This window comes from Cetorhinus maximus, chromosome 34 (assembly GCF_964194155.1).
Source record: "Cetorhinus maximus chromosome 34, sCetMax3.hap1.1, whole genome shotgun sequence".
Taxonomy (NCBI): Eukaryota; Metazoa; Chordata; class Chondrichthyes; order Lamniformes; family Cetorhinidae; genus Cetorhinus; species Cetorhinus maximus.
The window spans coordinates 10719540-10791628 of NC_135912.1; the positions used below are offsets into that span (position 1 = coordinate 10719540).

Consider the following 72089-nt stretch of genomic DNA (forward strand, 5'->3'; position numbering starts at 1 on the left):
TGCGTTTGTACAAAGCGCGCAGCAGGTTAGCCTGCAGGTGCAGCAAACAATTAGGAAGGTAAATGGCATGTTGGCCTTTATTACAAACAGATTGGAGTACAGGAATAAAGAAGTCTTGCTCCAGTTGTACAGGGTTTTGGTGAGACCGTATCTGATGTTGTGCGCGCCATTTTGGTCTCCATATTTAAGAAAGGATTTACTTGTATTGGTGGTGGTACAGTGAAGGTTCACTGGATTGGTCCCTGGGCTGAGGGGGTTGCCCTATGATGAGAGGCTGAGTAAATTGGGTTTATATTCTCTGGAGTTTAGAAGAATGAGAGGTGATCATTCAGGATTCTGAAGGGGTTTGACAGGGTAGACGCTGAGAGATTGTTTCCCCCCCACCACCCCCCTCCCCAGGCTGGGGAATTTAGAACATGGGGAACAGTCTCAGGATAAGGGGCCGATCCTTTAGGAGTGAGAAGAGGAGAAATTTCTTCACTCAAAGAGTTGTGAATCTCTGGAATTCTCTACCACAGAGGGTTGTGGATGCTTCATCGTTGGATATATTTAAGGCTGGGATAGACAGATTCAGGGATATGGGGAGAGGGGAGAAAGTGGAGCTGAAGCCTAAGATCAGTCATAATCGTATTGAATGGTGGAGTAGTCTCGATGGGCCGAATGGTCTAATCCTGCTCCTGTTGCTGTTGTTATTGTGATGAGAGGTCATCAGCCTGAAACATGAACTTTCCAATTCTCTCTCTCTGCCGGTGCTGCCAAGTGCTGCTGGCAGTTTCCAGGACTCTTCTGCCTCATTTTCTCTCTTTTTATTTCAGATTTCCAGCACTTGTAGCCTTTTGCTTTTATTTATTGAGCTCAATGGACTGCGCAGGATCTGGTCTGGAGCTGAGAGTCCCAGTTGATTGTCAGGTAACACCAGTGAGAGAGAGGCTGTACCTGGCCATTATCCAGAGCAGGTGCACTGTGATCGAGAGAATGGTGATGAGCTTGGGATAGAGTTTTTGACTGAAACAAACACTCGGATGTTATTCAGCTTGTCAGCGGATACGTTTAATTGTGTATCCTATTTAGGAAGTGTTTTCTTTCATCCACCCCCGCCCACTAGCCAGAACAATAACCTATTGTTCATCAACAGGATAATGTATGTGCTTAACATTACTGTTTGTTCGTACAGTCATAAGGCACAAATTCAGAACAGGTTCTGCCAATTGCAACAGTACACTGAGCATTCCCACACCCCTCGCTCAATTCTGTGTTTACAACTGAACATTATAATTCACAAGGAATGAAAAACAGTCCTCATTTAGACATCCAGTGTGACATTCAAGCACGGGTTAGATACAGAGTAAAACTCCCTCTACACTGTCCCCATCAAACACTCCCAGGACAGGTACAGCACGGGGTTAGATACAGAGTAAAGCTCCCTCTACACTGTCTCCATCAAACACTCCCAGGACAGGTACAGCACGGGGTTAGATACAGAGTAAAGCTCCCTCTATACTGTCCCCATCAAACACTCCAGGACAGGTACAGCACGGGGTTAGATATAGAGTAAAGCTCCCTCTACACTGTCCCCATCAAACACTCCCAGGACAGGTACTGCACGGGGTTAGATACAGAGTAAAGCTCCCTCTACACTGTCCCCATCAAACACTCCCAGGACAGGTACAGCACGGGGTTAGATACAGAGTAAAGCTTCTCTACACTGTCTCCATCAAACACTCCCAGGACAGGTACAGCACGGGGTTAGATACAGAGTAAAGCTCCCTCTACACTGTCCCCATCAAACACTCCCAGGACAGGCACTGCACGGGGTTAGATACAGAGTAAAGCTCCCTCTACACTGTCCCCATCAAACACTCCCAGGACAGGTACAGCACGGGGTTAGATACAGAGTAAAGCTTCTCTACACTGTCTCCATCAAACACTCCCAGGACAGGTACAGCACGGGGTTAGATACAGAGTAAAGCTCCCTCTACACTGTCCCCATCAAACACTCCCAGGACAGGCACTGCACGGGGTTAGATACAGAGTAAAGCTCCCTCTACACTGTCCCCATCAAACACTCCCAGGGCAGGTACAGCACGGGGTTAGATATAGAGTAAATCTCCCTCTACACTGTCCCCATCAAACACTCCCAGGACAGGTACAGCACGGGATTAGATACAGTGTAGAGCTCCCTCGTAGGTGAGACAGGGAGCTTTCCCTCCACTGTTCCATACATTCTGAGCAGTTTAAAAAGGCAGCAGGTTTCTATTTGAAATCGTCTGCTACTGGACATGAATCAAGTTAATATAATTTGTTTGCAAATTAGGATGAGAGTCATGTACATAGAGGGGTGCTGCAGCCCTCTGTCTGTGTTCTTTCTGTTCTATTATCTCATTGTCACCTGTTAATTTGGGTTTTTGCTGATCCTGCCTGAGGAGCTCCTCAAATTTCACTGCTACTATAAGCAGGGCTTGTGTGCTGGAGCTGCCAGTGTCGCTGGCGGAGGTGAGACAGAGAGCTCTCCCTCCTGAATGTGCGGCCAGCACTGGAGATACAGGCAGTGTCGTCTCAGCTCAGCACGTGCCAGCACATGAGTGTGCGGGGGGGTGAGTGACGAGTACCCATGGTGGGCTCGAGGTCGGGCGGGGGTGGCGGGGGTGGGGCAGCTGCCGGACGGGCTAAGTTTTCGGTGGAGGAGCTTTACGGCCTCAACAACAACAAGAAGCCCAAGTGCATGGGGCCACCCATCAAGTTGGCCATGGGAAGGAACCTTGGGCAGCAGGAAGACCTCACTGAGGAGGCCAAGAAGGCCCTGGAGCATCAAAGGCTGGAGATGTTTCTCCAGGAGTGCCAGCTATCACTGGATGACACCGTCGCTGAGCAGACTGGCATGTTGTACAGGTAAGGATGGTGATGGCGAGTCAACCAGCAGTGACTCACCTTTCCTGCCCTCTTATTTACCTCCTGTCTTCAGTCGCCATTGGCGGCCGTGCCTTCAGCTAGAGCCCTACCCTCTGGAATTCCGTCCCTAAACCTCTCCATCTCCCTTTCCTCCTTTTAAGATCCTCCTCAGAAGCCCATCTCTTAGGCCAAGCTTTCGTCTGCCACCATCAACCAGCCCTCCAAATTTCCTCTCTCTAGATATCCGTTTCCTCTATGTTAAAGGCACTATATAAATGCAAATTATTGTTTTTACTATTACATAGAACTGCATTTGATTTCCAGCCCATTCGGCCCATCTGCTCCGTGCTGGTGTTTCTGCTCCACACGAGCCTCCTCCCACCCCCCCCCCTCTTCATCTCCCCCTATCAGCCTATCCTTCTATTCCTTTCTCCCTCATGTGTTTATCCAGCTTCCCGCTTAAATGTATCGATACTATTCACCTCGACCACTCCCTGTGGGAGCGAGTTCCACATTCCCCCCGCTCTCTGGGTAAAGGAGTTTCTCCTGAATTCCCCATTGGGTTTATTAGTGACTGTTTTATACTGATGGCCCCAAGTTCTGGTCCCCCCTCCAATTGGAAACATCTTCTCTACGTCTACCCCATCGAAACCCCTTCAGAATTTTAAAGACCTCGATCAGGTCACCCCTCAGCCTTCTCACATCGAGAGAAAAGAAACCCAGCCTGTTCAAACCTTCCTGATAAGTTATAACCTCTCAGTTCTGGGATTTTCCTGTAAACCTTTTTTGCACCAGCTTCAATACTTTCATATCCTTTTAGTAATATGGAAATTGGGACTGCAGTTTGTTCATCAATTAGTGCAAAAATTAAAATACAAAGATATGGAAATGATTGAGAGGAAAGGCCCCATCAAATTTCCCTGTAATTAAATGCTGTAATTTTCTCTCCCTCAGCCCCGGACCCAGAGCTCCCCATCCACCTCCAGCAGCCTATTTTGTGGCTTCAATGTGCTCCCCCTCCATTCTTCAGTCTTACCCTGCTCTCCTGTCCAACCACCTATCTTCCAGCCTCTGCTCATCCAGAACTCTGCTGCCCGTGTCCAAACCCTCACCAAATCCTGCTCCCCTATCGCCCCCTGTGCTCCCTGACCTACACCGGCTCCCGGTCAAGCAACACCTGGATCTTAATATTCTCATCCTTGTTTTCAAATCCTCCTGTGGTTTTGCACCAACCCCTTACTCCCCATCTCAGTAACCCCCTCCATCCCTCCGAGATCTCTGTGCTCCCCCGATTCCCATCATTCCACCATTGGCGGCTGGGTGTTAAGCTGCCTGGGGGCCCTGGGCTCTGGAATTCCCTCCCTAAACCTCTCCACCTCTCTCTCCCCCTTTGAGACCCTCCTTAAAACTGACCTCTTTGACCTACCTCTTAGGTCACCTGCCCCCTATCATCTCCTTATGTGTTTTGGCGTCAAATTCCATTTGATAACGCTCCTGTGAAGCGCCCTGGGATATTTTATTATGTTAAAGGCGCTATATAAATGCAAGTTTTTTCTTGTTACGATAGCCAAAAATGGGATTTAAACATGGAATCTCTGCGAGAGAGGAATTCTGTGAGATTCACCTCTCACCTCTGAAGGTGACCAATACGATACAGGGTTAGATGACCACAGTGACCCCTCACAGGTCAGGAAAAGTGAATAAAAGGCAGTCAAAATTAAGCAGAAAACTATTCAGTCATTCCCCTCACAAAACAATAAGATAATAATGAATCTTTAGCCAGGCGTAATGTTACTTGGCATCAAAAACCGAACCCCAGGCCACCTCAATGCCACATTAGGTACCAGTGTGGTGCTGAATTATAATTATGTTATCGCCATCCCCTCTCTGGGCTGAATTGTTCATCTCAGTCGGTAGTAGGGCAGGAGCAATTGGACTCGGCGCCCTCTTGGGTTGGAGGTTTGGTGCAGGGGGTTATGGGGATGGGTGAGCAGGTTGGAAAACACAGGCAGGATTCCTCAGCTTAATTAGTGTCTGTAGAACCACTTTGAGGAAGGTGAGACTCCTGTGGCGGCGGGTGCGATGCCCCCTTTTGTCGAATAGTCATGACTATTGGTCGGGGTTGCAGTCGGTGGCTGGAGCTTGTGGAAGGGTAGAGGTAATGACTACTGAGGGGAGCAGAGAAACGGGTGACAAATGCTCATTCTCCATCTGAAGACAAAGGTTAATTGTCACATTTGCAAAATATTTCCTCAGAACAAACAGATAGAAGATAGGGGACGGGGATGATCACACCGGACAGTGAGCCTGATTGGACCACACTTTAACAACCACCACCCTCACCCCTCCCCCCCTCACTATTCTCAGATCTGGTCATTCGACTATTCAACTACAGGAGGCAGCACAGAGAATAGTTATGGCCAGTGGGTGTGAGTTGCAAGGAGAGAGTGGAGAGGGCTGGCATTTTCATCCAGAGAGTTGGGTCTTGTGCTCAGGAGTTTGGGAACGGGCAAAGGTAAATTAACATGTGTGAGTGGGAGAGGTGGGCAAGGTTACTGGGGGTGAATGGAAGGTTTAGGGGAATGTCAGGTTCGGAGATTTCAGGTTTTGGGGTGTGTTGGGCTTTGGTCGTGTAGTGATATTGAGGGTGTGTGGTTTTGGGGTGTGTCAGGTTTTGCAGTGTCGGGTTTTGGGGTTGTTGTGATACTATGTGCAGATACCTTTGAGGGAGCGTATCTTAAACTATTGTCAATAAATACCGCATCAATAGGAAGTGATGTTTTAGTCCCATGTCGTGTAAGCAATCTGCAAGCAGCAGGGTACAGATTAGATGTACTATACTTAGCCTCCCAGTGAACATTATCCGTAAATAGTCTTATTTTCAAATGAAGAACCCACATTATTGCTCCAACAATCCTTGTGTATGATTGGTACATTTGTCCCAAAGTAAAGATAAATGTAATATGGTGACAGGGTAGCAGCACATTTTTTTGAAGATTTGACTGAGCAGAAAACAAACCTCAACTCCTTCACACCCAGCAGAAAAAGCGACTGGTGAGAAGGTGAAAAAACCATCAAGCCTCACCATGTGTAAGTGATTCTGAAATTCTGTAGGAATTCTCCATTCTGGGATCGCACCTTGCTCCAGGTAGCAGGCATTGGGTGCCAGAAAGATTGTTCAAATCTGGGAGAGCTTAATTAGTAAAAGTCTAACTGCTGCAAAGTTTAAGCAGGAACAGAAACTGCAGATGGTCTCACACGAGCATATGAATAAGGAACAGGAGGAGGCCACTCGGCCCTTCGAGCATGCTCTGCCATTCAATAAGATCATGGCTGATCTGACTGTAAACTCAACCCCACGTTCCCGCCTACCTCCGATAACCTATCACCCCCTTGTTTATTAAGCATCTATCTAGCTCGGCCTTAAATATACTCAAAGCCTCTGCTTCCACCGCCTTTTGAGGAAGAGAGTTCCAAAGACTCTCAACCCTCTGAGAGAAAAAATTTCTCCTCATCTCTGTCTTAAATGGGCGACCCCTTATTTTTAAACAGCGACCCCTAGTTCTAGATTCTTCCACAAGAGGAAACATCCTCTCCACATCCACCCTGTCAAGACCCCTCAGGATCTTATATGTTTCAATCAAGTCGCCTCTCACTCTTCTAAAATCCAAGCCTAACCTGTCCAGCCTTTCCTCATAAGACAATTTGCCCAGTCCTGGTATTAGTCTAGTAAACCTTCTCTGAACTGCTTCTAACATATTTACATCCTTCCTTAAATAAGGAGACCAATGCTGTACACCAGTACTCCAGATGTGGTCTCACCAATGTCCTGTACAACTGAAGCATAATCTCCCTACTTTTATATACAATTCCCCTCACAATAAATGATAACATTCTATTAGCTTTCCTAATTACCTGCTGTACCTGCACACTAACCTTTTGTGATTCATGCACTAGGACAACCAGATCCCTCTGCACCTCAGAGCTCTGCAATCTCTCACCATTTAGATAATAAGCTTTTTTATTCTTCCTGCCAAAATGAATGATTTCACATTTTCCCACATTATACTCCATTTGCTAGATCTTTTCCCACTTCCTTAGCCTATCTATATCCCCTTGTAAGTTCCTTATGTCTTCTTCACAATTTACTTTCCTATCTATCTTTGTATCATCAGCAAATTTAGCAACCATACCTTCAATCCCTTCATTTATATAAATTGTAAAAAGCTGAGGCCCCAGCATTGATCCCTGTGGCACACCACTCATTACATCCTGTCAACCAGAAAGAGACACATTTATGGCTATCCTCTGTTCCCAATTAGCTAGCCAATCTTGTATCTATGCTAATATGTTACCCATGAGCTTTTATTTTCCACAATAATCTTTGATGTGGCACCTTATAAAATGCCTTCTGGAAATCTAAGTACAGTACATCCACCAGTTTCCCCTTATCCATGGCACATGTGACTCCTTCAAAGAATTCCAATAAATTAATTAAAGAGGATTTCCCTTTCACAAAACCATGTAGACTCTGCCTGATTACCCTGAATTTTTCCAGGTGCCCTGTTGTAACGTCTTTAATAATAGCTTTGAACATTTTCCCAATGACAGATGTGAGGCTAACTGGCCTATAGTTTCCTGCTTTCTGTCTCCCTCCCTTTTTGAATATAGGAGTTATATTTGCTATTTTTCGATCTAATGGAACCTTCCCCGAATCTAGAGTATTTTGGAAAATTAAAACAAATGCATGAACTATCTCACTAGTCACTTCTTTCAAGACCCTAGGATGAAGTCTATCAAGACCCGGGGATTTGGCAGTCCGCAGCTCCAACAATTTGCTAAGTACCACTTCCCTGGTGATTGTAATTTTCCTTAGTTCCTTCCTCCCTACCATTCCCGGTTTACAGCTAATTCTTGGATGTCACTTGTATCCTCTATAGTGAAGATTGATGCAAAATACCCATTCAATTCATTTTCCATCACCTTATTTTCCATCATTAACTCCCCATGCTCACTTTCTCTAAAATCAACGCTCACTTTGTCAACCCTTCTCTTATTCAAGTATCTATAGAAACTCTTACTGTCTATCTTTATATTACTTGCTGGCTTTCTCTCATATTCTAATATTTCCTTCCTTTGTAATCTTTTTGTCATTCCTTTGCTGTTCTTTATATTCTTTCCAATCTTCTGACCTGCCACCCATCTTTGCGTAATTATATGCATTTTCTTTAAGCTTGAAACTTTCTTTATCCGTGGTTAAGTAAAAAAGTTAGTGGGTCCTCCTCTTGGTATTTTTCTTTCTCATTGGAACGTATCTATTCTGTGTTCTGAAATATCCCCTTTAAATGCCCAACTTCAAATAGGCAGGGGAATTAATTACAGCCAAAGCCAAATAATGCAAACTGGGCATGGAAGCAGAATTTATCTAGCAGCAGCTCTTAACAACTATAGGAGAAGACTGTAAAAAAAGCTTTCCTCGCTGATTGTTTTCGCTTTGGAAGTCCTACAGCCAATATCCTGTCTAAAATCACTGTTTAATGGGCGGAGCTCAGAGTTAAACCAGGAAAAATTAGAAAGAGCTCAACAGCACCACCATTTTAGCCAAGCAGTATCTTATGACCAGCTATGGCAGTGGCCACCAAAGGTACTGCAACTCAGAACTAAATAAATCCCAGAAGAGCTGGAAGAAACTTGAATAGCTGTCAAAAGCTCCAGATAGCATTAAGAATCTTGCTAAAAGCTACAAAATGAGCACATAGTTTCCAATACCTCTCAATTGGAAAGTAACAGATCGCCTATCTGAATTTAAATAATCATTTGATAGTACTGAACATGAGTATTGCTGAAAAAAGAAACATGTTGAAGCTTTTCATCTTGGACTCATCAGGTCACTTCACAAGAATATCAATATATGGGAAAAACAACAATTTATACTCTATATGAAAAGAGTGCAAGACGAAAAGCTTTGACATATCTCTTTTTTCTGCAGTATCTGAAGTTACTTTATCCCAACATTATGTTGAGCTGTGACTTCAGGATCTCCATATTTCTGAGCCAGATAAATAAGTCATTCAAATTAAAATTGCTCTAGGCAATGAAGGCCTCCACAGGCTGAATAAATCAGGTCTATCTGTTGACTATCTTAAAAAGTCCAGATAAAATATGGTCAACCCTCGGAGATCAATTACGAGTGAAGCTCAGCTTTTGAATACACTGTCTGGAATTCAAGTCCCATTGGGAGCAAAATCCAGAGACCATTGGCCAATCTATAAGTAGATGCAGAGACAAGGGGCCGTGACTGTGACTTCATGCCAGCAGGGTTAGCCAATAGGATAAGTGAGCTTGTGATGGTATTCACCCCAATGGAAGTCCAAAAAGATATCTTGGGCCAATCCAGTGGTTACACCATGGAAGCACTACTGCAAAGCGGATGCAAGTACAAAGCCATGCTATTGGGTGGACGGAATCTACAGGCTATGAGTAAATCGTCCACCATTGGCACGATAGCCAATGCAGGCAAGGCTAGTAAGCAGTACGGGCAGTATGGCCTCATACAGGCACCCAGAAATTGCCCAGTTTTTAATGCCATGTGCAAGGCATGTGGTACCAGAGGACCCTGGAATTGCCAAAGCTGAAAGCAAAGGCCAAAACAAGCGGTTTGACATTATAAGGAGCCACAACCAGAGGCCAGGCGGGTACAGCATTCTAAACAACCAAGAGCACGTACCAAATAGTGTCAAGATAAGATCCACAAAATGCCTGGTCCAATAGGGTCCAATGATGAGAATGATCGGACCATCGACACTCAAAGCGAGCCGCTGTTCACACGGTAAACATCAAAGAATGTGTTGGCACAGCGACACCAACAGAACAGTGGGGGTCTTGGGGGAGTGTGGGGGTCTTGGGGGGATTTTGTGGGGGTTTTGGGGGAGTGTCGCGTCCAGATTATAGTCCCACAGATGATGGGTCAGCATAATAAATCTATATACAAAACTGGATACTGGTGCAGGTGCAAGCGTCCTTCCGCTTGGCACAGTGAAATGGTATACGGACCCACAGAAGTGGCACACGATGACTCATCCAGCCACTGCCAAACTCGCCGTGTACAATGGCCCCGAGATTCCATCCCGTTACACTCAGATATCACGACTAAAAACTCATCCTGGCCAGCCCAGATATTTCACTTTGTATATGTCACAGGTCCAGTGGTCACAGGCCTGCCCAGTGTGCATCATTGGTCACCATCCATAGTATCACCAAGACAATGGTGAGGACCACCGTCAGAAAACCTCTGCTTATACTGGGAGGTGATCATCCTAACCTTGCAACACGGAATATCAACCAACAGGCCACACTGCGCTGTTTGGGATAGGATATGTACACCCATTCTAAATGTGCACACTTCCATGCGCTGCGGAGCCACTGCAGAATTGCTATTCAGCAGAGGAGTCTGGACAAACGTCCATGGTCATCACTTGGCGATACTCCCAGGAGTACGCGTGCCTTGATTGAAAAGCGGGGGAAGATGAAAGATGCCCCCGACCGGATATGGGTAATGAGTTACCCAACCTAAGCATCGGACAGAAGATTCCAGTACAACACCCGGCTGCTGGTGCCTGGAATCCAGCAGCCATCTCCAGCATGTGCCCAGAGCCAAGATCATACCAGGTATGAACAGCAAATGGCGTAACAGTGGAATGTAACAGATGCCAAATCAGAACATGGTCTAAGATGCAACACAAATACAGCAACCCTAACATACAGCAGCCTCCAGCACAGGTCACCATCACTAAGTCAGGACAGATCAGCAATCCACCAATACTTTTCGGAGGCTTGCGAATCTATTGCTCTGTGTTAAAGTCCATTCAGACACAATGTTACTTTGTTGTCATGTAAACAGATGTTTTACAGGGTAAAAACTTCAGTTAGAAAAAGGGGTATGTTGTGATACGATGTGCATGGACCCTTATGGGTACAAATCTTAAATTATTGTCAATCAGTCCCACATTGACTAGATGTGATGTATTAAGCCCATGTCCAGTAGGGAGTCTGGAAGCAGCAGGCTAGGGATTAGGTGTACTATGCTTAGTGAACATTATCCGTCAATAATTTTATCTTCAAATAAAGAACACATATTATTGTTTCAGAAACCCTTGAGTATGATTGGTACATTTACATTGAAGGGGAAAAATGTGCCTGGGGTGTGTAGGGTTTTGGGATCTGTTGGGTTTGGGATCGGGTTTTGGGGGAGTGTCGGGTCTGGGGGAGTGTCGGGTCTGGGGGAGTGTCGGGTCTGGGGGAGTGTCGGGTCTGGGGGAGTGTCGGGTCTGGGGGAGTGTCGGGTCTGGGGGAGTGTCGGGTCTGGGGGAGTGTCGGGTTTGGGGGAGTGTCCAATTTGCTGAGTGGTTGCATTTGGGGAGTGTTGTGTTTGAGCAACATGGGGTTTTGGGGAGAGAGAGGTTTTGGGGCAGTGTGGGGTTTTGGGGCAGTGTGGGGTTTTGGGGCAGTGTGGGGTTTTGGGGCAGTGAGGGGTTTTGGGGCAGTGTGGGGTTTTGGGGAGAGAGGGGTTTTGGGGCAGTGAGGGGTTTTGGGGAGAGAGGGGTTTTGGGGCAGTGTGGGGTTTTGGGGAGAGAGGGGTTTTGGGGCAGTGTGGGGTTTTGGGGAGATGGGGTTTTGGGGCAGTGTGGGGTTTTGGGGCAGTGTGGGGTTTTGGGGAGATGGGGTTTTGGGGCAGTGTGGGGTTTTGGGGAGAGGGGGGTTTTGGGGCAGTGTGGGGTTTTGGGGAGATGGGGTTTTGGGGCAGTGTGGGGTTTCCCCCATACATTTACCCCCTTTCCAATACGTGCTCCTCTATTCCTCCCCATGCAGTAAGTGTTAATTCAGGGTTAAAGTATTTTGGGACACTGACCTTATGAAAAGTTCAACAGAACTTTCAACCTTTCTCTGCCAAGCTGGATTTACCCCTTTTACATTTAACCAATTACAGAAGTTTGGCATATTAAAGAGATGAGAAGTGCTACGTTTGTAAAGATGTATAAAGAATAGTCACAAATCAAATGAAATTTAAAGGAATTTTGACACATTAAATTAAAAAGCAGTCCTGATTATTGATGATTCTAACTCTGTTTCCTCAGATTCAGACAGTAGGTTCAGGTTACCAGCCTGAATAGAGTCAGTCAGTGAAAGATTCTGAATATTAACTGTGTATTTTGATAATGATGTCTTTAGCCTCATCGTTCCCCAGGGGAATCTCAGAATAGAATATTATATCCAAGATCCTCACAGCCTCCACTCACCACAGTCCCACCAGATTCCCCTTGGGCTCCTCCCAGCTCAGGCTCAGCTCTTTATTCTGTCTCTTACCACCTCGAGTGGACACGATAAAAAAAAAATCAAAAATTAAAAATAAAAATTTTTTAAAAACCACCTCGAGTGTGATGATAATCAGTTCAACCCTGATGTCCGCTCTCAGCTCTGCAAAACCCTCACTCACTCACACACGCACTCACTCACTTATTCCTCACTCACGCACTCATTCACTCCATACGCACTCATTTCACACTCACTCACTCACTCATACAAACATATGAATTAGGAGCAGGAGGAGGCCACTCGGCCCCTCGAGCCTGCTCTGCCACTCAGTAAGATCATGACTGATCTGAATGTAACCTCAACCCCACATTCCTGCCTACCCCCGATAACCTTTCACCCCCTTGTTAATCAAGAATCTATCTAGCTCTGCCTTAAAAATATTCAAAGGCTCTGCTTCCAGAGAGTTCCAAAGACTTACAACCCTCCCAGAAAAAAATTCTCCTCATCTCTGTCTTAAATGAACGACCCCTTATTTTTAATCAGTGACCCCTAGTTCTAGATTCTCCCAGAAGAGGGAACATCCTCTCCACATCCACCCTGTCAAGACCCCTCAGGACCTTAAAGGCTTCAATTAAGTCGCCCCTCACTCTTTCAAACTCCAGCAGATACAAGTCTAACCTGTCCAGCCTTTCCGCCCATTCCGGGTATTAGTCTAGTAACCCTTTTCTGAACTGCTTCCAACACATTTACATCCTTCTTTAAATAAGGTGACCAATGCTGTACACAATGCTCCAGATGTGGTCTCACCAATGTCCTGTACAACTGAAGCATAACCTCCCTACTTTTGTAATCAATTCCCCTCACAATAAATGATAACATTCTATTAGCTTTCCTAATTACCTGCTATACCTGCATACTAACCTTTTGTGATTCATGCACTAGGACACCCAGATCCCTCTGAACCTCAGAGCTCTGCAATCTCTCACCATTTAGATAAGAAGCTTCTTTTTTATTCTTCTTGCCAAAATGGACAATTTCACATTTTCCACTCGCTCGCCTCACTCACATGGCTGAAGATCACTGTGTAACAGCGCTGCCAGATCAGGGGGAAGAGATTGCATTCCGGAGAGGCAAAAGTGATATGAGGAGAAACTTTTCACACAGAGTGGTTAGGGTCTGGGATGCACTGCCTGAGAGTGTGGTGGAGACAGGGTCAATCGAGTGGTTAGGGTCTGGGATGCACTGCCTGAGAGTGTGGTGGAGACAGGGTCAGTCGAGTGGTTAGGATCTGGGATGCACTGTCTGAGAGCGTGGTGGAGACAGGGTCAATCGAGTGGTTAGGATCTGGAATGCTCTGTCTGACTGTGTGGTGGAAACAGGGTCAATCATGGCTTTCCAAAGGGGATTAGACTGTTTTGAAATATGGAAGAATGTGCAGGGTTACAAGGTGAAGGTGGGGAAATGGCACTGGGTGAGCAGCTCATTTGGGGAGCTGGTGCGGACACGATGGGCCCAAAGCCTCCATCTGCTCTGTAACAAGCCTGTGATTCTGGATTCAGTGAAGGTCGGGCCAGAGAAAGTGCCGACCGACAAGTCCAGAACAGTAAAACAGACACGGGGGGACTGGGTGTCTTTACAGGCTCCAAAGTAAAACAGAGACAGGGAGACTGGGTGTCTTACAGGATCCAAAGGCAGAAAGAAGCTGCAGTGGACAGATGGTCCCAGACATCATGTCTCAAACCGTCACTGAAATCCGACCACTGACCCCTCACTGAAATCCGACCGCTGACCCCACGCTGAAATACGACCGCTGACCCCACGCTGAAATCCGACCGCTGACCCCACACTGAAATACGACCACTGACTCCTCACTGAAATCCGACCGCTGACCCCTCACTGAAATACGACCGCTGACCCCTCACTGAAATACGACCGCTGACCCCTCACTGAAATCCGACCGCTGACCCCCTCACTGAAATCCGACCGCTGACCCCCTCACTGAAATCCGACCGCTGACCCCCTCACTGAAATCCGACCGCTGACCCCCTCACTGAAATCCGACCACTGACCAGTCACTGAAATCCGACCACTGACCTTTCACGATTATCTGACCACTGACCCGTCACGATTGTTTGAGGAATGAAGATTCCCCAAGATCCTTCGCCTTAACCAGGGTCACAGACAATCTCCTACCAGTGTCCGTTTTCCAAGTCCTGTGGCGATGGAGGATCGGTGACAGGGACAGGGCTGTGAACCCAGGCGTCCCTGGTCAAGACTCTGCACTGACTGAGCAGTTTGCTTCTGCTCGCCCCGAATGGGGAAGGGGCTAGCAGCTCTCTAAATCAGCTGCCCTGCTTTCTCCTGGCTCAGGACCCACACCCTGCGGGGTCACTATCCTCCTGGTCAAAGAAAGACAACTCGAAATTTTGCAATTTAGAATGTTAGAACATTCATGGATAACCTCGAGAGTGGCAGTCCGGAAAGAGGAACGCCAATCGCATCACATGACCTACCAAGACTCCAAATTGGCGTCACTGCCCTCAGTGAGAGCCACCTTCCGGGAGAGGGACAGCTGAATGAACAAGGAGGAGGATACACCTTCAACAGGAGGGCAAAGTGACAGTGACCCGCATGCCTATGGATTTAGCCTCACCATCAGGAATAGTATCCCGACTGCACTGCCAGAAGCCCCCAGTTGTATAAATGAAAGACTGACGATGCTTCACCTACAGCTCAGCCATAACCAATATGTCACCGCCATCAGTACTCATGTCCTGACCCTTGACCCCAATGAAGATGTGATGAAGCCCTCACCACCGTCCCATAAAAAGGGGTCACCCTTCTGGGGTCTTTAATGCCAGGGTTGGCCGTGACTCTGGTGTCTGGAGTAGAACCACTGGGAGGAACAGGGTGGGAAAAGCCAATATAAATGGTGCCTCTGCCTGACACACTGTGCTCAGCGTGGCCTCAAACACACTCCTCCGTCAGAAGGACAAATACACAACCACATGGACACGTCCTAGATCAAAGCATTAACACCTCTTGGATTATGTCACTGTTCGGGTCAAAGATCTAAGTGATCGCTGTATCACTCGATCCACACGGGACACTGGCACTAGCCGGACAGACCATTGACCTGTTCAATGGTTCAGGAACATCCTCCGAGCACCGAGACATCACAAGGCCTAAACGTCCTAGAGGAAGATCAATGTCTCAGGTGTACAGCAGCCTGACTGAAGGGAGGGATTCCAACTGCAGCTCACAACCCATTCGGAAACACTTCCCACATCCGACTTAATTCCAGGACAATGGGATCAAATAAAGCCAACTGCACTAGACTCCTGTGTCCAGGCCATTGGGCTCGAGACTCAGCAGCACCGGGACTGGCTGGGTGGAAGCAGTGCAGCTGAAGGAGGAGAACAGGCTGTTTGACCGCCAGCCGACAGTCAGCCAATCAGGTGATGAAGACCCTGTACGTTCTCCAATTGGCTGTGGGCAGGCGGAGCTCCCTGAGGAAGGGCTTGTCAGGTGACCAATGGCGGGATTGAGGGGCAGGGCAGTTAAAGGCAGGAGGCCATTCAGCCCCTCGAGCCTGCTCCACTATTCAGTCAGGTCATGGCCAATCCTAACTCCACCCACCTGCCTTGAATCTGGATCACTACACACTTCTGTCTAGAAAAATAAACCTATTCTCACTGAGAAAGTGATTCATTGACACCCCCCCACAGCACCTACTGCTTTTTGTGGGACTCAGTTCCAAACCTCAATCACCACCCCCCCTCTTTAAGTGAAGAAGCCCCAGGAGGAATAAACAGTTCGGACCAGTGCTCTTATTTCCCAGTTTTACTGGTGTTCCATTTTAAGCTGCACAAGACCAGTTCGGACCAGTTTTCTTCTTCCCTGGTTTTTACTGTTTTTCCTTCTGGGGCGTTTCCAAACTCCTCTCCACATCGTCCTGGCACGAATTTGAAGATTCTGTCCCCTTATCCCGGTCTCTCCAAACTTCGAGATAACGTTTCTCCCCAGCAAAATTCCTTCAAAATCCAAAAAACTTCAATCAAATCACCCCTTAATTGTCCATAACCCGGGGAATGCAACCCCAGCTTGTGTAATCTTGCTTTAATTTAACCCTTTCAGCTCTGGTATCATTCTAGTGAACCTGCTCTGCACCCTCTCCAAGGCCAATATGTCATGTGACAAAATGTTCAGAAATACATCCAATCAGAGATGCTGCGGACCCACCATAGAGGTCAGGAGTTGTCCAGAGGAGGTCACGGGTCAACCAGCAGAATACAGACAAGCCAACTGGAGCAGAGAATGTTCCGGCTTTTTTTATTCTTTCACTGGGTGGGAGTCACTGGCTGGGCCAGCATTTATTGCCCATCCCTAGTTGCCCTTGAGAAGGTGGGGGTGAGCTGCCTTCTTGAACCGCTGCACTCCATGTGGTGTAGGTGCACCCACAGTGCTGTTAGGGAGGGAATTCCAGGATTTTGACCCAGCGACAGTGAAGGAACGGTGATATATTTCCAAGTCAGGATGGTGAGTGGCTTGGAGGGGAACTTCCAGGTGGTGGTGTCCCCATCTATCTGCTGCCCATGTCCTTCTAGATGGTAGTGGTCGTGGGTTTGGAAGGCACTGTCTAAGGAGCCTTGGTGAGTTCCTGCAGTGCATCATGTAGATGGTACACACACTGCTGCTACTGTGCGTCGGTGGTGGAGGAAGTGAATGTTTGTGGATGGGGTGACAATCAAGCGGGGCTGCTTTGTCCTGGATGGTGTTGAGCTTCTTGAGTGTTGTGGGAGCTGCACTCATCCAGGCAAGTGGAGAGTATTCCATCACACTCCTGACTTGTGCTGACACAACATATCAGTTCAACAGCCTGACAAAGGCTGAGTCGAGTCTCCCAGCTTAGAGACAGGGAGAGGCTAACTGTTTGCCAACTCTGCAGGAGGGACCAGGAGTCATTGTCCTCAGTCTCGGGGAGTCTCCTGTTGTGACCAACACTGGAGAGAAACCATAGCACATGAAACAAAGCTTTGTATGTTTGTTATTTTTGAACACTTTGCTTTGTTAGTTTTCATAAATATTGGTGATGGGGGTAAAACAACTGCTTCTCCGACAGTCAGAGGTACAAAATGTCTGCCTGCATTCTGATTGGCTGTGGCCAGGCCAGGATGGCTGTGTTAGGCAGCCAATGGCCGAAGGGCAATGAGCTGGGTGTGGTTGGAGGGCAGAGGTCATGTGCAGAAACCATCAGGAATACATGTGTCCCTCATTGGTGCCACTGATCATGAGACCAGAGTGAAGCGAGTGCTCAGCGATTCCCCGCTCATCTTTCCCACGGCTGTTCATTACAGAACAACATGGCAGGACATTGTCTCTCAAGGACCTTCATTCTGGGGTTTCGATCAGTCTGAACTGTCAAACATTCTCAGGGCAGGTACAGCACGGGGTTAGATACACAGGAAAGCTCCCTCTACACTGTCCCCATCAAACACTCCCAGGACAGGTACAGCACGGGGTTAGATACAGAGTAAAGCTCCCTCTACACTGTCCCCATCAAACACTCCCAGGACAGGTACAGCACGGGGTTAGATACAGAGTAAAGCTCCCTCTACACTGTCCCCATCAAACACTCCCAGGACAGGTGCAGCACGGGGTTAGATACAGAGTAAAGCTCCCTCTATACTGTCCCAGTAATGGTTCTTGAACCCTCCAGCTGCTGTTGATCTTCCTGTTGTGGGATTTTCCTGGATCACTCACATCAATTGTTCTATTTTTTGCAGGAATCTGGGGAAATCTGGTCTGCGAGTATCTTGTGTGGGAATAGGTGAGTAACCATGGGCAGTGTGAGGTGGGTGGGATTGAGTGTGAGTGATGGGGTATCAGGCTGTGAGAGCCAGTGATCAGACTGGGCAGAGGAGAGAATTCATTTTCACTCAACCTTTGTGCGATTGTTGGTAAACCACCTTCGGCCAGAGTGTGTAAGGAGCTGTGATTCCTTCTCCTCAGTGATCCCCATTGCTCAGGGGGCCATCCTCCTGCCTCTATCAGTCCTTCATGCCACCGCCTTCCAATGCCAAGCCCCGAGCCTAAAATCCAGGTCAGCACTCCCAGTGCCAGCGCTGAGGGAGTGCTGCACCGCCAGCTAAGCTGGGTCACCACCTGCCCTCTCAGGTGGAGGTAAAAAATCCCGCGACTGACCTTATGAGGAACAGGGCAGGGGAAGGTAGGGGAGGTCGTGGGAGGGAAGTAGGCGTAATATGCAGGGAGTGGAGGTGGGGGAGGGGAAGGGCATGGAGAGGGAATGGAGAGGAGGGGCATGGACAGCGAAAGGGGGAGAAGGGGTGAGGGAGGGTAGGAGAGGGGAAAGGAGGGGGAATGGGGGAGTAGAGGTGGGGGAGGGGGGAGAGGAGGAGAGGGACATGAAGGGGGAATGGGGAGTTGAGGCGGGGGAGGGGAGGGACATGGGGAGGGAATGGGGAGTAGAGGTGGGGGAGGGGAGGGGAGGAGAGGGTCATGGAGGGGGAATGGGGGAGTTGAGGTGGTGGAGGAGGAGGGGAGGGGCATTGGGAGGGAATGGGGAGTAGAGGTTGGGGAGGGGAATGAGGAGTAGAGGTGGGGAGGAGAGGTGGGGGAGGGGAGGGGAATGGGGAGTGGAGATCGGGGTGGGGAGAGTCATGGAGGGGGAATGGGGAGGGGAGGGGAGCGGCATGGGGGGGAATGGGGAGTGGAGGTGGGGGAAGGCATGGAGGGGAATGGGGGAGTAGAGGTGATGGAGGGGAGGGGAGGGGAGGGACATGGAGGGGAATGGGGCGTAGAGGTGGGGGAGGGTAGGGGGGAACTGTGGGACTTGGGGGAGGAGATGTGGTATGTGGGGAGGGGTTTTAGGGCGACATGGAGGCTCTGAGGGAGAGGAGGCTTCTCTCAGTGTGTGAGATAGATCACTTCCTCAGTTTCCATTGTAAGTCGGAACATTTTAACCTGTTCATTTCCTTACAGGAAGTTGGGTAACAATTGGCTCCCAGATCTCGGAGGAGGTAAGTGCTTCATACGATTCGCTGTTGGGCTAAACCAGCTCCATCCCTCTCCCAGGGGATGATAGATTACAGGCTGCTCCATTCTGCCAATCAGGACACAAGGCCACTCAGTCCATCGTGTCTGTACCAGCCCTCTCCCCAGGGCCAGATCAGTTAGTCCAACTCCTCCACCCTTTCCCTGAAATCCTTCCTCCTTCAGATAGTGATCCAAATCCCTCTTGAAAAGCTAGATTGACGCTGTCTCCACCACAATCTCAGACAGTGCATTCCAGACCCTAACCACTCGATTGACCCTGTCTCCACCACACTCTCAGACAGTGCATTCCAGATCCTAACCACTCGATTGACCCTGTCTCCACCACACTCTCAGGCAGTGCATTCCAGATCCTAACCACTCGATTGACCCTGTCTCCACCACACTCTCAGACAGTGCATTCCAGACCCTAACCACTTGATTGACCCTGTCTCCACCACACTCTCAGACAGTGCATTCCAGACCCTAACCACTTGATTGACCCTGTCTCCACCACACTCTCAGACAGTGCATTCCAGACCCTAACCACTCGATTGACCCTGTCTCCACCACACTCTCAGACAGTGCATTCCAGATCCTAACCACTCGATTGACCCTGTCTCCACCACACTCAGGCAGTGCATTCCAGATCCTAACCACTTGATTGACTCTGTCCCCACCACACTCTCAGATAGTGCATTCCAGACCCTAACCACTCTCAGACAGTGCATTCCAGACCCTAACCACTCGCTGTGTGAAAAATTTTCTCCTCATGTCTCTATTGCTTCTTTTGTCAACCACCTTATATCTGTGCCCTCTGGTTCTCGATCCTTCCACCAATGGGAACAGTTTCTCCCTATCTACTCTGCCCAGACCCCTTATGATTTTGAACACCTCTATCAAATCTCCCCTCAACCTTCTCTTCTCCAAGGAGAACAGTCCCAGCTTCTCCAATATGCCCACAGAACTGAAGTCCCTCATCCCTGGAACCATTCTCGTGAATCTTTTCCACACTCTCTCCAACGCTTTCACATCCTTCCTAAAGCGTGGAGGTCAGAACTGGACACAATGCTCCAGCTGAGGCTGAACCAGAGTTTTATACAGTTTAACATGATTTTCTTCCTTTTGTGCTCTATGCCCCTACTTCTAAATGTTAGATACTGCGTGCTTTTTGAACCATTTTCTCAACGTGCCCTGCTGTTGGGATTGCCAACTGTGAATAAATGTATTCCTGGAGGTTCCATCACATGACTTGCCCCCATGCTCCATCCCGGTGACACACAGACTTCCTACACCAATTGGAAAGCAAAAAGACTCATTGCCCAATTGGATGATGCTTAACTGTCAGCTACTCAGCCTTTATTTCTCATTTTCAATGTGTTTTTACCTGGTAAAGGGAAATGTTCTACAAAATGGCAAAAAAAATACAATCGTTTTTAATGTCCCGATGATTTTTCTTCAGGGTTGGGCACAGCAGTGTCCTGGAGATTGATCCTCAATTCCTGGAGACTCCAGGCCCACCCTGGAGGGTTGGCAACCCAACCTGCCACCTCCAGTGATTTATAGACATACCCGCCCCTATTCAGCCCATGGCTCCAGTGCCCTCTGGCCAGTCTCATTGCCCCTGCCCTCTCTCCGGACTCTCATCGACAAATATTTTCCTCATTTTTTTCTGAACGTTAAGCGGGATCCCCCCGCCCCTCGCTCCCTACAAATGCCGCTGGATGCGTTGGAATGTTGACCACATTCCAAAGCACCTCATTAGCTTCACTGGGAGGGCCCCGGGATGGTCTTCGATCTCGTTCTTCCTGCTGTGTGCGCCCGGCTGTTTTTCTTTGACGCTTCACACTGGCTCCGGCCTCCTCCGCAGGCTGCTGAGGACATCTTGACTGTTGCCTACGAGAATGGGGTCAACCTGTTCGACACGGCCGAGATCTACGCATCGGGCAAGTATGTCACGCAGATTTCTCACCGATTTTCCGTCAGGGATTTGAGCCTGCACAGGGATCATCCCTCTCCTATTATCGAGAGGTGGTGCCGGGGGTTCATAGGCTCCACAGAGTAAGATGCCAAGGCCTATAGATTGCCCCTTGTGCCTCCTCACTCCAACCCCACCCACCGCCCCTCCCAAATCCAACCACAACCCCCTCCACCCCCGCCCTTTTTAGGTGTTGCACGGCCTACTGAGGCCTCAAATGGGGGGGCGTGAGTCACTCGTGTTTCCATATTGAAGCACGTGACCAACATACAGGGGAAGGACAAACGAGGGACATGCTTTAAGCAGCTGTTAGGCTCTTTGTGTATTCAAATATGGGGCCATAACGCTTCCTAGAGGCCCTCCACCTTCAGTGAGGCAGGTTTGTCCCGAGGGAGCAGGCCCCATCGCAGGCAACACAGCCGGAAACCAACCCCAGGTATTGCCCAGAAGAGAGATGCCAAGTTACAGAAGCAAATGTGCAGGTGGGAGGGTGAAGGGGCCCAAGTCCTTATCGGGGGCACCTGTACCCGAACCCTGACCCCAATTTTCCCACTGCTCCCACACCCAGGAGCCCCAATCCCAACTCTCAGGTCTAGCCGGTGAAGGCCTGAGGTGACACCTTGAATGATAAGTTCTCGGGATGTGGGTGCCACGGGCACAGGGTTGATTTGTTTATTTTCGTTCCCACCCTCCCTCTCTCTCTCTCTCTAGGGCTGAGGTGACGCTGGGAAACATCATTAAGAAGAAAGGCTGGAGGTAAGGATGATTTAAATAGGGGCTCCCGCCATCCTGTTTGGAGTTTAATTACCAGCGGCCCCCATCACTCGGACACTTTGACTCTGGGGCCATTTGTTCTCCGGCCGAACCTTGCAGGGAAGCTGTGCACAATCCAGTGAACAATCCGGGGATTCAGAGGGGAGGGCGGGTTCTTGGGAAGGTGGGGGGGGGTTGATGGCTTGGTGGGATGGGGTGGAGTTGGGGGAGCACGGAAAATGTGGAGCATGCTCTCGCGTTGGGAAGTTTCCCCGCTTTAAGGCCCAATATTTTCCTGAGGAGAGTTGGGGGCAGCATCAAGTCAGACCCTCAGTCCCAGAAGCAGATCGTAAGCGGGAAGGTACCGAGGCTGGTTTGAAGGCTTGGTTCACTGGGGCCTCGTCCCTGTTTTTTCAGAATCTGTTAGACCCTCTTGTCCTCACCCCTCACATGCCCCCCCACCCACTCCCCATGCCCCTCACCCGCTCCCCATGCCCCTCACCTGCTCCCCATGCCCCTCACCCGCTCCCCATGCCCCTCACAGGCCCCTCTCCCACTCCCCATGCCCCCCATCCACTCCCCATGCCCCCCATCCACTCCCCATGCCCCCCATCCACTCCCCATGCCCCCCATCCACTCCCCATGCCCCCCATCCACTCCTCTTGCCACTTCCATGCCAAAAAACACCCATTACCATGCCTCTCCTACCCCCATGCCAACTCCATTAGCATTCACCCAGCATCCACCTTGACACTTGTCCACCTAAGAGCCATGTGGAGGTTGTAGCGTAATGGGTTAATAGGGTAGCTATGCTAATGAGTGATGTAGACAATGATGTATCAGTGACATCAGCAGTCATGTGCCAGTCTCCTGGGAGAGAGCTCTGTACTCAGGAAAGACATACCTACTCTGTAACCTAGCTAACATATAGTGTTAATAAACCAGTTAAAAGCAAGTATCAGAGTAAGATTACAGTCTCTCTACATAAGGTAGGTCATGCATACCAGAAGCCAACAACCACATCTAGAGCACATGAAACAGAGATGATAAAAATAAACACTCTAATACAGCTCTCACTCATACACGCTTGGTAGCAAAAAAAACTTCCATTCATGAAACCCATTCGAGGCTTTTGAATCAGTTATAAAAACAAATACACTTCTATTCCTTAGCCACATCAAATTCAGCTAATCCTGCTTAAAACTGCCAATCGTACTGTAAACTCAGAACCCCCTGCTGAGATATTTGTAGCTTTTGAAAGGGGGAGGGGGTGGGGAAAGGAGGAGGGGTCGGGAAAGAGGGGGTAGGGAAAGGGCGAGGGGGTGGGGAACAATGTTGGAGAGGTGTGGAAAGGGCGATGGGGTGTGGAAAGGGGGTGGGGATGGGAGGGGAAAGGCGGGAGGAGGGTGGGAAGAACAGGAGGGAAGCAAGTGGAAGGCAATCGAGAGGAAATGACCACAGGGATACAAGGTGAAAGTGGATAAATGGACACAATTCTGGATTAACCCTTTGTTTCTCTTCTCCACAGACGGTCCAGTTTTGTCATCAGCACCAAACTGTACTGGGGAGGACAGTGAGTATGTGAGGGGCCACACACACACATCCCTAGCCCTGTGTGTTCTCGTATTCCTCCCCACCCCACCTTTCTGTACTGTAATGGGTGATAGACTGAACATACCAGTGAGTGATGTAGAGTCTGATGTATCAGTGACATCAGTCGGTCATGTGTGAGACACGAGAGAGAGAGAGGGTGGGACACTCTGAGCTCAGGAGAGACATGCCTACTCTGTATATATTTATATATACTGTTAATAAACTAGTCTAAAGCAAGTACCAGAGTAAGAGTACAGTTTCTCTCGGTAAGATAGGACACACATACCCATAACCAAGAACTGCAGATCATGGTGACAGTACAAAGCACTATCCTCTGCTCAAGCACCTGCTCTAATGCCCAGCCCCAGTCTGCGCGTGTCTGCAGGCCACCCACACACAGCTTCAAAAGCAGGGTGCAGGCTGAACCTGTGTATGAATGATGTCCAGACAGCGAACACTGGGGTAGGCACTGGGGTGGGTGTTCCCGTGAGCATGAGAGTGTGTGAGGGTGTATATGTGAGGGTATGTGTGCATGTGTGTGAGCATGAGAGTGTGTGTGTGTGTGAACATGAGAGTGAGTGAGGGTGTGTGTGAGGGGGAGGTGCATGTGTTGGTGTATGTGTGTGTCTATTGTTGGATGAGCACCAGGTCAAGCCTTGTGTGATGCCCTCTGCAGTTGAATAGCCCTTGCTAAGGGGATGGCGTATGGCAGGACAGCTCACTTTCTGTGCTAACTGGGGCTAATGGCTGCTCCAATGAGGGATGGGAGTGGGTGCTCGGTTGGGGCAGTGGGTCGGAGCCAAAATGAGACCAGGCGTGGGGGAGCAGGAGAGCAAAGTGGAGGGACAAATACCATCACATTGTGTCCCCTGGGTCATGGCGGGAATCCTCCCCTCCATTGCATCACTGAGTGGAAAATAAATCTCTCTCTCCTTTCCACAGGGCGGAGACAGAGAGGGGCCTTTCCCGTAAGCACATCATTGAAGGTAAACTCCATCCCGTGAAAAACCTGTATTTACAGAGCGCCTCCCAATGTCCAAGCGTTTTGCAGCCAATAACGCACTCTATAAAATACAGTCACTGCTGCAGGGGCGAAAGTGCAACAGGCCAACTGACACACAGCATGGGCTGGGGGGAGTGAACTGTTCCTTTTACCCACTGTGTACCCTACATGTACAGGAGCTGATACTGAGACACACACACTGACACACACACATGGACCGTGCAGGAGCTGATACTGAGACACACACAGACAGTACAGGAGCTGATACTGAGACACACACATGGACCGTGCAGGAGCTGATACTGAGACACACACACATGGACAGTACAGGAGCTGATACTGAGACACACACATGGACCGTACAGGAGCTGACACCGAGACACACACACGCGGACCGTACAGGAGCTGATACTGGGACACACATGGACCATACAGGAGCTGACACTGAGACACACACACACACAGACAGTACAGGAGCTGATACTGAGACACACACAGACAGTACAGGAGCTGACACTGAGACACACACACACAGACAGTACAGGAGCTGATACTGAGACACACACACACAGACTGTACAGGAGCTGACACTGAGACACACACAAACAGTACAGGAGCTGACACTGAGACACATACACACACGGACTGTACAGGAGCTGACACTGAGACACACATATGGACTGTACAGAAGCTGACAGTGAGACACACACAGACAGTACAGGAGCTGACACTGAGACACACACACAGACAGTACAGGAGCTGATACTGAGACACACATACACGGACTGTACAGGAGCTGACACTGAGACACACACACACACGGACCGTACAGGAGCTGACACTGAGACACACACACACACGGACCGTACAGGAGCTGACACTGAGACACACACACGGACCGTACAGGAGCTGACACTGAGACACACACACACACGGACTGTACAGGAGCTGACACTGAGAAACATACAGACTGCACAGTATCAGTCAGGAGTGAATCATTCCATGATGTTAATATACTGAACATTGAGTGAAGTGATGTGTGTGATCCATGCTGTCTGCTCTTACACTCATTAACCTATGTTTCTGCTCAGGACTGAGGGGCTCCCTGGAACGGTTGCAACTTGAATATGTTGACATTGTCTTCGCATACAGGCCAGATGTTACTGTCTCATCCGAGGGTATGTTGAGTTTTTTTAATTAGCCGCACATTGATCCTGAGAATGAGAAGCTCCATCCCTCCATAGTCTAAATACCCAGTCTAGGGGTAGGGATGGAGGGTAATCTGTCCTAGTCTATGACCCTGTATCAGTAAGACCTTCTCTATACGTTATGAGTCAGGCACCTAGTTAAGTCATCAGCCTATGTAACTGTGAGGATCCAGGCTGGATAAAGGCCTGTGCAGAGCTGTATATCGTTGCTGCCAGTAATAAACTTCGAGTAATTGTGTTCACCCAGAACCCTCGTCAGTCTCAATATCTTGTATAGCATAGATAGCACAGGGACAGATTGAGACCCTCAACATATGTGGAGGCAGCAGACAGTAAGAGACTATAACATGGTGGCAGCGGTGGCTGCTTATATAGACCTTGCAGCAGCGAAGATAATTTCTGAAGATACCAGAACACAAGGCAGAAGATTACTTCAACGGTCGTGATTCCACTTCCCCAGCTCCAATGCAGGCTCCCCGAGGGAAGGAGAGTCTGTAAGCACACCATGTTAAGGGAAGTCTCTCATAGGGAACCTCAGTCCAGGTGCTTCAACCATAAGAGCTTGGCATCTGACACTCGGCACAGAGGCTAGTTCCCACAGACAATCGGCGTTCAGAAGTGAGTGAAGACCTCAGCCTGAGCTCAGCGATTTGGACAGCAGGCTCCGTTTTATCTGAACCGCTCATCCAAACAGTGAAGGCTAGAACCTCGAGTTTGTTTGTTTAAAAAAAGACAAACGGACCCCAGGCTGAGAGGGCGAGGGGAGGTCAACGCTTAGCACGACTGTCGGTCAGTTCCGACATTTTGTTTTTTCAGTTTTGGCACCGAAACCAGCTTCCCCCTCACCGACAATCGAGGTGTGGTAGCAATAAAACGGCATTGTTTCAACACTGTGATAGAAACAAGAAGCCAGGCACAATCTCTGCAATCTAAAGATCTGCAAGTTAAAGATTCTTCCTCTTCATTTCAAGCCAGGCAAGAAGCCAAGCATCTAAAGTGTTATTTTTTAAAAATGCAGCATAAAGAAAAGCGAGCATTTCCTCTTAACAGCGCTCTGTTATGAGCCCACAGCAATGCCATGTCACAGCATCTGTTCTCCGACAGCGCAGGGACAACGGACAGGCAGCAAGTGCAAATTCTCATCCAGAGACACAGCACTCAGCAACTACATTAGTGTAGCACCCAGTGCAGCCCATAGCCAAGGACATCACAATGCCGAATAGCATCTTGACTGTGAACTGGCACACAGGAGATCTTCATATAGAATTTCAACTCTTCAGACAGAAGACGCGTTTACACTTTGTGGAGCAGCGGGTACAGGAGCAGGAGAAACAGGCCACCAAGTTACCAACTGCCCTTGGCAAGGGGATGTGTAACCTCATCAGGGCTATCTGACGAAGACCAAAAGGACCCGATAAAATCTTCAAACTCACCAAAGGTCAGCTAAACGTCCCCGAGTTCACTTTCAAATTCACAGGCTGGAGTTCATGTCCTACAGACAACAGCCAAGAGAGAGCATCGATCGATTTATAAACAGGGGCCAGCGCCAAGGAGCCAAGTGTGACCTCAATGCCGATGCCCTTGCGGAGAGACTGATGGAGCTCGTCATCGCTTCAACGCCCATCAAGTCTTTCAGGAAAGCACCACCAGACAAAGTCAAAGGTTACTCAGTGGATTCACCACTGGACCAAGGTAGAAAGCCTGAGGAATTGGTGGCTGGCGGACAGCACCTTCAAGCCCTCCATCACCAATCTACTTTGCCGCGGTAACCAAAACATCAAAGATACCCGAAACCAGCACGCGGTGTGGCCTCGCACCCTCACCCAGACAGTGCCCAGCGTTTCTCAACATGTACAAACTCTGCTTCACCAGAGGGCATTGGGCAAAAATCTAGAACTAGGGGTCACTCTTTAAAAATAAAGGGTCGCTCATTTAAGACAGAGATGAGGAGAAATATTTTCTCTGAGGGCTGCGCATCTTTGAGACTCTCTTCCTCAAAAGGCGGTGGAAACAGAGCCTTTGAATATTTTTAAGGCAGAGTGAGATAGATTCTTGATTAACAAGGGGGTGAAAGGTGATGGGGGTAAGCGGGAATGAGGTTACAATCAGGTCAGCCGTGATCGTATTAAATGGAGGAGCAGGCTCCAAGGGCCGAGTGGCCTACTCCTGTTCCTAATTCATATGTCCATATGTTCATGACTCTTAGATCTCTAGGACTGTGTGATTTTCTGCCCCCCTCCATACCCTGCCTCAGACTTACCTATTTCCAAATTAATTGCGTGTCCACAACTCATATATTGTCACAGTCGTCCACAGTATTGACTGCAGACCCTCGCATGAAAGGTAAGCGTCGGTCTGATCCCAGAACCATCGCTGATGAATTGCCTTATACATTTTTTTGTGTTGTAGGTAACTACGCCCCCCGATCAAGGATCTTCTTTGTGGAAGGTGAGTGACCATCATGAGTGAGCCATTCTATTCCACTAAGCCTTCGTGGGTCATTGGGAGGGGGTGGGGGGAGGTGGGGCAGATGAGGGGGTATGGGGGAGGCGGAGAGAATTTGAGCTGCTCGTTTTTTTTTGCCCACCGATCATCACATGAGGCGCAAAACAGTCAAATATTGGCCACGGGCGATTGGACTGGCGCTCCCAGAGGAGTCATCGTGACAGGTTGAGGAGGGTGGAAGTTCAGCCCTTATGTGTTGGTTGGCCATCGGATCTCCTTTTCAGCCAACCGAAGCCAGCTGGGACGGAGTTGACGTCTTCCTGTGCCACTATAAACTCCACCCACCACACGTTTTCTTCAATTTATTCTTTTCACAGGTTGCGGGCATCGCTGGCTCGACCAGTATGTGTTGCCCATCCCTAACTGCCCTTGAGAAGGTGGTGCGGAGCTCCCACACCGCGGTCAGTCTCGTGTGGTCCCCACTGTCGATGCACCCACTGATCCCCTCAGCCCTTGCCCTACCCCACCCCCGGACTAGAAAGAGCCCAAGGATAAGGAGAAGGTGGGACTTGACCATGATGCCCTCCCTACCCGACGTACCTCCCCACCCCCACCCCAAGGCGCAATACCCTTACTTGGCGAATGGCCACATGTCCTTCAGGAGAGGGGAGGGCAGAAGATTGGCAGGCAAAGAAGGGGAGCCGGGGAGCAGGGCCTCTTACCTGGGGAACGTTGCGCCAGGCAAGGAGAAGACCTGAAGGAGGGAGGCACATAAAGAAATATCTGGAGGAGGAACAAGAGGGGCCCGACAGGCAAGTTTTCCAATCCGATTCTCCTGATGGACACAAATTCCTGGTGCCAACAGGACCAGAAATCAGGCTTAAACGGTGTTGCTCAGGCCTTCACCATGGCAACGGATCTTCCTGAGTGAAGTAGTTCCAAAGAAGTTTCTGAGGAACCAGGATGAGGCCTAAGGCCTCAGGTCCCTGATTCCAGAAACATTCAGTATGGCTGCCCACAGGGATCACTTTCCAGGCTTACAACTCAATCTCATTTTTCCTGTATTATTGTCTTAGTTTGCTGCTTTGTTCCTTTAACTGGGATATTTTATAATCAAACAGAATGGTTGAGGAAATGGTGACAACTATAGGAACAGGAGGAGACCATTCAGCCCCTCAAGCCTGCAGGCTACCATTCCATCATGGCTGATCGGTATTTTAAGTCCCCTTAACCAACAAAAATTTAACAATCTCAGTTTTGAAATTTTCAACTGACCCACAGACACAACATTCTTTCTGAGGGGGGAGAGAGTTCAGGATTTCCCCTCCCCTTCCTGACATCGCCCCTGTACAGCCGGGCTGGGATTTTAATGTTCCCCCTCCATGCTCCGGAACTCCCCCTCCACACGTCTCCCACCCCCGACAAACAGAGGAAATAGTTTTTCTCGATCGATTCCTTTAATCATCTACAACACCTCGGTTACATCACTCTTAAATCTTCTAAACTCGAGGGAACACAAGCCCAGTCTGTGCAACCTGTCCTCGCAATTTAACCCGAGCCCCGGTATCAGTCTGGTGGATCTACACTAACCCGGCATGTGTCGCTGCGCTAACCCGACGCGTGTCGCTGCGCTAACCCGACGCGTGTCTCTGAGCTAACCCGGCGCGTGTCTCTGCGCTAACCCGACGCGTGTCTCTGAGCTAACCCGGCGCGTGTCTCTGCGCTAACCTGACGCATGTCTCTGCGCTAACCCGACGCGTGTCTCTGCGCTAACCCGACGCGTGTCTCTGCGCTAACCCGGCGCGTGTCTATACGCTAACCTGACGCGTGTCTCTGCGCTAACCCGACGCGTGTCTCTGCGCTAACCCGGCGCGTGTCTATACGCTAATCCGGCGCGTGTCGCTGCGCTAACCCGACGCATGTCCATACGCTAACCCGGCACGTGTCCCTACGCTAACTTGGCGCGTGTCGCTGCGCTAACCCAGAGCGTGTCGCTGCGCTAACCCGACGCGTGTCCCTGCGCTAACCCGGCGCGTGTCGCTGCGCTAACCCGACGCGTGTCGCTACGCTAACCCGACGCGTGTCGCTGCGCTAACCCGGAGCGTGCCTATACGCTAACCCGGCGCGTGTCTCTGCGCTAACCTGGCACGTGTCTATACGCTAACCCGGCGCATGTCTCTGCGCTAACCCGGCGCGTGTCTATAAGCTAACCCGACGCGTGTCTCTGCGCTAACCCAGCGCGTGTCTCTGCGCTAACCCAACACCCAAGGCCAATGTCTCCTCCCTGAGGGGCAACACCAAGAACTGAACCCAGATAGTTCAGGTGGTGTCTGAGCAGCGCCCGGAGCAGGGATTTAACGTGCACCCTATTGGGGTCAAAGCTCATGAAACCCGAACAGAATCTCCTAAAACCCACGGCTCCCTCCCCCTCCCCCACCCCAGACAGTGTGACAGCCCCCACACCGACCCCTCCCACTCCCCCACCCCAGACACTCTGACAGCCCCCACACCACCCCCTCCCCCCAGACGGGTACCAGCCCCCTCACTCTGGGTGCTTTCTTGGGTCTTGTGCCTCCTCAGTCTAACCTGCGATCAGGTTTTTCAGTCTGTCTGCAGATCCAATCTGCAGACTCCTTCCTGAGCCAATGGGCAAATGCCTCCAACCCAAGGCTCCTAATAAAAACAACCATTTGCTTTCCCGTCACTGGTGCTTTGTGGTGATTTTCCTTGGGGAAAAATGGAAATACTGAGGTTTAATTGATTGATGATTCAACTAATAGTTGCTTTGAGCCCTGTTACCACTAGGCCTCATCCCTATTGTTGCCACTAAGGCTTCCTCTAGGCTGTTTGTGGCTGATGATACCTCCCAGGCCTGTTGCTACTGGTCCTCACTGCTACCCTCAATTGTTGCCTCTGAGGCCTGTTTCCACTGGGCCTCATCCCTAATATCACTCTCGCCACTGAGGCCTGTGACCTCCTGTTGTAATTTAACCCTATTGTCAGTTACTGCTGAGGCATGGGGCTTTCCGGGCCTGTTATTGCTACAGGCCTCATTATGCATGCTTGGCTGTGAGTCCAGGCCAATATGAGCATTAGCTCCCTGTTCTGTCAACGGAAGTGAATTGTTGACTTTGCTTGGTTGACATCTTTAAATGGTTAGAATAAGTTGTTATTTCTGTGATCTCTTTTGTCAATGTCTCAATGTTTATTCGAACAAGATTAAGGGATGTGAAGTGTTTGAAGCCTCTGTTATTGATACTTCAATAGTCTCTCTGATTAACACTTTTATAGGGTTGTAGGAACAGCTGTATTTTTTCAAAGTCGGATTTGTGAATAGGTATTTGTTTACTCTCAATAGTTCCACATCGAATCAGAATCACAGAATTTTAATGGCACAGAAGGAGGCCATTTGGCCCATTATCTCTGCACCGGCTCTCCAAATGAGCATTATGGCCGAGTGCCATTGCCCTAACTTTTCCCCTGTATCCTTGCACATTGTTTCCATTCAAATTATCATCTAATACCCTCTTGAATGCCTTGATTGAACCTGCCTCCACCACACTCCCAGGCAGCACATTCCAGACCCAAACCACTCGTTATGTGAAAAAGTTTTTTCTCACATCACATTTGCTTCTTTTGAAAATCACTTTAAATCTGTGCCCTCTTGTTCTCGACCTGTTTAGGAGCAGGAACAGTTTCTTCCTCTCTACTCTGTCCAGATCCCTCATGATTTTGAAGATCTCTTGCCATTGTTATTAGGTATACATTGTGCATACTGGGTGAATGGGTAAGGAAGGGATGACATTGAGTTGGCATGGAAGGTATAAAGGGGCATAGGGGTGTGAGGGCTCAAGGGCCTGAGATCTTCTAACACAACTGGGGCAAAGTCCCAGAGAAGCAGGTCAGGCCGTCTAACCAGCTCACCTCAGCAAATGTCCACCCTCATTGACCATTGATACTCTGCTTCCAGGATTGGCGAGCCCAATTAGGTAGGTGGTGGCGTAGTGGTATTGTCACTGGACCCAGGGGTAAAGCCCTGGTGACCTGGGTTCCAATCCCACTGTGGCAGATGGTGGAATTTGAATTCAATAAAAATCTAGAATTGAAAGTCTCAGGATGACCATGAAACCATTATCGATTGTTGTAAAAAAAAAACACCCATCTGGTTCACTAATGTCCTTTAGGGAAGGAAATCTGCTGTCCTTACCCAGTCTGGCCTACATGTGACTCCAGACCCACAGCAATGTGGTTGACTCTTAAATGCCCTCTGAACAAGGACAACTAGTGATGGGTAATAAATGCTGGCCTAGCCAGCGACGCCCACATCCCATGAACAAATAAAAAAATGCTCCACCTGCACCCACCCCCGCCAGTGGGTGCAGATGTGCGTACTGGGGCACTTCTTTATCAAGGTGGGTCTGGCTAGTCAGGAAATTTCCTGACTCAATGTACCTACCTCGGTGGCCAAAATCCTGCCCAAAGAGCCTGCAAAGGGATATAGACAGGTTAGGTGGGTGGGGAAAATTCGGCAGGTGGAGTGTAATGTGGGAACATGTGGACTTGTCCACTTTGGCAGGAAGGATAGAAAAGCAGAATATTATTTAAATGGAGAGAGATTGCAGAACTGCTGCAGAGGGATCTGGGTGTCCTGGTACATGAATCAGGAAAGGTCAGCGTGCAGGTACAGCAAGTGATTAGGAAGGCACATGGGATGTTGGTGTTTATTACAAGGGAGATGGAATATAAAAGTAGGGAATTCTTGCTACAACTATACCGGGCATTGGTGAGACCACACCTAGAGTATACAGGTTTGGTCACCTTACTTAAGGAGGGATATACCTACATTGGAAACAGTTCGGAGAAGGTTCACTCGGTTGATCCCTGGGATGAAGGGGGTTTGTCTTATGGGGAGAGGCTGAGCAGGTTGGGCCTCTACTCATTGGAGTTTAGAAGAATGAGAGGTGGTCTTATTGAATTATATCAGATTCTGAGGGGGGCTTGACAGGGTGGACGCTGAGAGGATGTTTCCCCTCGTGGGGGAATCTAGAACTGGGGGGGGGCACAGTTTCAGAATGAGGGGACTCCCATTTAAGACGGAGATGAGGAGGAATTTCTTCTCTCAGACGGTCATTAGTCTGTGGAATTCTCTCCCCCAGAGAGCAGTAGAGGCCGGGTCACTGAATAGATTCAAGGCTGAGTTAGACAGATTTTTGATTGACAAGGGAGTCAAAGGTAATGGGGGGACAGGCAGGGAAGTGGAGTTAAGACCACAATCAGATCAGCCGTGATCTTACTGAATGACAGAACAGGCTCAAGGGGCCGAATGGCCTCCTCCTGCTCCTATTTCTTATGATCTTACAACACTGAAAACTGCACCCACTGTTTTTTTTTAGAAAGTCATTTACTTGCTATTTACTGTGGCCCCTGCCCCAGACATGGCCCAGCCCACTCCCAATCCCTCTTGAAGACAATACAGAGAGTTGGCACCCGCACAGTCATTGAGAACACAACCCAGCATTTTGTCCCCTCTGGGGAGTGTAAGGAATCTGCAAAATACCGCTCCAGTTTAACCTCATGTCCCCGTATTCCCCCGAATCCATTAATCCGGATAATTGCCCATTATTCTGTGGGTCGCTATCAGGTGACCTCACAGCCTGCTCTGTTCTGAAGTGATTAGATTAGTTGTCAAACTATCAGAGTAACTGCGAGTTGTTAAACTGATGAAGGCCGGCTGTATTAATACACCAGAACCTTCTGGAAGGGGAACCCCAAAAGAAAAGGAGTTTCGTATAATTACATAAAATATACAGAAACAGGCCATTCAGCCCATCTCAATCTGTGCTTGGGCTTACACTTCTCACTCCACCTGCCTCCTCTCAGTATCACTTTCTATCCCTTTAGGTCTCATGCACTTGTCTAGTTTCTTTTCGAAAGAATCGCCGCCATTTCCCTCGTCCACTTCCTCTGATAGTGAGCTCCAAAGCCTCTGAGGGAAGAAATTCCTCCCTGTTTCACCGGCCAACTTGCATTTATAGCCCCTGGTTTTGGATTCTCCCACAAGGGAAGGGAACATTCTCTGCGTATCTACCACAGTCAGCGGGGAAGGTCGATGACGCTTTCAGGCTTGGTTCCAGCTCACTTTGCAATTCCTTCCACCTTCTTACAGAGATCGTCCGAGCCATGACATTCCTCATCAACCAGGGTGAAACAATGTACTGGGGAACATCACGATGGAGCACTGTGGAGATCATGGTGAGTGACTTTCGAAATGAACACAGTGCTGTTCCTTCCAAATCCTTAAATAGTCGGAGAAGGGGATAGAGTGGACGCTGGCTTCTATTGGCTGCTGGATGAGATACACCAACAGCAACTTGCATTTTTATCGCCACTTTTGCACCTTTGATGTTGGTTAAACATCCTGAGGGGTTTCTCAGGGGGGAGATATTCAGACAAAATTTCATTCTGAGCCACTTGAGGAGATATTACCAGAAAGAGAGAGAGAGACTTGGGGCCCAGGCATCTGAAGGCACGGCCGCCAATGGTGGAGTGATGGGAATCAGAGGTGATTGAGGTAAGAAATAACAAGGGGAAGAAGACACTGGTGGGAGTAGTCTATAGGCCCCCTAACAGTGGCTATACTGTCGGACAGAGAATGAATCAGGAAGTAGTAAGGGCATGTAAAAAAGGCAGTACATTAATCATGGGTGACTTTAATCTCCATGTAGATTGGGAAAATCAAATTGGCAGAGGGAGCCACGAGCAAGAATTCATAGAGTGTATTTGGGACAGTTTTCTAGAACAATATGTTGTTGATCCAACCAGGGATGAGGCTATTTTGGATCTAGTAATGTGTAATGAGGCAGGTTTAATAAATGATCTCAGAGTGAAAGATCCCCTAGGAAACAGTGACCATAACATGGAAGAATTTAGTATTCAGTTTGAGAGTGAGAAACTTGGGTCAGAAACAACTGTGCTAAACTTAAATAAGGGTAATTACAAAGGAATGAGGGCAGGGTTGGATGGAGTAGACTGGGAAAGGAGTTTAACAGAAAAGACGACTGATGAATCACAAAAAGCTAACATACAAGTTCAGCGGGTAATGGGGGAGGCAAATAGAATACTGGCCTTTATTTCAAAGGGAATGGAATATAAAAATAAGGAAACCTTGCTAAAACTACACAAAACCACACCTAGAATACTGTGAACAATTTTGGTCCCCTTATCTAAGGAAAGATACACTGGCATTGGATGCAGTCCAGAGAAGGTTCACTAGGTTGATCCTGGGGATGGAGGGGTTTTCTTATGAGGAGAGGTTGAGTAGGTCAGGCTTGTACTCATTGGAGTTTAGAAGAATGAGAGGCGACCTTATTGAAACATATAAGATTCTTAGGGGGCTTGACAGGATTGATGCTGAGAGGTTGTTTCCCCTTGTGGGGAAGAGTCTAGGACCAGAGGGCATAATCTCAGAGTAAGGGGGTGCCAATTTAAAACAGAGATGAGGAGGAGTTTCTTCTCTCAGAGGGTAGTGAATCTGTGGAATTCTTTACCGCAGAGGGCTCTAGAGGCTGGGTTGTTAGGTATATTCAAGGCTGAGATAGACAGATTTTTAATCAGTAAGGGAACCGAGGGTTATGGGGAAAAGGCAGGAAAGTGGAGTTGAGGATTATCAGATCAGCCATGATCTCATTGAATGGCGGAGCAGACCCGATGGGCCAAATGGCCTATTTCCGTTCCTACATCTTACGGTCTTATGATCGGGGGATGGGCGAGGGATCATAATTAGAGGAGTGCAGAGACCTCGGAAGGTGGAAGGTTGTGGGGGCTGGAAGAGCTCACAGAGATGGGAGAGAAGGTGGGGGGGTGGGAGAGACCATGGAGGGATTTGAAAGGAAGGGGGAGAATGTTTAAAGGACGTTATTGCCGGAGCGGGCAGCAATTTGGTGAGTGAGCAGCAATTTGGTGAGTGAGCAATGGCTGAACGAGACTCGGTGTGTGAGGTTAGTGACCCAAAACGTTAACTTTAAAGAGGGTTTGAGGTTGCAGAGGGAGAAGGAGGGGGGGGAGGGGATTAGACGGGTGAAGGCATAGCTACCAATGACAACGTGAAGGGAGGGAATAATGGACAAGAGCTAGTACTGGCGTGATGGGCTAAATGGCCTTCTGTACTGGAGTTACTATTAAGTGAGATGTCTCCAGAGCTTCCCTTACCCCCTCAGTCACACACTCTATGGACTTTTAGAACAGGGTAGACAATTCAGCCCATCGAGACTGTTCCGCCGGTCAACGGCGGATCTTCTGCCTCAACTCCACTTTCCCACCCGGTCACCAGATCCCTTGGGATCGAAAATCTCTCCCATCTCAATATTGAACGTACTCGGTGGCTGAGCATCCACGGCCCCCTGGGGGGGGGAGGGGGGGTAGAGATTTCCAAAGGTTCACAACCCCCCACCCCCACCCCCTCCGAGCGAAGAGATTTCTCCTCGGCTCAGTCCGGAATGCCTGACCCGGTGTCCGGAATGCCTGACCCGGTGTCCGGAATGCCCGACCCGGTGTCCGGAATGTCTGACCCGGTGTCCGGAATGCCCGACCCGGTGTCCCGAATGTCCGACCCGGTGTCCCGAATGCCCGACCCGGTGTCCGGAATGCCCGACCCGGTGTCCGGAACGCCCGACCCGGCGTCCGGAACGCCCGACCCGGCGTCCGGAACGCCCGACCCGGCGTCCGGAACGCCCGACCCGGCGTCCGGAACGCCCGACCCGGCGCCCGGAACGCCCGACCCGGCGCCCGGAACGCCCGACCCGGCGTCCGGAACGCCCGACCCGGCGTCCGGAACGTCCGACCCGGCGTCCGGAACGTCCGACCCGGCGTCCGGAACGTCCGACCCGGTGTCCGGAACATCGGACCCGGTGTCCGGAACATCGGACCCGGTGTCCGGCACGTCTGACCCGGTGTCCGGAACGCCTGACCCGGCGTCCGGAACGCCCGACCCGGCGCCCGGAACGTCTGACCCGGTGTCCGGAATGCCTGACCCGGTGTCCCGAGGCTGTGAAGCAGCCGGAGCGGGAATCTCTCAGCGTCCGTCCGCCCCTGTCAAACCGTCGAAGGGTTTTCTATGTTTCGGTGAGATCCCCTCTCATTCTTCCAACCTCCAGAGAATTCAGACCCTTTCCACCCGATCCCTCTTCCTGGGAGAATCCCACTCATCCCAGGGATCAGCCCAGTGAACCTTTCCCATGTTCCATGAGGAACATTGTCACTGTTAGACCCCCCCCTCCCCACAGAGAGACCAAATACTTCAATAAGTAACATCAAATCCCCAGAGACCAACTCAGCCCAACCAGATTTCACGTTTTAAGACTTTTGCTGTAACAGACCCGCTAAAACCAATATCCACTAAACATTCCTTGGCGGGCAACTAATACACACAAACTACAGGAAAGATATTTCCCCATTAACTTCCCCGACACCCCCAAAAAAAACCAGCCACGTTTCTACCTCCCTCCTCACCCTCAGCGGCAACGGAGAGCGGAACATTCCGGTCCCGCCGGCAGCGGGAAGCGGGGTGAGCAGCGGCGGCGGGAAGCGGGGTGAGCAGCGGCGGCGGGAAGCGGGGTGAGCAGCGGGGGCGGCGGGAAGCGGCGCCTTCATTTGGCGGGAGGTTAAAAATCAGCTTCCTGACGGGGAGATGACTTTGGGGAACCTGTTCTCGGGACATTGAAGGCGCCTCAAATGTGCGTCGAGTTTCATGGCAAAAAAATGATGAGAAGCCCGTTCGCATCGGCCCCTCGCGCACCAGCCGTTCGCGCATCGGCCCCTCGCGCACCAGCCGTTCGCGCATCGGCCCCTCGCACATCAGCATCAGCCCCTCGCGCACCAGCCCCTCGCACATCAGCCCCATGTGCACCGGCCCCTCGCGCACCAGCATCAGCCCCTCGCGCATCAGCCGTTCATGCATCAGCCCCTCGCGCACCGGCCCCTCGGGTTTATGAGAAGGCCTCCTTGCTGGAATTCAGTTCTCCGCCAGCAAGAAATTCGAACATTCAGTTTTGCGGCTGTGGCGTGAACCTGCCGAACTTTCCCTCTTCACTGGGCCTCCAGGGGAGTAGGTCCCACTCTGACCCGGTTGAGGGGCACTCAGAACCTCACTCGTATCGGGTGTCGGGGCAATACCTGCTCCGGGGCTGGGGGCGGGGGGGAGGGGTCTGTGTGATGAGGGAATACCAGGGTGCCTGAATGGGGGGGGAGGGGGGAGGGGGAGGGGGGGGGGGAGGGGAGGGGGGGGGAGGGGAGGGGAGAGGGGAGGGGGGAGGGGGAGGGGAGGGGGAGGGGGAGGGGGAGGGGGAGGGGAGGGGAGGGAGGGGGAGGGAGGGGGAAGGGGAGGGGAGGGGAGGGGGAAGGGGGGGGAGGGGAGGGGGAAGGGGGGGGGGAGGGGAGGGGGAAGGGGGGGGGGAGGGGAGGGGGGAGGGGGAAGGGGGGAGGGGGGAGGGGAGGGGGAAGGGGGGGGAGGGGGGGGAGGGGGAAGGGGGGGAGGGGAGGGGGAGGGGGGAGGGGAGGGGAGGGGGGGGGAGGGGGAGGGGGGAGGGGAGGGGAGGGGGGAGGGGGGAGGGGGGAGGGGGAAGGGGGGGAGGGGGAAGGGGGGGGGAGGGGGAAGGGGGGGGGAGGGGGAGGGGGAGGGGGGGGGTCTTTTGTGTGGGGTCTGGGGGGCCCTGTGGCTGGGTGTCGGTGGGGGACCCTGTGGCTGGGTGTCGGTGGGGGACCCTGTGGCTGGGTGTCGGTGGGGGAATGGGGTTTACGGAGGGTGGGGTTGGTGCTGTTGATGGTGGGTCCCAGGGGATTGGACTGAGGGTACGGGGGCAGCAATGGGAGCAGAGTGGGGAGGGGGGTAGGGTAGGGGGCAGTCGGAGGGGGATAGGGGGCAGTCAGAGTGGGGAGGGGGATAGGGGAGGGGGGCAGTCAGAGTGGGGAGGGGGATGGGATAGGGGGCAGTCAGAGTGGGGAGGGGGATAGGGTAGGGGGCAGTCAGAGTGGGGAGGGGGATGGGATAGGGGGCAGTCAGAGTGGGGAGGGGGATAGGGTAGGGGGCAGTCAGAGTGGGGAGGGGGATAGGGTAGGGGGCAGTCAGAGTGGGGAGGGGGATAGGGTAGGGGGCAGTCAGAGTGGGGAGGGGGATAGGGTAGGGGGCAGGTCCAGGGTGACAGTTTGGTTGTGGAGTGAGTCCGGACACTAAGAGGCACCACGTTTTCCAGTAACAACGATGAAGTGTATGGATGTGAAAGTGCGACCCCCTCAGAGTGGGGGAGGGTCCTTTCGGGTGGGGGCAGCTCAAGCTCAGCACAAGCGGCTGAAGAAAGGGACACCCTCATAACCACGAGGCAACTGGTTGTCAGCCACACCCAGCCGTGTCCTCCTCTTTCTGGTGAAGCCCATACGTCAGCAGCTTTGCTCCGGCCCCGTGGGTCTCACAACATCGAGACCCCAGCACGGTCTGGAGCTGCTGCCCATTCGGGACCACCTGCCATCGGCTGCAGACAGATGAAGGGAAGGAGGGAGGTGTCTCTAAGGGGCACGGCTGGTTCAGGGCAGCTAACCTGCGACTCCAAACCTCCATCCTCCCGGGTGAGTGTGGACATGCCTGACAAGGGATCATGTGGTTAGTCTCTTTATGCTGCCATGGCAATGGTCTCTCTATAGAGTCTCATGGGGACAAGTGGAGTCGTGTGAGAGAGAGAGAGGCTTCTCGCACATGGCTCTCACCACCCTGATCACAGAGCAATGTCTCCATGCGCAGTCACGTATGAACGGGAGGGAACCCTGTAAAGAATATGCTGACTAGATTTATCCCTTCAATTTGTTCACAGACCCACTGAGGCCCAGAAGATGCAGGCTGAGGCCCAGACGATGCAGGCTGAGGCCCAGACGGTGCGGGCTGAGGCCCAGACGATGCAGGCTGAGGCCCAGACGGTGCGGGCTGAGGCCCAGACGATGCAGGCTGAGACCCAGACGGTGCAGGCTGAGGCCCAGACGGTGCAGGCTGAGGTCCAGACGATGCAGGCTGAAGCCCAGACAGTGCAGGCTGAGGCCTTCCTGCTCACTCTCACCCAGATGAGGAGAAGGAGGGCCCACTGTCGGTTGGCACAGGGCCAGGAGGAGCAAGGGCCTCAGCAGCTAGAGGCAGTGGGGCATCTGGAAGGTCAGGATGCTGGCGAACAGGGTCTAACTGCAACAGTGAGCAACGGTCCAGCCACGGTTATATCGCAGGCGGGGCACCGATCTCCAGATGAACGAAAGGCAATGCCGGAGGCTCCTTCCGATGTCCCAGAATGTGGCTGCTCACACCTGCCAGCTTCTCCATGGTGATGTGCAGCCAAAAGGGCTTGGAGGCGATCCCATGCCAGAGGCACTGAGGGTCACCGCCGTCCCCTTTGCCCCAGTGGCTCTCTCGGGGCGTCCACTGGGGTCCAGTGTGGCATCTCCCAGTCAGCACCACACAAGCCCCCCCCACCCTGGGAGGTGACAGACACTCTGTTTGGGACAGTGCACCATTCGCGGTGACTGTATCCGTGTTGGTGGAGGGTGCAGTTGACACTGTGACTTCCTACTCAGAGTGGGGGTTGGACATGGAGCTGTGGCTGGTCTCCCTTGTTGTACCCAAACCCCCACCAACCCTTTTCTTGCGTGTACCTGGAATAGAAGAAAGATAGATTTAGTGGAAAAAGCACTTGCCACCACTCCTGGACTCCTGGAGAAGCGGCTCAGGCTGGGGCCACGTGTCGCTTTCTCTCCTGGGGCACCCTGGGTCTCGACAGAATCTGGAGCTCCCGCCCTGCAGCGAGTGAATGGGTGTCCAGGGACCCTTTAAATATGGCACCTGGGCCTCCGACTCCATGAGGTAATTGCAGGGCCGGTGACTTCCAGTCCGCCCCACCATGGGGTTCACTTTGCCCTGCCTGGACGCGTGGGTAATGAGCTGAACAGTGCGAGACTGTGCCAGGTCATCCATCCCGCCCCAAGGTAGAAATAACTCTCACTTCCATACCCGCTGCCAAACTTAGACTCCAGAACTGAAGATTCCGCCCATAGTCTTGTTTTTAATGTTCCAGGATCCTCCCTGTCCCACCAAGGTGAATCTTGCAATGTCCCTGTAAACAAAGCCCCCTTCACTCAACCCTTTCAACACAATTGAATGGACTTCTCATTGTAAGGCATCCTCTGGTGATTCTGTGTTCTCTAACTCTTCACAAGCCTCGTTCCTTTGAACCAGCTGTCCACCCCCACCAGCCCACTGCTTGGTGGACGTTGTATTTCTATGTTTGTGTAGTACAAACTTACTAATCTCACACAGGACTGGTAAACTAAAGGTAGGTTCGGTTTACTTGAAGATTAGTACAGGATGGCGCAACAGACAGATTCACTATAAAGATTCAACAGCTATTGTCAGCTGGAAAATACAGCTGCATTTCCTTCACACCACATGCTGCTAGCTAAACAGAAAGCTCCTCTGAACAATATCTGCTGGTCACATGGTTTACATCCTGACTACTTACTCATTAGCATGTTTCTCTTAAAGAGATATCACAACAGTAGTCAACCCCCAAGACTGCTTGGCATAACAGTACCTGTTGTGGGCCATCTTCCCCCAAGTCTCTTGGTCTTCCTCACTCTGAAAGCCCGTAAGCCTGTACAAAGCAAGGCCAGCTGCCTCCTCCTTTCTGTCCAGGTGTTAAAACTTGCACCTAACTTTCAATACATTTTGGTTTAAGTTCCTACCTCCATAGCAGACAGATCACATGGGCTTGTCTCTGGGAAGATTTAGTAGGAGGTCACACCTTGCCCCTACAGCTCCAAACTATCTTGATTTAAAGGAGATAGTTTAAAACAAAGCTATCTTATAAAGCCAAGCATCACACACTAGGACTGTATAATTATTTGTTTATTCTTTCATGGGATGTGGGCATTTGTTGCCCATCCCTAATTACCTTTGAGTTGAGTGGCTTGCTAAGCCATTTCAGAATCATCCACATGGCTGTGGTCTGGAGTTATATGTAGGCCAGGCCAGGTAAGGACAGCAGATTTCCTTCCCTAATGGACTTTAGTGAACCAGATGGGTTTCTACGACAACTGATAATAATTTCATGGTCACCATTACTGAGACTAGATTTATATTCCAGATTTATTAACTGAATTCAAATTCCACCAGTTGCCCTAGTGGGATTTGAACCCATGTCCCCAGAGCACTAGTCTGGGCCTCTGAATTACTAGTCCAGTGACAATACCACTAGACCCCTCACATCATTGTAGTTAGTTAGGGGTGTACAGGGCCGGAAAGACTGGACCTTCCTCAAAGAAGATGGCATGAAGCGCTACAGGCCCCAGGATGGACCTTCCTCCCACTCCCATCTCTGGTGAGATGGATAACGTCACCGGCAGCAGCTGAGAGTCTACGATTGGCCTCAAGACTCCTTCCCTCTGTTTCTGTCCCTCCCTCCCTCAGTCAGTCTGTCCTTGCCTCAAACTGTGAATCTCTGGCTCCCTCTTGGCTGCCCTCTGTTGATTACCAGAAGGTGGAGGCCTATGAGGGAAAGCATCAACCTTAGTTCCGTATCTCCAATGTAAACCATATAGACTCCTGTGAGATGAAGGTGGGACATTTGAGACAGTGGAGAATGGGATTGTAGAGGGAGTTTCAGAAATAATTCTGTTGATGCTGTATTGTGACAGTTAGGATTCATGCCTATTTGTCGGTGAGTGCCATCCCATCTCCCTCTGTTTTCAGGAGGCTTATTCCGTGGCCCGACAGTTTAACCTGATTCCTCCATCGTGTGAGCAGGCAGAGTACCACCTCTTCCAGCGCGACAAGGTCGAGACTCAGCTTCCTGAACTCTACCACAAGATTGGTCAGTGTTCCCCACAGATGCCTGTAAACACACTAAACACACTGCAACCACACTGCAAACACACTGCAAACACACTGTAAACATACTGTAAACATACTGTAAACACACTGTAAACACACTGTAAACATACTGTAAACACACTGTAAACACACTAAACATACTGTAAACACTAAACATACTGTAAACACACTAAACATACTGTAAACACTGTAAACATACTGCAAACACTGTAAACATACTGTAAACACTAAACATATTACAAACATACTGCAAACACTGTAAACATACTGTAAACACATTGTAAACATACTGTAAACACACTGCAAACACTAAACGTACTGCAAACACTGTAAACATACTGTAAACACACTGCAAACACACTAAACATACTGTAAACACACTGTAAACATACTGCAAAAACACTGTAAACATACTGCAAACACACTGCAAAAACACAGTAAACACACTGTAACCATACTGCAAACACACTGTAAACACACTAAACATACTGTAAACACACTGTAAACATACTGCAAACACTCTGCAAACATACTGCAAACACATTGCAAACATACTGCAATCACACTGTAAACACCCTGTAAACACACTGTAAACATACTGCAAACACACTGCAAACACCGTAAACACTAAACACACTGTAAATATACTGCAAACACACTGTAAACATACTGCAAACACACTGTAAACGTACTGTAAACACTGCAAACACAGTAAACATACTGTAAACACACTAAACGTACTGCAAACACACTGCAAAAGCACTGTAAACACACTGTAAACATACTGCAAACACACTGTAAACACACTGCAAACACATTGCAAACACACTGTAAACACACTGTAAACATACTGTAAACACAATGTAAACATACTGCAAACACACTGTAAACATACTGCAATCACACTGTAAACACCCTGTAAACACACTGTAAACATACTGCAAACACACTGCAAACATACTGTAAACACCCTGTAAACATACTGCAAACACACTGTAAACATACTGCAATCACACTGTAAACACACTGTAAACATACTGCAAACACACTGCAAACATACTGCAAACACACTGTAAACATACTGCAAACACACTGTAAACACTAAACACACTGTAAACACTAAACACACTGTAAATATACTGCAAACACACTGCAAACATACCGTAAACATACTGCAAACACACTGTAAACATACTGCAAACACACTGCAAACATACTGCAAACACACTGTAAACACACTGCAAACACACTGTAAACACACTGTAAACATACTGCAAACATACTGCAAACATACTGTAAACACACTGTAAACACTAAACACACTGTAAATATACTGCAAACACACTGTAAACATACTGCAAAAACACTGTAAACATACTGTAAACACTAAACACACTGTAAATATACTGCAAACACACTAAACATACTGCAAACACACTGCAAAAACACTGTAAACACACTGCAAAAACACTGTAAATACACTGTAAACATACTGTAAATACACTGTAAACATACTGTAAACACTGTAAACATACTGTAAACACACTGTAAACATATTGCAAACACACTGCAAACATACTGTAAACACACTGTAAACATACTGCAAACACACTGCAAACATACTGCAAACACACTGTAAACACTAAACACACTGTAAATATACTGCAAACACACTGTAAACACTAAACACACTGTAAACATACTGCAAACACACTGCAAAAACACTGTAAAACACACTGTAAACATACTGCAAACACTGCAAAAACACTGTAAACATACTACAAACACACTGTAAACACACTGCAAACACACTGCAAAAACACTGTAAACATACTGTAAATACACTAAACATACTGTAAATACACTAAACATACTGTAAACATACTGTAAATACACTGTAAACATACTGTAAACACACTAAACACACTGCAAACATACTATAAACATACTGCAAACACACTGTAAACACACTAAACACACTGCAAACATGCTATAAACACACTGTAAACATACTGCAAACACACTGTAAACAAAATGCAAACACACTGTAAACACACTGCAAACACACTGTAAACATACTGCAACTGCTCAACCATGCATCAGTTGGTAGCCGCCTCATATGTGAGATTTAAGCGCTCAAGCTTTCACTCTGTCTCTATCTGTGTGTCTGCCTCCCTGTCCATCTCTCCCCCTCCCACTCTCCTCTCTATATCTGTGTGTGTCTGCCTGCCCGTATATTTCTTTATCAATCTGTCATCCCTGCGTCACCGCCACCCCCCATCCATTTCTCCATGTGTACCATTTCCTCATTCCCCCTCTCTCTGTCTCTCCCTGCCTTTAACTCTCTCTCTCTCTCATTCACTATCAACCCAAATCTTTGTATCTCTCAGTCTCTCCCTGCCTTTCACTCTCTCTCTCTCTCATTCACTATTTCATCATTTCTGGACTTCACTCTGTCTCTGTCTCTCTCCCTGCCCCTCACATCTCTCCATCACTCTCTATCACTCTCTCTGTCTCACATTCTTAACATAGAATTCTGTGTCTCTCCAGGTCTAGGAGTTATGACCTGGTCTCCACTGGCGTGTGGCTTAATCACTGGAAAGTATGAAGACTGCATTCCGGAACATTCCAGGGCTTCCTTACCGGTAAGGTGCAGCCATAGGGAAATTTACCACAAAACCACTTAGGTCTTGAAACTTAGATGGAAAATTCAGGCTCATGTTCAGCATCAGTATCAGAACCAAAAAGGGTTAGATAAAGAGTAAAGCTCCCTCGACACCGTCCCCATCAAACACTCCCAGGACAGGTACAGCACGGGGTTAGATACAGAGTAAAGCTCCCTCTACACTGTCCCCATCAAACACTCCCAGGACAGGTACAGCACGGGGTTAGATACAGGGTAAAGCTCCCTCTACACTGTCCCCATCAAACACTCCCAGGACAGGTACAGCACGGGGTTAGATACAGAGTAAAGCTCCCTCTACACTGTCCCCATCAAACACTCCCAGGACAGGTACAGCACGGGTTAGATACAGAGTAAAGCTCCCTCTACACTGTCCCCATCAAACACTGCCAGGACAGGTACAGCACGGGGTTAGATACAGAGTAAATCTCTACCTACACTGTCCCCATCAAACACTCTCAGGACAGGTACAGCATGGGGTTAGATACAGAGTAAATCTCTACCTACACTGTCCCCATCAAACACTCTCAGGACAGGTACAGCACGGGGTTAGATACAGAGTAAAGCTCCCTCTACACTGTCCCCATCAAACACTCCCAGGACAGGGACAGCACAGGGTTAGATACAGAGTAAATCTCTACCTACACTGTCCCCGTCAAACACTCTCAGGACAGGTACAGCACGGGGTTAGATACAGAGTAAAGCTCCCTCTACACTGTCCCCATCAAACACTCCCAGGACAGGGACAGCACAGGGTTAGATACAGAGTAAAGCTCCCTCTACACTGTCCCCATCAAACACTCCCAGGACAGGGACAGCACGGGGTTAGATACAGAGTAAAGCTCCCTCTACACTGTCCCCATCAAACACTCCCAGGACAGGGACAGCACAGGGTTAGATACAGAGTAAAGCTCCCTCTACACTGTCCCCATCAAACACTCCCAGGACAGGGACAGCACGGGGTTAGATACAGAGTAAAGCTCCCTCTACACTGTCCCCATCAAACACTCCCAGGACAGGTACAGCACGGGGTTAAGAATAGAGTGAAGGTCTCTATCTGTACAATGTGTTTTGCAACTCTCGTGTCCACTGGTGTCCAGTAACCTGGACAAGTCCATTTGTTTATTTCTAAATGAAGACAGTGTGACCTTTCTGAACTTTCACACTGGGGCCTGCTGAACGAGGGTGAAAGCAGCTCAGAATTTCACCCCCCTCCTGCTTGCCACTTTGACCCCACCCATCTGGACTGGACTAAACCCAAGGCTGGGAGGTCAGAGTTCAGGGTGGAATCCAGTCCCCTTGTTGGCCTTTCACCTCCTCCTGTTCACCTGTTCTTCCTGCCCCATTTCAGGGTCTGACCAATCCTGTCTTGGTCCGCAGGGCTACGAGTGGCTGAAGACAAAGATAACCAGTGAGGAAGGCCAGCTGCAGCAAGCCAAGATCAAGGCACTACAGCCGATCGCCGACAAGATGTCCTGCACCCTTGCTCAGCTGGCGATTGGTGAGCCTGCGCACTTTCTCGCGGGGGTTAATAAACACGGCGTACTGACAGTGGGGCCTGAGGTCAGGGGTTAACATTTTCATCTTGTGGTGCCTTAACAAACCAACAGCCTCGATCAGTAGGCCACGTACGGCCTCTTGTTACCATGGACGTCGATGAAGCCTGTGCCAGTGCACTTGGCAACATGAAGGCCTCGAGCCTAAACGCTCTGGCTGCGAACGCATTGGGGGCTGTAATTGTCAGCGAGGGGCAGAACTCGGAGAGCACCTTCACCGTACGGCCCTGCAGCTGCTCAAGAATTAGCCCCGACCCCAACGACCTTCCTGATCCCGGCCTCGCCAACATCACCAGAGTGAATTACCGAATCGGTTCCTCCCCAGCCTGTGAACCTGGGAATACGCCGGTTATCCTGTCTTCCCCAGGGGCAGGATTTTGAGGTCAGCAGGAAACCCAGCTGCGATTTCCTGCTGCCGGACCAATTTAGGCCCATCGACCGTGAACGGCGGCCTCCAATGGCCGGCGAGTGGCAAGCAGCGGGCGGTTAGCCTGTCGGACCACCGGGTGTTTAAATCCGGCACAGCCAGGCCCTGGAAGGCTGCCGGCAACGAGGAGAATGCCAGTGTTGTCCCGCAGGTGAGTATAAATTACGGAGAGTAAAGCAGCTGCAAACGCCAGGGTGGAGGGCAGGTCGGGTGGGCACTCGGCCCCCCGCTTTTAGGATGAGTGCCTTATGGTCCATCTGGAGGAGGTGGCTGCCAGGAGGTATACCCTTGTCCCCAGGGATGGGAGGATGAGGCCACCGCACCTCACCAAGAGGGCATGGGAGGAGGTAGCAGCCCAGGTGAGCAGCCATGACGTGGTGCAGGCTGGAAGAGGTTCAATGACCTGCTGCCCACAGTAAGGGTGAGAACCATGTTGGCATGGGTCAGTTTGGTGAAGTGTTAAGGGCTGCCCCCTCCCCACCCCCCGTGGACCTCAGGGGTGCTAGAGTCTGAGTGCCAACCGTCACTGACACCGGAGCTGGCCAAGGGGGTGATCCCTGGCTGCTTGGGCTGAGTCCCTTGCGGCTTGAGGGCCACGACTCGGATGTGCCCTGCAGGCTGCTCCTCAGCTGGGGTTGGCCAGGCTGCAATGGCGCTGCAGGTAGAGAGTGGACTCATCAATGTTCCTCTGTCCTTTCAGGAGAAGATGAGCCATAACCAAGCCAAGAGGTCACGTACAGGCAGAGGCCCGCCCAACCTCCTGCTGTTCAGCAGGCTCGAGCAGGACACCCTTGAGCTCGAGAGCTGGCACACTCCCTGTGTAACCAGGCGTGGAGATGTTGGGATGCCAGACGAAGATAAGGCCGCAGTGCTCAGAGGTGAGACTTTCGGATTGTGCATTCTAGCGTAGTCTCTTCATTGATGGGAGCCTCGAACCTGGAGTGCCCATTGATCATTGGAAGACGAGGGCACCATGATGCAGATCGCCATTGTCTCAGCAGGGTGCCTGACATGCACAGTGACTGTGTGAACACTTATGACATGCCCTTCTTCTCCCTTTCAGATTTGCCACCACACACACAATCACAGGACCCCGAAGACCCACCCCTGACCCCAGAGCACCACGGGCTTCAGCTGCACCTGTGTCATACCCGCTCTCTGAACCAGGCACCAGCGCAGATACCAGCACCTCGGTGGGTATTAGATCTTTGGCCAGAAAGTCAGTGCACAGCGGTGAGGGCACTCCACACTCGCTTGAGGTGCAGGCAGAGGCAGAGAGTGCCCAGGGCGCCGGGAGTCGGAGGACTGCTGGAGACCAGGACGATGCTCAGTTGAAGGCTGATGCTGAGCCTCTGGAATCATCCATTAAGCAGCAGATGCTGGATGTCCAGCGAGATGTGCGGGAGGATCTGGTGGAGATCCATGAGGGTCTGCATGCCACGGTCTCCATTGTGGAGGAGTCCATGCGGAGCGTGAGCACTGCGTTGACCCTCATGGCCGAGTGCACTTCCTCCTCCATGGAGAGAATGGTGACTCATGGAGAGGCAGCTCCAGGGCAGTTATTTTAACTGGTCTGGGGTTGAAGATCAGAGAAGTTTCTGATAATTTGTTATGAATGTCAACATGAAATAAATTTTCTTTTGTCGTCATGGCCTGAGTATGCTTCACCTTTTTGTTTTATTGGTGCGGGGTACGCCAGTATGTAATGCTGGATGTAGGTGGCTCTGAACTTTATTGCACAGGCACTGAGTGGACTTTGGTTCAAATGAAAGGGTCATTTCAGACTTCGAGGATGGAGGAGGCAGCCCTAGTGTGAAGCTGATCTTTGGCAGCCTAGCTGAAGGAGCATTGGATCAAGGCGTCCCTGGTATCCCTGCCTCCCTGGAGGTTACCGAGGTCTGCCTCCACACCCTCAGCATTCTCCTCACTGTCTCCTCTTCTACTCACTACTGGACTCATCCTCTGTGGCCTGTGGAGCTGCACCAAGATCCTCTTCCTCCAGTGGGACCCCCCTTGCCAGTGCCAGATTGTGGAGAGTGCAGCATCCAACCACTACCAGTGACACCCGCTCTGGGGGGTATTGTAGTGCTCCCCCTGAATGGTCCAGGCATTGGAAACACATCTTCAGAAGACCTATTGTTCTCTTTACCTCCGCCCTATGGAACCATGGCTCCTATTGTAACGCTCCTCAGCTTCTGTTCTTGGATGGCGGAGAGGCATCATGAGCCACCTCTTCAACAGATAGTCCTTGTAACCCAGCAGCCATCCATCCAGCCGGGCTGAAGCACTGAAGAGCCCCGGCACCTGGGAGTGTCTCAGGATGTAGGCATCGTGGGAGCTGCCTGGATACCTTGCACAGACTCGCAGAACCTGCATCCTGTGATCACACACTATCTGCACGTTCATGGAGTGGAAGCCCTTCCTGTTGGTGAAGGCACCGCGCTCACCTGCTGGAGCCTTGATGGCCACATGTGTACAGTCTTTAGCACCACAGCGCTGGCACTCAGTGCTGCACTGTCAGAGGCACAGTCAGTCAGCTGAGTTGTTACCGAGACTCCCGTCCGCCCTCTCAGGTGGGTGTAAAAGACTCCACGCCCACTATTGGGGACAGAAGAGGAGATTTGTCCTCGGTGTCCTGAGGCCAATATTTATCCCTCAACCAACATCACTAAAACAGATTATCTGGTAATCATCACATCTTTGTTTCTGGGGTCTTGCTGTGCATAAACTGGCGGTTGCATTTCCTGTGTTACAACAGTGACTGCACTTCACAAAAGTATTTCATTGGCTGGGCAGAGCTTTGGTTTGAGTTGATGCCCAGTTGAATGCCAATCAGGTGGAGCTGCTGCTGCTCCAGCCTATCTGTTGTCTCCTCACTTGTTTCCCAAGGGTTTTCTTGGGTCCTCCATAGGCACCACCATACCCAGCCCTCGCTGCCAACACCAAGAGAGACATCCTGGCTAATTCCCTCAGGAAGACATTCCTAGCTCAAGAAATAAGCACCTTCTCCAAACCAGTGTCCAACCACCTACACTATCGCCTCAACATCTTTCTCACTTTACCCCTAAGTATAGAATCACAGAATCATTACTACACAGAAGAAGGCCATTCAGCCCATCATGTTCATGCCGTCTCTCCTAGGGAGAACTTCTCCAACTGCCACTCCCACCGCCCTCTCCCCACACCCCTGCACATTCCTCCCTCCCAGATATTTAGAAAATTCAGGAAAGATCTACAGCACAGAATGAGGCCACTCTGCCCATTGTGCCTGGGCCAGCTGAAAAATGAGCCCTCCAGCTTAATCCCATTTTCCAGCACTTGGTCTGTAGCCCTGGGGGTTACCGGGTTACAAGTGTATATTCAGACACCATTTAAATATCCTTGTCACTGACAGCATATATACAACCAGTTCGAGAATCATATCCATCTATATATTCTGCAATTTTGATCCATTGGGATTGTGTACAATTTGAGTGATTGGGAAGGGGTTTGGGTCCATTGGGACTGTGTACAGTGGGAACGAATCGGAAGCGGTTTGGGTCCATTGGGATTGTGTACAATGGGAGAGAATGGGAAGGGGTTTGGGTCCATTGGGATTGTGTACAATGGGAGTGAATGGGAAGGGGTTTGGGTCCATTGGGATTGTGTACAATGGGAGTGAATGGGAAGGGGTTTGGGTCCATTGGGATTGTGTACAGTGGGAGTGAGTGGAAAGGGGTTTGGGTCCATTGGGATTGTGTACAGTGGGAGTGAATGGGAAGGGGTTTGGGTCCATTGGGATTGTGTACAATGGGAATGAATGGGAAAGGGTTTGGGATTGTATATTTTGGTCAGTCCTGATTGGATGCACTGACCAGCCGAAAGCTCTGAACAGAATGCTTGTGGGTTTGAGATATTTTGTCTGTGTGTATCTCCGAGATAGAGCATCCCTTCATTTATTGACCCTTGAGATTTTCTTTCCTTGTGTTTTCGCCCCCAGCTTGGTGTCTAATGAACGATACAATTAGCTCCGTCCTGCTGGGAGTGTCAGATGCAGAACAACTCCGCGAAAACCTTGGCGTCATTCAGGTGGGTGTCCCTTACTGATGACATCATTAAGGTTGATGAACACATGACCAGGGGCTTAACAAATCCAAGTAGATTCCGGTCTCTGTATCTAACAAGGCTGCAGCCTTGTCACCTTAAATAGCAGCAATATCTGTTGGTAATCTGAAGGAATAAATTTCCAAAACCATTTTACTGAGAATGTGCAAAATACCTGTAGGGATACAACCCCACTTATCAATCACCCCTCCTGTTGCTCCCTGACCTACACTGGCTCCATGTCCAGAAATATCTTGACTTTAAAATTCTCAACCTTGTTTTAAATTTCCTGCAAGGTCTCTTCACACCACCTTATCTCAGTACGGTCCCTAACTCCACATCCCTGCGAGATCTCTGCACCCCTCCAATACCGTCCTCTTCAGCATCCACTGATTTTAATGGCACCACTATTGGTGGCCGTGCCTTCAGCTGCCTGGGTCCAAGCTCTGTGATCACCTCCCTAAGACTCTCCAAGTCTCTCCCCTCCTTTAATACATTTCCTAAACCTCCTTGAGAAAGCTGTTGATCTCTGGCCACAGGATCTATGTCACTCAGTGTCAAATTGTTTGTGATACAGCTGTGTCACATTGTGTCTGATACAACTTGCTGTCGCACTCTGTATGATACAGCTCAGTATCGCACTGTGATACAGCTCAATGTCACTCTGTGATACAGCTTGATGTCAAACTGTGTCTGATACAGCTCGGTGTCTCACTGTGATGCAGCTCAGTGTCACACTGTGATACAGCTCGGTGTCACACTGTGATACAGCTCGGTGTCACACCGTGATACAGCTTGGTGTCACACTGTATCCAATACAGCTCAGCGTCACACTGTGTCTGACACAGCTCAGTGTCACACTGTGTCTAATACAGCTCGGTGTCACACTGTGATGCACCTTGATGTCAAACTGTGTCTGATATAGCTCGGTGTCAGGCTGTGACTGATATAGCTCATTGTCACAACGCGTCACATGCAGCTCAGAGCTCAGTGTCCCACTGTGTCTGATACAGCTCGGTGTCATGCTGTCTGATACAGCTCAGTGTCACACTGCATCTGATGCAGCTCGGTGTCACACAATATCTGATACAGCTCAGCATCACACTAGGTCTGGTACAACTCGGTGTCACACTGTGGTACAGCTCGATGTCAAACTGTGACTGATACAGCTTGTTGTCACAATGTACCTGATACATCTCAATGTACCTGATACATCTCGATGTCACACTGTGTCCAATGCAGCTCAGTGTCAAACTGTGTCTGACACAGCTCGGTGTCAAACTGTCTGATACAGCTCAGTGTCAGACCGTGTCCAATGCAGCTCCGTGTCAGACTGTGTCTGATACAGTACAGCTCGGTGTCAAACTGTGTCTGATACAGCTCAGGGTCACACTGTGATGCAGCTTGATGTCACACTGTGATACAGCTCGATGTCAAACTGTGTCTGATACAGCTCGGTGTCAAACTGTGTCTGATACAGCTCGGTGTCAAACTGTGTCTGACACAGCTCGGTGTCAAACTGTGTCTGCCACAGCTCGGTGTCAAACTGTGTCTAATACAGCTTGGTGTCAAACTGTGTCTGACACAGCTCGGTGTCACAGTGTCTGATACAGCTCAGTGTCACATTGTGATACAGCTCGATGTCACTCTGTAATACAGCTCGATATCAAACTGTGTCTGATGCAGCTTGATTTCACATTCTGTCTGATACAGCTTGGTGTTACACTGTCTGAGACAGCTCGCTTTCACTCTGATACAGCTTGATGTCAAATTGTGTCTGATACAACTCGATGTTGCCCTCTGTCAGATGCAACTAGGTGTCACACCGTGATGCAGCTCGATGTCACAGTGTGATGCAGCTCGATGTCACAGTGTGATGCAGCTCGATGTCACAGTGTGATGCAGCTCGATGTCACACTGTGATGCAGCTCGATGTCACACTGTGATGCAGCTCGATGTCACAGTGTGATACAGTTCGATGTCACACTGTGATGCAGCTCGATGTCACACCGTGATGCAGCTCGATGTCACAATGTGATGCAGCTCGATGTCACACTGTGATGCAGCTCGATGTCACACTGTGATGCAGCTCGATGTCACACTGTGATGCAGCTCGATGTCACAATGTGATACAGCTCGATGTCACACTGTGATACAGCTCGGTGTCACACCGTGATACAGCTCGGTGTCACACTGTGATACAGTTCGATGTCACACTGTGATGCAGCTCGATGTCACACCGTGATGCAGCTCGATGTCACAATGTGATGCAGCTCGATGTCACAATGTGATACAGCTCGATGTCACACTGTGATGCAGCTCGATGTCACACTGTGATGCAGCTCGATGTCACACCGTGATGCAGCTCGATGTCACAATGTGATGCAGCTCGACGTCACAGTGTGATGCAGCTCGACGTCACACCGTGATGCAGCTCGATGTCACAATGTGATGCAGCTCGATGTCACAATGTGATACAGCTCACTGTCACAATGTGATACAGCTCACTGTCACACTGTGATGCAGCTCGACGTCACAGTGTGATACAGCTCGACGTCACACCGTGATGCAGCTCGATGTCACAATGTGATGCAGCTCGATGTCACACTGTGATACAGCTCGATGTCACAATGTGATACAGCTCGATGTCACAATGTGATGCAGCTCGATGTCACACTGTGATGCAGCTCGATGTCACACTGTGATACAGCTCAGTGTCACACCGTGATACAGCTCGATGTCACAATGTGATACAGTTCGATGTCACACTGTGATGCAGCTCGATGTCACACTGTGATGCAGCTCGATGTCACACCGTGATGCAGCTCGATGTCACACTGTGATGCAGCTCGATGTCACAATGTGATACAGTTCGATGTCACACTGTGATACAGCTCGATGTCACACCGTGATACAGCTCGATGTCACAATGTGATACAGTTCGATGTCACACTGTGATGCAGCTCGATGTCACAATGTGATACAGTTCGATGTCACAATGTGATGCAGCTCACTGTCACACTGTGATACAGCTCGATGTCACAGTGTGATACAGCTCGATGTCACAATGTGATGCAGCTCGATGTCAAATTGTGTCTGATACAGCCCGATGACCGCTAGAAGAGGCAGGCAGTCAGTGCAGAAATCCCCTGTGGCTCTCTAACAGGTATACCATTTTGGATACTATTGGGGGGGATGGCATATCAGGGGAAAACAACAGCAGAAGCCAGAGCAGTGGCACCATGGCTGGCTCTGTTGTTCAGCAGGGGGGGTCAAAGCACAGAAGAGCAATTGTCATAGGGGATTGTATAGTCAGGGGCTCAGATAGGCGCTTCTGTGGTCGTGAAAGAGACACCAGGATGGTATGTTGCCTCCCTGGTGCCAGGGTCCAGGATGTCTGATCGGGTACGGGACATTCTGAAGGGGGAGGGAGAACAGCCAGAGGTTGTGGTTCACATTGGTACTAACGACATAGGTAGGAAGAGTGACAAGGTCCTGCAGCTGGAGTTCAGGGAGTTAGGCAGAAAGTTACAAAACAGGACCTCTAGGGTTGTAATCTCAGGATTACTTCCTGTGCCACGTGCCAGTGAGGCTAGAAATAGGAAGATAGTGCAGCTGAACACGTGGCTGAACAGATGGTGTAGGAGGGAGGGTTTCTGATATCTGGATCATTGGGATCTCTTCCGGGGCAGGTGGGACCTGTACAAGAAGGACGGGTTGTATCTAAACTGGAGGGGCACCAATATCCTGGCTGCAAGGTTTGATAGTGTCACTCAGGAGTATTAGACAGTGTGACATCGAGCTACATCACAGTGTGACACCAACCTGCGTTGCCACTTTCAGTGACCTGTGGACCTGTACATCCAGATCCCTCTGCCCGTCGATGCACTTAAGGGTTCTGCCATTTACTGTGTAATTCCTGCCTGTATTAGACCTTCCAAAATGCATTACCTCGCATTTGTCCGGATTAAACTCCATCTGCAATTTCTCCGCCCAAGTCTCCAACCGATCTATATCCCGTTGTATCCTTTGACAATCCTCTTCACTATCTGCAACTTCTCCAACCTTAGTGTCGTCTGCAAACTTACTAATTAGCCCAGTTACATTTTCCTCCAAATAATTTATGTATGCTACAAACAGCAAAGGTCCCAGCACTGATCCCCGCGGAACTCCACTAGTCATAGCTCTCCATTCAGAAAAGCACCCTTCCACTGCTACCCTCTGTCTTCTATGACCAAGCCAATTCTGTATCCAAAACAAAAACAAAAATAAAAATACCTGGAAAAACTCAGCAGGTCTGACAGCATCTGCTGGGAGGAACACAGTTAACATTTCAAGTCCGTATGACTCTTCAACAGAACTAAGGAAAAATAGAAAAGAGTTGAAATATAAGCTGGTTTAAGGGGAGTGGGACAGGTAGAGCTGGATAGAGGGCCAGTGATAGGTGGAGATAACCAAAAGATGTCATAGACAAAAGGACAAAGAGGTGTTGACGGTGGTGATATTAGCTAAGGAATGTGCTAATAGGTGACATTAGGGGTAGAAAGCAGGACGAGCAATGTTCAGATAGCCCTAGTGGGGATGGGGTGGGGGGAAGGGATTGAAATAGGCTAAAAGGTAGAGATAAAATAATGGATGGAAATACATTTTAAAATAATGGAAATAGATGGGAAAAGGAGTGTGTCTGATACAGCTCGGTGTCACACCATGTCTAATTCAGCTCAGTGTCACATTGGGTCTGACATAACTCGGTGTAACACTGTGATACAGCTCGGGGTCGCACTGTGATGCAGCCTGATGTCAAATTGTGTCTGGTGCAGCTCGATGTTCCCCTCTGTCTGATAAACCTAGGTGTCACACTGTGTCTGATAAGGCTCAGAGTCACACTGTGTATGATACAGCTCGGTGTCACTCTGCCTGAGACAGCTCGGTGTCACACTGTGTCTGAGACAGCTCGGTGTCACTCTGTCTGAGACAGCTCGGTGTCACACTGAAACAGCTCGGTGTCACACTGTGATACAGCTCAATGTCACACTGTGATACAGCTCAATGTCACACTGTGATACAGCTCAATGTCACACTGTGATACAGCTCAACGTCACACCGTGATACAGCTCAATGTCACACCATGATACAGCTCGATATCATACCATGATACAGCTCGATATCATACCATGATACAGCTCGATGTCACACTGTCTGTGACAGCTCAGCGTCACACTGCATCTGATCAAGATCGGTGTCACACTGTGATACAACTTGTTGTCACACTGTGATACAGTTCAGTGTCACATTGTGATACAGCTCAATGTCACACTGTGATACAGCTCAATGTCACACTGTGATAAAGCTTGGTGTCACACTGTGATACAGCTCAGTGTCACACTGTGATACAGCTCGGTGTCACACCGTGTCTAGTACAGCTCAGTGTCACATTGGGTCTGATATAACTCGGTGTAACACTGTGGTACAACTCGGGGTCACACTGTGATGCAGCTTGATGTCAAATTGTATCTGGTGCAGCTCAATGTTCCCCTCTGTCTGTTAAAACTAGGTGTCACACTGTGTCTGATAAGGCTCAGAGTCACACTGTGTCTGATACAGCTCGGTGTCACTCTGTCTGGGACAGCTCGGTGTCACACTGTGTCTGATAAGGCTCAGTGTCACAATGTGTCTGAGACAGCTTGGTATCACGGGTCTGATACAGCTCGGTGTCACACTGAAACAGCTCAACATCACACTGTGATACAGCTCGATGTCACACCATGATACAGCTTGATGTCCCACCATGATACAGTACGATGTCACACTGTCTGAGACGGCTTGGTGTCACACTGTGTCTGATACAGCTCAGTGTCATGCTGTGATACAGTTCAGTGTCACATTGTGATACAGCTCGATGTCACACTTTGATACAGCTTGGTGTCACATTGTGATACAGCTTGGTGTCACATTGTGATACAGCTCGGTGTCACACTGTGATACAGCTCCGTGACAAACTGTGATACAACTCGGTGTCTCACTGCGATACAGCTCGGTGTCACACTATTATACAGCTCCGTGAGAAACGGTGATACAACTCGGTGTCACACTGTGATACAGCTTGGTTTCACACTGTGATAAAGCTCGATGTCACACTGTCTAATACAGCTCGGTGACACACTGTCTGATATAGCTTGTTGGCACACTCTGTCTGATACAGCTCGATGTCACACTGTAATACAGCTCGATGTCACACTGTCTGAGACAGCTCGGTGTCACAAGGGTCTGATACAGCTCGGTGTCACACTGAAACAGCTCAAAGTAACACTGTGATACAGCTCAATGTCACACCATGATACAGCTCAATGTGACACTTTATGAGACAGCTCGGTGTCACACTGTGTCTGACCAAGCTCGGTGTCAAACTGTGATACAACTCGGTGTCACACTGTGATACAGCTCAGTGTCATTCTGAGACAGCTCGATGTCTCACCATGATACAGCTCAGTGTCAAACTGTGTCTGATACAGCTCAGTGTCACACTGTGATATAGTTCAGTGTCACACTGTGTTAAAGCTCAGTGTCACACTGATACAGCTCTGTGTCACACTGTGATAAAGCTTGGTGTCACACTGTGATACAGCTTGATGTAACATTGTGATACAGCTCATTTTCACATCATGATATACCTCGGTGTCACACAGTGTCACACAGCGTGTACAGCTCAGTGTCAAATTGCCTGATACAGCTTGATGTGAAACTGTGTCTGATGCAGCTCGGTGTCACACTGTGATACAGCTCGGTGTCACACTGTCTGATACAGCTCGGTGTCACGCTGTCTGATAGAGCTTGGTGTCACTCTGTCTGAGACATCTCGGAGTCACACTGTCTGATACAGCTCACTGTCGCACTGTTTCCGATACAGCTCACTGTCGCACTGTTTCTGATACGGCTCAGTGTCACACTGTTTCTGATATGGCACAGTGTCACGCTGTTTCTGCTACGGCTTGGTGTCACACTGTGTCAGATACGGCTCAGTGTCACAGTGTCTGATAAGGCTTCATGTCACACTGTGTCTGATACAGCTCGAAGTGTAACTGTGTCTGAGACAGCTCGGTGTCACACCGTCTGATACAGCTCAGTGTCACACTGTTCCTGATACGGCTCAGTGTCACACTGTTCCTGATACGGCTCAGTGTCACGGTGTTTCTGATACAGCTCAGTGTCACAGTGTCCGATAAGGCTCAGTGTCACACTGTCTGATACAGCCCAGTGTCACACTGTGATACAGTTCAGTATCACATTGTGAAACAGCTCGAAGTCACACTGTGATACAGCTTGATGTCAAACTGTCTAATACAGCTCGATGTGAAACTGTGTCTGATGCAGCTCGACGGCACAAACTGTCTGATACAGCTCGATGTCAGACTGTGATACAGCTCATTGTCACACAGTCCGAGACAGCTCGGTTTGACACGGGTCTGATAGAGTTCGGTGTCGCACTGAAACATCTCAATTTCACACTGTGATACAGCTCGGCCTCACACTGTGATATAGCTCAGTGTCAAACTGTCTGATACAGCTTGATGTGAAACTGTGTCTGATATAGCTCGATGTGTCTGAGGCAGCTCGGTGTCACACCGTCTGATACAGCTCACTGTCACACTGTTTCTGATGTGGCTCAGTGTCACACTGTGATACAGTTCAGTGTCCCATTGTGATACAGCTCGATGTCACACTGTGATACAGCTCGGCGTCAAACTGTCTGATACAGCTCGGTGTCAAACTAGGATACCACCCGGTGCCACACTGTGATACAGATCGGTCTCACACTGTGATACAGCTTGGTGTCAAACTGTCTGATTCAGCTCACTGTCACACTTTTTCTGATACGGCTCAGTGTCACACTGTGACTGATATGGCTCGGTGTCACAGTGTCTGATAAGGCTCAGTGTCACACTGTGTCTGATACAGCTCAGTGTCACACTGTGATACAGTTCAGTGTCACATTGTGATACAGCTTGATGTCACACTGTGATACAGCTTGGTGTCAAATTGTCTGATACAGCTCGATGTGAAACTGTGTCTGATACAACTCGATGGCACTCTCTGTCTGATACAGCTCAATGTCACACTGTGTTACAGCTTGATGTCACACTTTCTGAGACTGCTCAGTGTCACATTGAAACAGTTCAATGTCACACTGTGATACATCTTGGTCTCACACTGTGATATAGCTCGGTGTCAAACTGTCTGATACAGCTTGATGTGTAACTGTGTCTGAGACAGCTCGGTGTCACACCGTCTGATACAGCTCACTATCACACTATTTCTGATATGGCTCAGTGTCACACTGTTCCTGATACGACTCAGTGTCACAGTGTTTCTAATACGACTCAGTGTCACACTGTGTCTGATACGGTTCGGTGTCACAGTGGCTGATAAGGCTCAGTATCACACACTGTCTGATACAGCTCACTGTCACTCTGTTTCTGATACGGCTCGGTGTCACTCTGTGTCTGATTCGGCTCGGTGTCACTGTGTCTGATATGGCTCAGTGTCACACTGTGTCCGATACAACTCAGTGTCACACTGTGATACAGTTCAGTGTCACATTGTGATACAGTTCGATGATACACTGTGATACAACTCGGTGTCAAACTGTCTCATACAGCTCGGTGTGAAACTGTGTCTGATACAGCTCAATTTGAAACTGTGTCTGATACAGCTCGATGGCACACACTGTCTGATACAGCTCTATGTCATACTGATACAGCTCGATGTCACACTGAGACAGCTCTTTGTCACACGGGTCTGATTCAGCTCGGTGCCACACTGAAACAGCTCAATGTCACATTGTGATACAGCTCGGTCTCACAATGTGATATAGCTCGCTGTCAAACTGTCTGATACAGCTTGATGTGAAACTGTGTCTGATATAGCTCGATGTGAAACTGTGTCTGAGACAGCTCGTGTCACACCGTCTGATACAGCTCACCGTCACACTGTTCCTGATACGGCTCAGTGTCACGGTGTTTCTGATACTGCTCAGTGTCACACTGTGTCTGAAATGGCTCGGTGTCACAGTGTCTGATAAGGCTCAGTGTCACACTGTCTGATACAGCCCAGTGTCACACTGTCTGATACAGCCCAGTGTAACACTGAGATACAGTTCAGTGTCACATTGTGATACAGCTCGAAGTCACACTGTGATACAGCTTGATGTCAAACTGTCTGATACAGCTCGATGTGAAACTGTGTCTGATACAGCTCTATGGCACAAACTGCCTGATACATCTCGATGTCACACTGTCCGAGACATCTCAGTTTCACACGGGTCTGATAGAGTTCAGTGTCACACTGCAACATCTCAATGTCACACTATGATACAGGTCCGTCTCACACTGTGATATCGCTCAGTGACAAACTGTCTGATACAGCTTGATGTGAAACTGTGTCTAAAACAGCTTGATGTGAAACTGTGTCTGAGACAGCTCGGTGACACACCGTCTGATACAGATCACTGTCACACTGTTCCTGATACGGCTCAGTGTAACAGTGTTTCTGATACGGCTCGGTGTCACACTGTGTCTGATATGGCTCAGTGTCACAGTGTCTGATAAGGCTCAGTATCACACTGTGTCTGATACAGCTCATTGTCACACCGTGATACAGTTCAGTGTCACATTGTGATACAGCTCGATGACACACTGTGATACAACTCGGTGTCAAACTGTCTGATACAGCTCGATGCGAAACTGTGTCTGATACAGCTCGATGGCACACTCTGCTTGATACAGCTCGATTTCACACTGTGATACAGCTTGATGCCACACTGTCTGAGACAGCTCGGTGTGAAACTGTGTCTCATACAGCTCAATGTGAAACTGTGTCTGAGACAGCTCGATGGCACACTCTGACTGATACAGCTCTTTGTCACACTGTGATACAGCTCGGTGCCACACTGAAACAGCTCAATGTCACGCTGTGATACGGCTCAGTCTCACACTGTGCTATAGCTCGGTGTCAAACTTTCTGATACAGCTTGATGTGAAACTGTATCTGATACAGCTCAATGTGAAACTGTGCCTGAGACAGCTCGGTGTCACACCGTCTGATGCAGCTCACTGTCACACTATTTCTGATATGGCTCAGTGTCACACTGTTTCTGATACGACACAGTGTCACGGTGTTTCTGATATGGCTCAGTGTCACACTGTTTCTGATATGGCTGAGTGTCACTGTGTCTGATAAGGCTCAGTGTCACACTGTGCCTGATACAGCTCAGTGTCACAGTGTCGGATAAGGCTCAGTATCACACTGTGTCTGATACAGCTCAGTGTCACACTGTGATACAGTTCAGTGTCACATTGTGATACAGCTCGATGACACACTGTGATACAACTCGGTGTCAAACTGCCTGATACAGCTCGGTGTCAAACTGTGATACAGCTCGATGTGAAACTGTGTCTCATACAGCTCGATGGCACACTCTGCTTGATACAGCTCGATTTCACACTGTGATACAGCTTGATATCACACTGTCTGAGACAGGTCGGTGTAAAACTGTGTCTGATACGGCTCAGTGTCACAGGGTCTGATACGGCTCAGTGTCACACTGAAACAGCTCAATGTCACACTGTGATACAGCTCGGTATCAAACTGTTATATAGTCGGTGTCAAACTGTCTTATACAGCTTGATGTGAAACTGTGTCTGATACAGCTCGATGTGAAACTATGTCTGAGACAGCTCGGTGTCAGACAGTCTGATACAGCTCACTGTCACATCGTTTCTGATATGGCTCAGTGTCACACTGTTCCTGATATGGCTCAGTGTCACAGTGTTTTTGATAGGGCTCGGTGTCACACTGTGTCTAATATGGTTTGCTATCAAAGTGTCTGATACAGCTCAGTGTCACACTGTGATACAGTTCAGTGTAACACTGTGATACAGTTCAGTGTCACATTGTGATACAGCTCGATGACACACTGTGATACAACTCAGTGTCAAACTGTCTGATACAGGTCGGTGTGAAACTGTGTCTGATACAGCTCAATATGAAACTCTGTCTGATACAGCTCGATGGCACACTCTCCGAGCCAGCTCGCTTTCACACGGGTCTGATAGAGTTCGTTGTCACACGGAAACAGCTCAATATCACACTGTGATACAGCTCGGTCTCACACTGTGATATAGCTTGTTGTCAAACTGTCTGATAAAGCTTGATGTGAAACTGTGTCTGATACAGCTCGATGTGAAACTGTGTCTGAGACAGCTCGGTGTTGCACAGTCTGATACAACTCACTGTCACACTATTTCTGATATGACTCAGTGTCACACTGTTCCTGATACGGCTCAGTGTAACCATGTTTCTGATACAGCTCGGTGTCACACTGTGTCTGATACGCTCAGTGTCACAGTGTCTGATACGCTCAGTGTCACAGTGTCTGATACGGCTCAGTGTCACACTGTGATACAGTTCAGTGTCACTTTGTGATACAGCTCGATGACACACTGTGATACAACTCGGTGTCAAACTCTCTGATACAGCTCGGTGTCAAACTGTGTCTGATACAGCTCGATGGCACACTCTCCCTGATACAGCCCAATTTCTCTTTGTGATATAGCTTGATGTCATACTGTCTGAGACAGCTCGTTGTGAAACTGTGTCTGATACGGCTCAGTGTCACAGTGTCTGATAAGGCTCAGTATCACGCTGTGTCTGATACATCTCAGTGTCACACTGTGATACAGTTCAGTGTCACATTGTGATACAGCTCGATGACACACTGTTATACAACTCGGTGTCAAACTGTATGATACAGCTCGGTGTCAAACTGTCTGATACAGCTCGATGTGAAACTGTGTCTCATACAGCTCGATGGCACACTCTGCTTCATACAGCTCGATTTCACACTGTGATACAGCTTGATATCACACTGTCTGAGACAGGTCGGTGTAAAACTGTGTCTGATACAGCTCAGTGTCACAGGGACTGATACGGCTCAGTGTCACACTGAAACAGCTCAATGTCACACTGTGATACAGCACGGTATCAAACAGTTATATAGCTCGGTGTCAAACTGCCTTATACAGCTTGATGTGAAACTGTGTCTGATACAGCTCGATGTGAAACTATGTCTGAGACAGCTCGGTGTCAGACAGTCTGAAACAGCTCACTGTCACATCGTTTCTGATATGGCTCAGTGTCACACTGTTCCTGATATGGCTCAGTGTCACGGTGTTTTTGATAGGGCTCAATGTCACACTGTGTCTAATATGGTTTGCTATCAAAGTGTCTGATACAGCTCAGTGTCACACTGTGATACAGTTCAGTGTAACACTGTGATACAGTTCAGTGTCACATTGTGATACAGCTCGATGACACGCTGTGATACAACTCAGTGTCAAACTGTCTGATACAGGTCGGTGTGAAACTGTGTCTGATACAGCTCAATATGAAACTCTGTCTGATACAGCTCGATGTCACACTGTGATACAGCTCAATGTGAAACTGTGTCTGATACAGCTCTTTGTCACACTGTGATACAGCTCGGTGCCACACTGAAACAGCTCAATGTCACACTGTGATACGGCTCAGTCTCACACTGTGCTATAGCTCGGTGTCAAACTGTCTGATACAGCTTGATGTGAAACTGTATCTGATACAGCTCGATGTGGAACTGTGTCTGAGACAGCTCGGTGTCACACCATCTGATACAGCTCACTGTCACACTATTTCTGATATGGCTCAGTGTCACACTGTTTCTGATACGGCTCGGTGTCACACTGTGTCTGATATGGCTCAGTGTGACAGTGTCTGATAAGGCTCAGTATCACACTGTGTCTGATACAGCTCAGTGTCACACTGTGATACAGCTCAATGTCACACTCTCCGAGCCAGCTCGCTTTCACACGGGTCTGATAGAGTTTGTTGTCACACGGAAACAGCTCAATATCACACTGTGATACAGCTCGGTCTCACACTGTGATATAGCTCGTTGTCAAACTGTCTGATAAAGCTTGATGTGAAACTGTGTCTGATACAGCTCGATGTGAAACTGTGTCTGAGACAGCTCGGTGTTGCACAGTTTGATACAGCTCACTGTCACACTATTTGTGATATGACTCAGTTACACACTGTTCCTGATACGGCTCAATGTAACCGTGTTTCTGATACGGCTCGGTGTCACACTGTGTCTGATACGCTCAGTGTCACGCAGTGATACAGTTCAGTGTCACATTGTGATACAGCTCGATGACACACTGTGTGATACAGCTCGGTGTCAAACTGTGTGATACAGCTCGGTGTCAAACTGTGATACAGCTCAGTGTCAAACTGTGATACAGCTCAGTGTCACACTGTGATACAGCTCAGTGTCAACTGTGATACAGCTTGGTGTCACACTGTGCCTGATACGGCTTGCTGTAAAAATGTCTGATAAGGCTCATTGTTACACTGTGTCTGATAAAGCTCAGTGTCACACTGTGATACAGCTCAGTGTCACACTGTGATACAGCTCGGTGTCACTCGGTCAGAGACAGCTCGGTGTCTCGCCGTATGATACAGCTCAGTGTCACAATGTGTCTGATACAACTCAGTGTCAACTGTGATACAGCTTGGTGTCACACTGTGTCTGGTACAGCCCGGTTTACACTATGATACAGCTCGGTGTTACTCTGTGATACAGCTCGGATTCACACTGTGATACAATTCGGTGTTACACTGTGATACAGCTTGGTGTCACACTGTGTCTGGTACAGCTCGGTTCACACTATGATACAGCTCGATGTAACGCTGTGATACAACTCGGTGTCACGCTATTATACAGCTCGGTGTCACGCTGCAATACAACTCGGTGTCACACTGTCATGCAGCTCGATGTCAAACCGTGTCTGATACAGCTCAATGTCGCACTCTGTATAATACAATGACACACTGTGTCTGATGCAGCTCGATGTCACACTGTGTTACAGCTCGATGTCACACTGTGATACAGCTCGATGTCACACTGTGATACAGCTCAATGTCACACTGTGTCTGATGCAGCTCGATGTCACGCTGTGTTACAGCTCGATGTCATGCTGTGTTACAGCTCGATGTCACGCTGTGTTACAGCTCGATGTCACGCTGTGTTACAGCTCGATGTCACACTGTGATACAGCTCGATGTCACACTGTGATACAGCTCGATGTCACACTGTGATACAGCTCAATGTCAAACTGTCCGACACAGCTCGATGTCAAACCGTGATACAGCTCGATGTCACACAGTGCTGCAGCTCAATGTCACAACGTGATACAGCTCGACGTCACACCATGATGCACCTCAGTGTCACACTGTGATACAACTTGGCGTCACACCGTGATCCCGCTCTGTGTCACACTGTGATCCCGCTCTGTGTCACACTGTGATACAGCTTGGTGTCACACTGTATGATACAGTTCGGTGTCAAACTGTCTGATAAAGCATGATGTGAAACTGTATCTGATAGAGCTCGATGGCACACTGTGATACAGCTTGATGTCACATTGTCTGAGACAACTCGGTGTGAAACTGTGTCTGATACAGATCAATGTGAAACTGTGTCTGATACAGCTCGATGGCACACTCTGTCTGATACAGCTCGATTTCACACTGTGATACAGCTTGATGTCACACTGTCTGAGACAGCTCGGTGTTAAACTGTGTCTGATACAGCTCGATGGCACACTCTGACTGATACAGCTCTATGTCACACTGTGATACAGCTCGATGTCGCACTTTCTGAGACAGCTCAGTGTCACGCGGGTCTGATACAGCTCAGTGTCACACTGTCCGATACGGCTCGGTGTCACAGTGTCTATTAAGGCTCAGTTTCACACTGTGTCTGATACAGCTTGATGTTAAACTGTGTCTGATGCACCTCAGTGTCACACTGTGATACAGCTCGATGTCACACTGTGATACAGCTCGGTGTCACTCGGTCAGAGACAGCTCGGTGTCTCGCCGTCTGATACAGCTCGGTGTCACAATGTGTCTGATACAATTCAGTGTCACACTGTGATACAGCTCGATGTCACACTGTGATACAGCTCAGTGTCACACTGTGATACAGCTCAGTGTCACTCGGTCAGAGACAGCTCGGTGTCTCGCCGTCTGATACAGCTCGGTGTCACAATGTGTCTGATACAACTCAGTGTCAACTGTGATACAGCTTGGTGTCACACTGTGTCTGGTACAGCTCGGTTTACACTATGATACAGCTTGGTGTTACTCTGTGATACAGCTCGGATTCACACTGTGATACAATTCGGTGTTACACTGTGATACAGCTCAGTGTCACACTGTGTCTGGTAAAGCTCGGTTCACACTATGATACAGCTCGATGTAACGCTGTGATACAAGTCGGTGTCACGCTATTATACAGCTCGGTGTCACGCTGCGATACAACTCGGTGTCACACTGTCATGCAGCTCGATGTCAAACCGTGTCTGATACAGCTCAATGTCGCACTCTGTCTAATACAGCTCAATGACACGCTGTGCTGATGCAGCTCGATGTCACGCTGTGTTACAGCTCGATGTCACACTGTGATACAGCTCGATGTCACACTGTGATACAGCTCAATGTCACACTGTCTGAGACAGCTCGGTGTCACACTGTGTCTGAGACAGCTCGGTGTCACACTGTGTCTGAGACAGCTCGGTGTCACACGGGTCTGATACAGCTCGGTGTCACACTGTGATACAGCTCAATGTCACACTGTCTGAGACAGCTCGGTGTCACACTGTGATACAGCTCAATGTCACACTGTCTGAGACAGCTCGGTGTCACACTATGTCTGAGGCAGCTCGGTGTCACACGGGTCTGATACAGCTCGGTGTCACACTGAAACAGCTCAATGTCAAACTGTCTGACACAGCTCGTTGTCAAACCGTGATACAGCTCGATGTCACATCAGGATGCACCTCAGTGTCACACTGTGATACAACTTGGCATCACACTGTGAACCAGCTCTGTGCCACACTGTGAGACAGCTCGGTGTCAAACTGTATGATACAGCTCGGTGTCAAACTGTCTGATAAAGCGCGATGTGAAACTGTGTCTGATACAGCTTGATGTCACACTGTGATACAGCTTGATGTCACACTGTGATACAGCTTGATGTCACACTGTCTGAGACAGCTCGGTATGAAACTGTGCCTGGTACTGCTCAATGTGAAACTGTGTCTGATACAGCTCGATGCCACACTCTGTCTGATGCAGCTCTATGTCACACTGTGATACAGCTCGGTGTCAAACTGTGATACAGCTCGGTGTCAAACTGTCTGATAAAGCTCAATGTGTAACTGTGTCGGATAGAGCTCGGTGGCACACTCTGTCTGATACAGCTCGATGTCACACTGTGATACAGCTTGATGTCACACTGTCTGAGACAGCTCAGTGTGAAACTGTGTCTTATACAGCTCAATGTGAAACTGTGTCTGACACAGCTCGATGGCACACTCTGTCTGAGACAGCTCGGTCTCAAACTGTTATATAGCTCGGTGACAAACAGTCTTATACAGCTTGATGTGAAACTGTGTCTGATACAGCTCGATGTCACACTGTTTCTGAAATGGCTCAGTGTCACACTGTTCCTGATACGGCTCTGTGTCACAGTGTTTTTGATAGGGCTCGGAGTCACACTGTGCCTGATATGGCTTGCTGTAAAAATGTCTGATAACGCGTAGTGTCACACTGTGATACAGTTCAGTGTCACATTGTGATACAGCTCGATGACACACTGTGATACAACTCGGTGTCAAACTGTCTGATACAGCTCGGCGTTAAACTGTCTGACACAACTCGATGTGAAACTATGTCTGATACAGCTCGATGGCACACTCTGCCTGATTCAGCTCGATTTCACACCGTGATACAGCTTGATGTCACACTTTCTGAGACAGCTCGGTTTGAAACTGTGTCTGATACAGCTCAATGTGAAACTGTCTTATACAGCTCGATGGCACACTCTGCCTGATTCAGCTCTATATCACACTGTGATACAGCTCGATGTCACACTTTCTGAGACAGCTCAGTGTCACACGGGTCTGATACAGCTCAGTGCCACACTGAAACAGCTCAATGTCACACAGTGATACAGCTCGGTCTCCCACTGTGCTATAGCTCCGTGTCAAACTGTCTGTTACAGCTTGATGTGAAACTGTGTCTGATACAGCTCGATGTAAAACTGTGTCTGAGACAGCTCAGTGTTACACTGTCTGATACAGCTCACTGTCACACTCTTTCTGATATGGCTCAGTGTCACACTGTTCCTGATACGACTCAGAGTCACGGTGTTTCTGATACGGCTCGGTGTCATACTGTTTCTGAAACGACTCGGAGTCACTGTGTCTGATAAGGTTCGGTGTCACACTGTGTCTGATACAGCTCAGTGTCACACTGTGATTCGTTTCAGTGTCACAATGTGATACAACTCGGTGTCAATCTGTCTGATACAGCTCGGTGTCAAACTGTCTGATACAGCTCAATGTGAATCTGTGTCTGATACAGTTCTATGTCACACTCTCTGATACAGCTCGATGTCACACTGTCTGATACGGCTCGGTGTCACAGTGTCTATTAAGGCTCAGTGTCACACTGTGTCTGATACAGCTTGATGTTAAACTGTGTCTGATGCACCTCAGTGTCACACTGTGATACAGCTTGGTATCACACTGTGATACAGCTCGATGTCACACTGTGATACAGCTCAGTGTCACACTGTGATAGAGCTCGGTGTCACTCGGTCAGAGACAGCTCGGTGCCTCGCCGTCTGATACAGGTCAGTGTCACAATGTGTCTGATACAACTGAGTGTCAACTGTGATACAGCTTGGTGTCACACTGTGTCTGGTTCACACTATGATACAGCTCGGTGTTACACTGTGATACAACTCGGTGTCACGCTGCGATACAACTCGGTGTCACGCTGTCATGCAGCTCGATGTCAAACCGTGTCTGATACAGCTCAATGTCGCACTCTGTCTAATACAGCTCAATGACACACTGTCTGATGCAGCTCGATGACACGCTGTGTTACAGCTCGATGTCACACTGTGATACAGCTCAATGTCACACTGTGATACAGCTCAATGTCACACTGTCTGAGACAGCTCGGTGTCGTACGGGTCTGATACAGCTCAGTGTCACACTGTGTCAGAGACAGCTCGGTGTCACACAGGTCTGATACAGCTCGGTGTCACACTGAAACAGCTCAATGTCAAACTGTCTGACATAGCTCGATGTCAAACCGTGATACAGCTCGATGTCACACAGTGCTGCAGCTCAACGTCACATCGTGATACAGCTCGATGTCACACCATGATGCACCTCAGTGTCACACTGTGATACAACTTGGCGTCACACTGTGATCCCGCTCTGTGTCACACTGTGATACAGCTTGGTGTCACACTGTATGATACAGCTCGGTGTCAAACTGTCTGATAAAGCATGATGTGAAACTGTGTCTGATAGAGCTCGATGGCACACACTGTCTGATACAGTTCGATGTCACACTGTGATACAGCTTGATGTCACATTGTCTGAGACAGCTCGGTGTGAAACTGTGTCTGATACAGATCAATGTGAAACTATGTCTGATACAGCTCGATGGCACACTCTGCCTGATACAGCTCGATTTCACACTGTGATACAGCTTGATGTCACACTGTCTGAGACAGCTCGGTGTTAAACTGTGTCTGATACTGCTCGATGGCACACTCTGACTGATACAGCTCTATGTCACACTGTGATACAGCTCGATGTCGCACTTTCTGAGACAGCTCAGTGTCACGCGGGTCTGATACAGCTCAGTGTCACACTGTCCGATACGGCTCGGTGTCACAGTGTCTATTAAGGCTCAGTTTCACACTGTGTCTGATACAGCTTGATGTTAAACTGTGTCTGATGCACCTCAGTGTCACACTGTGATACAGCTTGGTATCACACTGTGATACAGCTCGATGTCACACTGTGATACAGCTCGATGTCACACTGTGATACAGCTCGGTGTCACTCGGTCAGAGACAGCTCGGTGTCTCGCCGTCTGATACAGCTCGGTGTCACAATGTGTCTGATACAATTCAGTGTCACACTGTGATGCAACTCGATGTCACACTGTGATACAGCTCAGTGTCACACTGTGATACAGCTCAGAGTCACTCGGTCAGAGACAGCTCGGTGTCTCGCCGTCTGATACAGCTCGGTGTCACAATGTGTTTGATACAACTCAGTGTCAACTGTGATACAGCTTGGTGTCACACTGTGCCTGCTACAGCTCGGTTTACACTATGATACAGCTCGGTGTTACTCTGTGATACAGCTCGGATTCACACTGTGATACAATTCGGTGTTACACTGTGATACAGCTCAGTGTCACACTGTGTCTGGTAAAGCTCAGTTCACACTATGATACAGCTCGATGTAACGCTGTGATACAACTCGGTGTCACGCTATTATACAGCTCGGTGTCACGCTGTCATGCAGCTCGATGTCAAACCATGTCTGATACAGCTCATGTCGCACTCTGCCTAATACAGCTCGATGACACTCTGTGTTACAGCTCGATGTCACACTGTGATACAGCTCGATGTCACACTGTGAAACAGCTCAATGTCACACTGTCTGAGACAGCTCGGTGTCACACGGGTCTGATACAGCTCGGTGTCACACTGAAACAGCTCAATGTCAAACTATCTGACACAGCTCGATGTCAAACCGTGATACAGCTCGATGTCACACCGGGATGCACCTCAGTGTCACACTGTGATACAACTTGGCATCACACTGTGAACCAGCTCTGTGTCACACTGTGAGACAGCTCGGTGTCAAACTGTATGATACAGCTCGATGTGAAACTGTGTCTGATAGAGCTTGATGTCACACTGTGATACAGCTTGATGTCACACTGTGATACAACTTGATGTCACACTGTCTGAGACAGCTCGGTATGAAACTGTGCCTGGTACAGCTCAATGTGAAACTGTGTCTGATACAGCTCGATGCCACACTCTGATTGATGCAGCTCTATGTCACACTGTGATACAGCTCGGTGTCAAACTGTCTGATAAAGCTCAATGTGTAACTGTGTCGGATAGAGCTCGGTGGCACACTCTGTCTGATACAGCTCGATGTCACACTGTGATACAGCTCGATGTCACACTGTGATACAGCTTGATGTCA

The 72089-nt window shown here is 49.4% G+C and overlaps 1 protein-coding gene across 1 annotated transcript; it reads left to right on the forward strand.

Moving 5' to 3' along the window:
* Window positions 1-2611: 2611 nt before the first annotated feature.
* Window positions 2612-52619, forward strand: LOC144671721 (voltage-gated potassium channel subunit beta-2-like). Its single transcript, XM_078533733.1, has 13 exons — window positions 2612-2889; window positions 17988-18031; window positions 19204-19241; window positions 21125-21204; window positions 21944-21988; window positions 23514-23558; window positions 24521-24564; window positions 25673-25759; window positions 34401-34486; window positions 43008-43128; window positions 45699-45793; window positions 47212-47332; window positions 51794-52619. The coding sequence occupies exons 1-13, from the start codon at window positions 2612-2614 to the stop codon at window positions 51898-51900; spliced, it is 1191 nt and encodes a 396-aa protein (XP_078389859.1). The 3' UTR covers window positions 51901-52619.
* The last annotated feature ends 19470 nt before the right edge of the window (window positions 52620-72089 follow it).

Bases quoted from the DNA above. Each gene is read 5' to 3' on its own strand.
- LOC144671721 (XM_078533733.1), top strand. From the start codon at position 2,612: ATGGTGGGCTCGAGGTCGGGCGGGGGTGGCGGGGGTGGGGCAGCTGCC. The intron at 19,242-21,124 runs GTAAGTGCTTCA...CCTCCTCCGCAG, and splicing joins GCTCCCAGATCTCGGAGGAG to GCTGCTGAGGACATCTTGAC. The intron at 24,565-25,672 runs GTAAACTCCATC...GTTTCTGCTCAG, and splicing joins CCGTAAGCACATCATTGAAG to GACTGAGGGGCTCCCTGGAA.